Source organism: Pleurodeles waltl, chromosome 12, assembly GCF_031143425.1.
Source record: "Pleurodeles waltl isolate 20211129_DDA chromosome 12, aPleWal1.hap1.20221129, whole genome shotgun sequence".
Classification (NCBI taxonomy): Eukaryota; Metazoa; Chordata; class Amphibia; order Caudata; family Salamandridae; genus Pleurodeles; species Pleurodeles waltl.
Window position 1 is genome coordinate 401,637,557 of NC_090451.1, and position 72,089 is coordinate 401,709,645.

Genomic DNA, 72,089 nt, shown 5'->3' on the forward strand with positions numbered 1-72,089 from the left:
ATCCAGATCTTTAAAGCTCTCTACCTCACCTTTTGTGTATGGGTCTGAACCAGCTACAATCTGATCATATGTGGTTACCCACGCCAAATCATGCATCTGGTAGCCAGATTGCAGAACCAGTTCGCATTCCTCACCACTACAGAATAACACCGGGGTACCTGACTTTCATGGCTCTGTGCACTCAATGGATTTACATACCACACTCTGCAAGGTATTACCATACCCGTGCCTTTTTCATATCTGTACATGCCGATGACAATGCTATGCTCATCAGACAGTAGCCATCCTTGTACCTTGATTTAACAGATAGCAGTTCTTGTCAGTGCTGCGCAGTTAAAGACATTGTTCATCCATGTGCTGTACAGGCCAAATGAAGAATTGGGTACATGTGAATACCAACATACATGAAATATGCTCTGATGTGTCTCAATTAGACTGTCAGACATTTGGAGATAGTTACATGTGAGTGGTTTCACCTCTAATATACTTTGTGCCTCATTTGCAAGAGGCCTGAACAACTGGTGTGACATTTATAAATAGTGCTCCAGTGGCTCATCCCTCTAAATCATATCTATGAGGCCATGCAAAGGAACCATCAAGGCGGCGTTTCATGTGCATCGTGGTTACTGTCCAAAAGCAACTCAATTGTGTTTTGAGATCTTCCCAGATTAGCATGACTATGTAAACTTGAGAAGGCATTATTACTGCAAGCCTACCCGGGGAGGATCATCAGCAATTATCTTTGTGCTTGTCAGTATTGTATGTGTGCTGCATTCCACTGCACACATTGAATAAGAGAAACAGCTCCATTGAACGTTTATGTGCAGGAAGGTACTCCTTCCAATACATAAACAATTGTGCCAACAATGCAGACATTTCTGCATCATACTACACGGGTGCCTATGTTTGCTAAAGGCAACAAATAGGGCACCTGTGCAGTCAAAAAGGAATGGAATGCCTCATATTTAGGACTACAGGACAATCCTGCATTTTCAGTTTGATGCTGGTCAGCACAGCCATGTGAACTGCCCAGCACCATAAATTGTGAATTGAGCTCCCACATAGTTGTGAAGAAACATTTGTATGTGAGTTATGATCTGTAATGCCTGGTGACACTAGTACCTGCAGAATGCTTCTGGGGCAAGGAGCACCTCTGGGGCTGCCCTGCACTACCTGGGTCAGTATCATAGAAGTGGCTCGGGGGTGCAACGGGCATGTGTGGCCACATTGTTCACCCCAGGGACTCTTTCGTATAACAGAAAGGGCCACAGACACTTGTGCGGACCTTTCTGTAAAACAAATAACAAATAACAAATAGCACATATAGCATCAGCGCTATCACAAGAGTGTGTTCCCTCATTAGCATGAGGTTGTGCCAACATGCAAATAAGGGAATCCCTTTGCCTCTGCCCTGGCACCGTTCTTTAGATGCGGGGCAGAGGCCAACAAGCTGCCATGAGGCACACTGACAGTGCATTCCCTAAAAGGGGGAACACTGACAGTGTGCCCCTCTGATGGCAAGCCTTTGGAGGGGTAAAAGGGGACCCTCTGGACCCCCCAACATTGCCTTGAGGATTGTGAAGTCACTCACTGCACCAACCTTCAAGGGGATCTCAAAATCCCCTTGAATGTGAAGGCAGCTTGCCACCTGCACAACGAAACACTGAGTGCTTCCTTTACAGCTGCTCCATTGCCTCCAGGGCAGCACAAGCTTATGGCTGCCCTGGGGGCAGTACAAAACATGTATTAGTGCACACTCTAACTGGTTCTGCATGATGTGCCTGTTTTCATGAAAATGGGCACTATGTGTAATAGGGCCACTGGTCTGTGTGGTCTAATGGCAGTCTACTGTTTTAATGTCTCTGAGGAATGCTTCATCTTTTATTCATAGTTTAGTGGGGGCATGCCACTTTGACTCTAAAACATAGGTGTGCCACAGATACATTGAGCACAACTCATCTATAAGCAACTGAGACACAGGGAAGAACTCACAGAATATGTGTACTTACCAACATCTCACCATCCAAAACACATACAGAGAGTCAGGGAGAGAACAAGTAAAACAAAACAGAAGGAACCAACCCATACTTTCTCACTATAACTAGAACCAAAAACACAAAGGGTATAGGGTTCACTTATTCTGAGGAGCTGCTGACAGGGGGCTTTGCTTGGGGCTCCTTGAACTCACTCTATGAGTTGTTATGTTGGATGCTGTGGGGGGTTGTGTGGTGATGGAAAGACTGAAATTAACTTCACACGTCTTGGTTTGCAGCAAGGCAGAGCCATTGCTTCATTTCCTGGGCGGATGCATCATGTTTTCACAAAACGTGTCATTTTTTAAATGCTTCCAATGGTAATATAGGCAATGTGTGATTTTCGCACAAGGCATGACAGGGCACCGTGCTGTAGTTCTAGCGCCTCAGCCGGGAAATGTCACATCCGCCTGATGCAATGGCTTAAAAAATCATGCGTTACGCTAATGCATCTTTCTTGATGCAATGGGGGAAAATGTGTGTTTTACAGTGCAAAGTGTGTTGAGATGAATGTAAACAATTACATATTTAAGTGTATTGCATGGGACTATTGGAGGGGACAAACTGAATGTTTTGCATGTGCATGTTGAGAGTGCAAATATTATGAGGGTCATTATGAACACAGCAGGAATCCCCACCGTGTTCATGCTTGCGGTCTTGTCACAGACTGGCAGCCCCCTTAAGATTCCACTGGCCGAATAAATAACATTCTGCTGGGCCAGGAAATTGCCGAAGGCTCCACATGGAGCAGTCATCAATGCGCTGTGAGGTGGGTGCAGCAGCATCTGTCGCACAGATCACTGACCGTAAATTGGGCAGTGACCTGCACAACAGGGCACTGCACAGGAGCCCCTACACTGCCCATGCCAAGCACCCTTCCGCCAGCCTTTCCTGGCGGATGAACACACCAAGGAATGGCTGGCGGAACAAAGGTTCTTTATCCGCAGTGCAGCGCTGCTTGCAGAATGATGAAGAATTCCGCCATCATCAGGCTGCCTGTCGAGACCGCAATGCCGGTGGCGGTAAATTCTGCCGCCACCGGCATGGTGGTCTTGACCACCAAGTTCATAATGAGGGCCTATGTGTGACTTTTACATTACTGGTCACCGACTACCTAGTGAGCATTTCCTCCCTTTGTCTAACAACACAGCTTACAGCGATGCATCCTGTGCTAGCTATGAAAATTCACACTGTGTAATAATTGCACTCCCCCCTGGTTTGAGGGAGATTTGCATAGCTCTAGTGGCTGCACATTGAATTGTGAAACAGAGCAGTTTTTTGCAGCAACTCCATGTTGCACTGTGCATGCAGCACCTGCCTGCAATTTCATGGGGTATCTCAGATCCACTTGCAGATGAGTGCAATGAGTAGAGATTGAGTAAACAAAAGTGGCACTGAGTAGACAAAATCTATGCCATTGGCCCACTTTCACTCCCTCTAGAGGACTGTAATCAGTGGGTGAACTGTCAGTGCACCACATGACATCTTCTTTGGGTCTGCACCAATGTTTTGATACAGCACAGATGCAGAGGTAAAGTGAATCACTCATTTGCATGGGGCCAGCCCACCTCCTTCAAAATCGTAACCTCCCTCTGTCGATAGCACTGCTAGCAGAGGTGGCTCAGAGCTATTGCTCCTTCTTGAAAGGCTGCACTCACATTTGCTGCCCCTTCTGGCATTGCCAAGTGCCCTGGGGAAAAAACAAAGCAGGAACAAATGCCCAATGTGCTCTGCAGCACGTCTCTGATACAGCACCTGGTGTTAATAATGGGACACGTGTTGTACCATTTTCCAATCTTGTGGCATGTAAAAGGCCCTATTGACTCATATTTGCAGTATGTAGTGAAGCAAGGCAAGTTGATGTACTACATAATGTGGAATGGAGAGGTCAGAAATCCTCCATGAACATTGAGATGTCAAGGTTTTCCTGTGTCTCCATGCACTGATGCAGTGCAGGCAGACTAGCACCACCACCGGCACCCTTGCAGCATGGTGCAACGGTATCTGTGCTGCTTATACAATTCTTTATTTAGAGAAAGGGACCCATTCCTGCACAAGAGACAATAAATTAGTTGTTACCTTTTTCCTATGTGTAGTGCATAATATCACACAAATGGAAATAGTTAATGAAACTATCACAGACATATTCCTCACACAGTCACAACATTCTCCGTGATGCATTTAAAAAATGTCAAGTCGTATGGTACATACCTTGTCTAGACTGTTATTGCAGGAAGTCTGGGTGGATGCATGACAATGGCCATGTTGCCCACATGGAACACCTTACTGAATGTTATGTAATGCACTGCAGCACTTGAGGCAGATTTGTAGTGATTTATTTTAGGCACCCACAAGGTGTGTCATATTGCCCCTTCCCTGGCTTTAGGATTGCATATGGACACTTAGGCCCTCATTATAACATTGAAGGTGAGTACCGTTTACCGCCATGCTGACTGCCACCAACATACCGCCGCCGCAGCGGATTACTGCTACCCATATTATGACACACACATAGCAATCCCTCACTATACAGCCACACACACAAGTCCGCCAGCCCAAAGGTCAGTGATAAACTGGCGGTAGCAAAACACACACCGTTACGCCAACAGAACTACACCCACAACATTATGATCCATGAATCACCATGGCGGACATTCAGTGGTGGTAAACCATTGGAGGTACATACCGCAGCGCTAAAAATGCACACACATACATAACAACACTACATTGGACAATTCAAATAACACACACCTGACACACATACACACACCACACCCATACACCCATACCACTATAAAACACACACCCACATTACCGACAACCCTTTACGAATACAAACAAGTGCCACAAACGAGTTAGCAAGACCACAGCCACACACCACCATCACCTATACACCATCCATGCCCCTTACATCACACACCCCAACACATCACCCCACACACCCACACCACTCACACTACACCCATGGCACCACAATGACACCCCAGGTTCTCAGAGGAGGAGCTAAGGGTCATGGTGGAGGAAATAATCCTGGTAGAGACACAGCTATTCGGATCACAGGTGCAGAAGACATCCGTTGCTAGGAAGATGGAGCTATGGTGGAGAATCGTGGACAGGGTCAACGCCGTGGGACAGCACCCCAGTTCAAGGGATGACATCAGGAAGAGGTTGTACGACCTACAGGGGAAGGTGCGTTCCGTGGCAGCAAGACACCAAATAGCTGTACATAGGAAAGGGGGTGGACCCCCCACCTCCTCCCCCACAACTAACAACATGCGAGGAGCAAGTCTTGGCAATCATGCATCCTGAGGGTCTGGCAGGAGTAGCAGGAGGACTGGACTCTGGTCAGTCACATCTCTATAGCTATCACCCCCCACCTGCATGCCATCACATACCCCCAACCTTACCCTCACTCCCAACACTAAACCACCTCCCACACACCCCACCATCACAACCCACCCCTCCTAATACCAAGCCCTGCAGGCAACACCAATGCATGGACCCCCATCACAGACCTGCATGGACACCCATCACTAAAGCATGCACACTAGAGTGAAACAGCAAGCCCACAAAATAACTGCTCACACAAGGCAAAGCTGCCAGTGCAATCACAACGATAGAGGGCAATAGACCCATGCACAAGATGTCACACGCAGAAACACTGCATTTACATCCCCACAGGTTCCCCCAGCAACATCCAGACCCCCCAGAGAAGAGACCCACAATGATGACAGCAGCTCGGGACGCCCGGATCTGGATGACCAACCTGACCCATCAGGGATCTCTGGACAGTCGGTTACCCAGGCACTGTCCCATACCACCACAGAGCCTCCCCCCTCAGGAAACACCAGCACAGTACCCACCCAGGGGCCCATACCTCTGTCCCAAGGACATGTCAATCAGCATTGTGTCCACCACTACAGGGACCCCAGGCCACCCCACAAACACAGGACGATCAGGGACCTGGGGTCAGTGGCAGTGGGCACATGGTTCAGGGGACAGAGGCACAGGACAACATGGAAGCTGGGAGTACTGCTGTGTGACAGGGGGGGACAGGCCCAGGGAATTGACCCTCCAGGAGGCACTCACCAAGATCCTGGGAACATACCACCATTCCCAGGAGACGATGGGCCAGATACTGGACAAAATGCAGGAGAACCAGTGGCTGCAGGAGGGACAGTACCTGGGGATCAGAGAGGACTTGAAGGACATCAACACCACCCTGGTCACCATTGTAGGGGTGCTGGCAGATAATGGCCAACACCATGAGTGAGGCAGTGGCACACCACTGGGCCCCTACCACTAGCAAAACCGAGGAACAGCCCTCCACCTCCATTGCCGCTAGTGGACAGGAGGCCCTGCTACAGGACCAACAGGCCACCAGCATCCCTCCCACTGCAGAAGGAGAACCACCCCACAAATGCTCCCTGCGATCCAAGCAGAAGCCAGAGACTATTTCCAAGACCCCACCAGGAAATAACACTCTCCTGATTGTCACCCTTGTGTCCCGCCCTGTCACCCTGTCCACCTTGAACTTGCATTGCTCCCCTTCCCATCCATCCTTGGACAATGCACCTTTGATCCACATAGACTGGACTCTATCCTGGACTTTCCTCCACCATCAACCCAGCCCATTGCACACCCCCCTCTACTTATTAGCACTTAAATAAACACCATTTTAAAAATTACAAGTATGGAGTCTGTCAAATGATTGAACTATGTATTTGTTTAACAAGCTTTAAACACTGCAATACAACTGTACAGTAATTTATACATAGGAATGACCTGTAGGTGGCTGCAGTCAACACAACACAAATATCTGCAAATAGAGATGCCAAAGGGTACAGTAAGTGGCCATAGAAGTGTGAAAATTAGCCTGCCAGTGACAATGTCAAACACAAAACTGTAAATTAAAAGTGAAGTTACACTGTCTTACCTGTGTGTCATTGGAAGTATTGTTGAATTATTGCACTTCTGTTGTCCTCATCCTCTGTCTCCTCATCTTCACTGTCCACAGGGTCCACTGCTGCCACACACCCATCTCCAGCCCCATCCTCCTGCAGAAAAGGCACCTGGCGACGTAAGGCAAGGTTGTGCAACATAAAACATGCTACGATGATCTGGCAGACCTTCTTGGGTGAGTAGTACAGGGATCCACCTGTAAGATGGAGGCAATGAAACCTGGCCTTCAGAAGGCCGAATGTCCTCTCTATGATTCTTCTTGTTCGCACATGTGCCTCATTGTAACGTTCCTCTGCCCTTGTTCTGGGATTCCTCACAGGGGTCAGTAGCGATGAGAGGTTGGGGTAACCAGAGTTACATGCAAATATCGAGGGACAACTGTTAGACACACACTTACCCTTAGGGCCCACACCATACCCATACACCAACATCTACTGGGTGAGAAACAGGGCTCACATATTAGCCACACCTGGTGCCTCTGGAGTTGAGCTATCACATATGGGATGCTGCTATTCCTCAGGCTAAAGGCATCATGCACAGACCCAGGATACTTTGCATTGACATGGGAGATGTACTAGTCCAGCAGGCACACTATCTGCACATTCATTGAGTGAAAGCTCTTTCAATTTCTGAACACCTGTTCATTTCTCCAGGGGGGGTGGGGGAAATGTAATATGTGTACCATCAATAACCCCAGTGATGTTGGGGATGTGTCCCATTGCATAGAAATCAGCTTTCACTGTGGCCAAATCCTCCACCTGGGGGAAAACGATGTAGCTGCGCATGTGTTTAATCAGGGCAGACAACACTCTTGCCAGCACTATTGAGAACATTGGCAGTGAAATTCCTGCTGCCAAGCCCACTGTCACTTGGAAGAAGCCACTTGCCAGGAAATAGAGCACAGAAAGGACTTGCACAAGAGGGGGGATCCTGGTCGGCTGACGGATAGCATATATCAGGTCAGGCTCCAATTTGGCACACAGCTCTGTGATTGTGGCCCTGTCCAGTCTATAGGTGAGGATAATGTGCCTCTCCTCAGGTATTGCCAAGTTCACCAGGGGCCTGTACACGGGGATATGTCTCCATCACCTATTCATCTGCAGCTGTTGCAATCTAGGGGGCAAAACGGTGAGCAGCTGGTCAGTATTTCCAAACAATACACTTCATTGCATGTTGTGACTGTTACAGTATATTGTTGGATAGGCCCAAATGGTGCTTATGTGTTCTGTGACGTAGTTAAGTGCCATGGCCTGCCCCCCCATGAAATGGCGTCTGCCTGTCCTGTTAGGAGGGAATTGTGGAAATGAGGTAATTCTGCTGACTTTGTGCGCCATAGCGGGAGGTGGTCGAGAACCGCCGTGCAGTTGGTTACCATTGGGCCCTATGGGTTACAGTGGCCAATGGTGATGTACGCCGGCAGTGACAGTATGCACCGCTGTGGACATGACCACCATTTTCTATCTGTTCACTCACTTGCTACCTGACCTTCAACAGGAGAGGACCTACACTGCAAGTGCTGCTGTGACTTGTGTCTGGAACCAACCATGGCTCGTGTCACTGGGGAAAGGGCCCCTACCTTGACCGTGGCAGAGTTGGAGAGACTGGTGGATGGGGTCCTACCCCAGTACCGAATGCTGTATGGGCCTCCAGACCAACAGATGAGTACACTGTGAGCACGATGCATGGGGCATGAATGCATGGAGTGGTGTTTGTGAGGGCCTCCTGTAGGAGTGGGTTGGAGCAATTGCCCTGGGCAGCGTGCTGCATGTATGGTGGGCCATGTCTGTGCATAAGGGGATTTGAGGGCTGTGGTGGGCCATGAGTGTAACAGGCAGGAGGGTCTGACTGATAGCTTTTCCTATGTGTATTTCTCTGCAGGTCAGCACCCAACAGAAAAAGGGTATATGGTGTGCCATCGCCAAGGACGCGCGGACCCTGTACGTCTACAGCAGGCGGAGCACCCACTGTTGCAAACGGCAGGAGGACCTGAGACGCTGGGCACGGAAGATGGCAGAGGCCCAATGAGGAAGGGGTGCCCATCGAACCCTGTCTCCCCTGATGGCCCGCATACTGGCGGGGGCATATCCAGAGCTGGATGGGCGCTTGGGGGCATCACAGCAACCACAAGGGAGTGAGTAAAGTGCCCCAATATACTACTTGAGCGTGGTGGGGTGGCATCCAGGTGGGGGATGTGGTCCTGTGGTTGCCCCTAGGCCAGGCCGGATATTGCAGGCTAGGTCCCATGTTGGGCAGGGTCTGATGTAAACTTCCTCCAACCATGCTAGTAGGCATCCACTACTGGGCAGGGGTATACTACAATTGGCAATAGGTGTCCCTGTCAATGGGCTGGTGACTAGCATTGTGACTGTTATTGCATTGCCTAGTGGGTAGGCCTGTTCCTTGTGTGTGTGTGTGTGTCGTGTATGCCAACGGTGGTGTTGTTGTGGCCATTGACCAAGTGTATCCTTTGTCTCCCCCCTCTTTTTGTGTTTGCACCCTGTCCTTATGTGCATTAGCATCATCTGGTGGAGGAGCACCGCCACCAGCACTGCCTCCAGCACCACTGCCAGCAGCAGCAGCCCTCAGTGGGCAGCCATCCAAGGCTGCAGGGGAAGGGCTGGACCCTTCCCCCACCACTGGCAGAACCGCCACCAGCACCGCCGCCAGCGCCGCCGCCAACACCACTGCCAGCAGCAGCAGCCCCAGTGGGCAGCTGTCCGAGGCTGCATGGAAGGGCTGGAACCTCCCCCCACCGCTGGCAGCAACACCACCAGCACAACTGCCAGCAGTAGAAGCCCCAGTGGGCAGCCGTTTGAGGCTGCAGGGGAAGGGCTGGAGCCTTTCCCACTATGGGCAGCACCGCCACCAGCACCTCCACTGCCACTACTGAGCAGCCATCACCGCCGGCTGGCAGTGTATAGTCCTGCATCCATGGGCTGCTGTGTAGCCTTGGCCCTGCAAATCCAGTGGGTCTGACACCCAGGTGAGAGACTGTGACCTTGCATTCCCCAAGATCTGCATCACAGGGCACAATGCCCCCTCCAGAACCAGTGGATAACCCATCCACTCACCCCATCCTTCCCAGGATGAAGCACACTGGGCACAAAGCCCCCTCCAGAACCAGTGGAAGAAGCCTTCCACTCACCACATCCTTCCCAGGATGAAGCACACTGGGCACAAAACCCCCTCCAGAACCAGTGGAAGAAGCCATCCACTCACCCATCCTTCCAAGGATGAAGCACACTGGGCACAAGGCCTCCTCCAGAACCAGTGGAAGAAGCCATCCACTCACCCCATCCTAACTAGGTGTAGCACATTGGGCACAAGGACCCCTCCAGAACCAGTGGAAGAAGCCATCCACTTGAGAGACTGTGGCCTTGCTCTCCCCAGGACAAAGCAGTGGGAAAACCACCCCCTTGAGAGACTGTGGCCTTGCACTCCCCAGGACAGAGCACAGGGCATGTTGCCTACTCCAGGACCTGTGGCATTGTACCATCTTCCAGCTGAGGTGCCCCACAATTCCCCATCCCCCTGAGGTACCTGTGTATTGTCAACCTGATGCCCCTGCAGTGTTCTCTCCGTGTTGTTGCAGGAGTGAGGTGGGGCCTTGGCCTATGTGTTGTGGCCCTGAGGCCCACAGACATTGAGGACTGGGCAGTGTCCCTACATTTGTAAATATGTATATACGTTTGTATTTTGATGCACTCATTCATAGTATTTTATCGTATTACATTCACTTTCTTCAAATCATTTGGTCCTTGCATGATTCCTGAGGGGTAAAGGGTGAATATGTAATGTTACTGCATCTGGTTGTGTGTATGGTGGTGGGGGTGCTGTGTATTGCGTGTGTGTTGTTGTGGCCATTGACCAAGTGAATCCTTTGTCTCCCCTCTCTTTTTGTGTTTGCACCCTGTCCTTATGTGCATTAGCATCATCTGGCGGAGGAGCAGAGGCACTGGCGACGGGGAGACCTGCATCCCACAGGGCCCAGGAGGCTGAATACACTGACGGTGAGGGCACCAGTGGGGCGGAGGGTGAAGGGAGCACCACGGCAGAGACTGGAGGGGACAGTTCGGACAGTGATACCTCCTCCAATGGAAGCTCCCTGGTGGTGGCGGACACCTCTGTGCCCACCCCAACTACAGGTACAGCCACCACCCTCTGTACCAGCACCGCCCTACCAGTAGCCCTCAGCGTGTTTCCCATGCCCGCTCACCCAGGAGGGTGGGCATCTCCTTCGCCCCAAGCACCTCAGGCCCTACCCCAGTTAGCTCTGCTGCCTTGAGTGCGAAGGCTATTGACCTCCCGCAATCCATCTCTGTTGGGCAGTCAACCATTGTGAATGCCATCCGGGGGCTGAGGTGCCCCACAATTCCCCATCCCCCCGAGGTACCTGTGTATTGTCAACCTGATGCCCCTGCAGTGTTCTCTCTCTGTTGTTGCAGGAGTGAGGTGGGGCCTTGGCCTATGTGTTGTGGCCCTGTGGCCCACAGACATTGAGGACTGGGCAGTGTCCCTACATTTGTAAATTTGTATATACGTTTGTATTTTGATGCACTCATTCATAGTATTTTATCGTATTACACTCACTTTCTTCAAATAATTTTGTCCTTGCAAGATTCCTGAGGGGTAAAGGGTGAATATGTAATGTTACTGCATCTGGTTGTGTGTATGGTGGTGGGGGTGCTGTGTATTACGTGTGTGTGTCACTTTCTTTTTCCTCCCCCCTCCCTTGTGTGTTAGGTGGCAGTACTCACTGTGATCGTCTTCGCCGGCGTTGATGTTCATAATGCAACAGAAGGTAGACGAGCATGGGGAATATGTGCAGATTGGGCTCCATGGCTTCGTGGTTGTTCCCAGAGTCTCCACAGGTGAGTCCTTTGACTTCTGAGATCTGTTTCCGCCAGGGTTTTGATGTCGTTGGTACCGCCCCGGAAAAGGTGGCAGATAGAGTGGGTGGTTAATTGTCTTCCGCCTGGCTGTTGGCGGTTACTGCCGTGGTGCTTGTTGATTCCGCCTTGGCGGTCAGTGTGTTAAAATGACCTGTCTGTCTGAGCAGTTTCCGCTGTGGTCATAATTCCATTTTTGTTACCGCCGGCCTTACCGCCGCTTTATCACCGATTGCCAGGGTTGTAATGAGGGCCTTAGTCTAATGGATGTGTAGTAACAAGGGTGCAATGATGACACAAACTGGTAGGTGATCTATCCAGGAATGTTCTTCATTTGTTGACATTATACTGTTCATATACAAGGATTGTGCCCCTCAGGAAACTTCCTATCTTGAATGTTGTGGTTCACAGAACTCCCAGTCATACTGTTGGTGCAATGCAAAGCCAGCATGCATAGCTGTGCATCATCTCATGATCATTGTGTAAGTAAAGGGACCATGAAGCACAGCATAGCTTAAGATTGCAACAAGGAGGTGTGTCATGTGTGTTGCAGTAGATGATCACATTCAAGAACCATGGAGTTTGACACTGATCCTGGTTCACATGACCCTAGTGCAGAGCCAAACATGTACACATTCCCAGGAGAGGCTTAACAAGGTGATTTTTCTGAAAACATCCCTGTCTTTCAATTTTCCATGTGTGCTGCAACATAAAACCCAATGCAAGTCACATAGAATGCACACATGACACAGACTAGATCAAGGCAGCTTATGGTCGTGTGTTGATTTCTTTAATGGCTATGAAGCCAGCATGTGCCACAGGGGATGACATGACATGGCCTCTATATTTGAGATGGTTGTGCCACCTGAGGTCCATGCTGATATATGCATACCAATAGATGCCAGAGAATCGTGTTTAACACCATATCATGTCATGGTACACACACTTCGGCCGTATGAACTTTGTTCTAGCATGGTGTGTGTTGCATGTGCCTAGTGCCATTATACATTAGTTTTTTACTCATACCTTTCTCAACATTTTGGCACTCACAAAGCCAGCTTGGTGAACCAAAAAGGGTCTGATTTATATCAAAGAGGGATCTGTTTGCTTCTGGTATGCATCACTATATGTTGCAATATTTAAGGGTCAGTTGTATTTAGGATGTGGGTGTCAACACCAGGACAGTGCACGCTCTAGGAGCAGCTTAATGCAGAATGACAAACCTTATGCAATGTAATAAATCATGCATAGTGTGCTGATATTGCATAATAACTTTTTGCATTACAGGTATTTATCTTGAAATGTCTTTATCTTGAAATGCCTTTAATATTGTTTGCAATGTATTGTTCATGTTCAAGCCTTTCCTGCAGCATGTCTGGGTGTGGCAGGTGGGCGGGGCTTGGGTCAATTTAAGGAACCCAGCCCAGCTCCATGTGCTTACTATTCAGAGGTCCCGGTGCAGAGGAGCAGCATTTTCCAGAGCTCCTGTTCCAGAGGCCTACTTGGACATTTCCTGGCCCTATCCTCATTATCTTGCTGATCATCAAGCAGGGCGGTAAGCCGGAGTTCGGGATAGACCTCGACTCCATTTTCTAGAAACATTTAAGTTTTTGGCTTTGTGATTTTACTGTGTGTGCGATTCATTCTTGGCACCTAACCCTTACAGTTTGCATCAGCAGAGGGCGCAATCATTATGAGGCATTTGGATCTTAATGGTTGAATCAGCAACAGTGAGCGCAATTCATTCTTGGCAATTAACCCTTGCAGTTCAGATCGGCAGAGTGCGTGATCATTTTCAGGCATTTGAATCTTGATGGTTGAATCGGCAACGGTGTGCGTGATTCATTCTTGGCAATTAACCCTTGCAGTTCAGATCGGCAGAGTGCACAATCATTCCAGGCATTTGAACCTTGATGGTTGAATTGGCAACAGTGTGTGCAATCCATTCTTGGCAATTAACCCTTGCAGTTTAGATCTGCAGAGTGCGCAATCATTTCCAGGCATTTGATTCTTGATGGTTGAATCTACAACAGTGTGCGCGATTCATTCTTGGCAATTAAACCTTGCAGTTCAGATCGGCAGAGCGCGCGATCATTCCAGGTACTTGAGTCTTGATGCGCAGTCTGGCAATAAGGTGCGCAGTTACTTCTGGGCAATTGAATAATGTGATCTTTCCAGACAGAACAAGTTGAGTCAGTTTGCCAATGCTACTGTGTCATTCATGAATCATGAAACAGTTACTTCTTTGAGGAACTAATATACTTATTGACTCTTGTTGTGATATAATTGCTATTTTAGAATTACCTTGAGAAAGTTCAATGTTCAGAGTATATGATTATAATAAGGTCATGGTATTGAAAAGTTCTCGGTCTCTCATGTTATTAGAGCATAAAAAGTTAAAGCAAAGTTCATGAAGATTAATGTGAATGACCTTGCTATTGTGTTCTTAACTCTTGCTTCCACAGGTCTCCTTCCCCGCTATTCCCAACCTAAACCCCATCCCCCGCTTGCCCATTCTTTAACTCTGTGCTATAACGGCTAGTAGAGTTTGGAGCTGCCAAGAGGTGGACATATTGGGAACAGGCGCAAACCCCGAGGATCCGGTCTCGCTGACAGAATAGTGAGCCCACGAATGTTTATCCTCCTGGTTTGTGATAGGTTTCCAATATGGCCACATTGGACGAGTTACTTAAGGTAATCACGCAGCTTCAAGTGGATGTAGTCGAATCTAAAAACATAGCAACTAATCTAGCAGAAAGGGTGGATCAGTTACAAGACAGAGTGGGAAAGAAGGAGCAAAGTCCTTCGGGTACGGGTAGGTTTATTCCTACTCCTCAAGGTTCAGAAGGGAATCCTCCAACTAACTTATTACTCACAGTTCCCACACCCATTCTTTTGGCTCCCCCAGAAAGGGTTTCAGGAGATCCTCAGAAAGTACAATCTTTTTTGACTCAAGTAGAATTGCACTTCACCTGTAGACCAAACACCTTCCCTGATCCCCAATCCAGGGTGGCCTTCTTGATTTCTTATCTGACTGGAGACACTGCCACCTTGGCAATCCCTCTTGTCCGTTGAGATAATCCTTTGCTTTATAACTGGAGAGATTTTGTCCGAGAATTTGAAAGTGTCTTTGATCAAAGAACAGATACTCTGTCTGCAGACCGAGAATTGTTAGAATTGTGACAAGGAAATAAAGATCTTGGGCCTGATTACAACTTTGGAGGAGGTGTTAATCCATCCCAAAAGTGACGGTAACGTGACGGATTTACCACCAGCCGTATTATGAGTCCATTATATCCTATGGAACTCGTAATACGTCTGGTGGTATATCTGTCACATTTGGGACGGATTAACACCTCCTCCAAAGTTGTAATCAGGCCCCTTGTCTCTTACTTGGCTAACTTTAATCGGCTGGTAGCCAAAATGGCCTGGCCTGAGGAAAAGAGATCAGCCCTGTTCTATCAAGGACTCAAAGATGAGTTAAAAGACATTCCTGCACAGATTGATCCTCAACCCACAGATTGTGAAGATCTGGTAAATCTTGTTTTAAGGTTAGACCATCGTCTTGCAGAATGACGAGGAACACGTAAAAAGACTGAGAAACTTTCCTGGCGTGTTCATGAGCATAGGGACTCACAAATTCATAGAGACCACAATCATGAACCAATGGAAATAGGAACCATCAGGCAGCCCTTAACAAAAGAAGAGAAAGATCTACGTAGAAAGACACGACAATGGGGGTCATTACAACATTGGCGGTAAAAGCCGCTTACCGCCGTGCAGAAGACCGCCAACACACTGCGGCGGCCGTGGAATTCCGCCACAGCAATTTTGACCCACATCTCGAAATCTGACAAAATTCAGACACCCACACAAGTCCGCCACACCAAAGGTCACTGATAAACTGGCGAAAACAAAAGCTCCACCATCACGCCAACAGAAATACACCAGTGCTATCACGACCCACGAATCCACGCGGCGGTCTTTCAACTGCGGTATTCCATTGGCGGTACACACCGCTGCGCTCAAAATACACACACATCTCCAAAACACAGCCACATTGGACAATTCGAAATACACACACTAGATACACATACACACACCACTCCCACACACCCAATACAATATAAAATACACACCCCCATCACCCACAAACCCCTACGACAACAATTGAGAAAGAAGCACAGAGAGAGACACCACCATCCACAAACTAGTAGCCACAGACATCCAACACCATCACCCACACAACTTCCACACACAAAACACCACACACCACTACGTATCACCACACTTATCACCACATACACCACCCCACACATCACCTACACCACCCCATGGCACGGCAAAGACACTCCAGGTTCTCGGAGGAGGAGCTAAGGGTCATTGTGGAGGAAATTGTACGGGTAGAGCCACAGCTATTTGACTCACAGGTGCAGCACATCTCCATAGCTAGGAAGATGGACCTATGGTGAAGAATAGTCGACAGGGTCAACGCAGTGGGACAGCACCCAAGAAATCGGGACGACATCAGGAAGAGGTGGAACGACCAATGGGGGAAGGTGCGTTCCGTGGTCTCCAGACACAAAATCGCGGTACAGTGGACTGGCGGCGGACCCCCACCTCCTCCCCCACAACTAACAACATGGGAGGAGCAGGTCTTGACTATTCTGCATCCTGAGGGCCTCGCAGGAGTCGGTGGAGGAATGGACTCTGGTAAGTCAAATCTTAACTATCATATCCCCCACCCTACCTGCATGCTATCACATACCCCCACCCTCGCCCCCACCCCTATCACTCCAACTCCTCACAAATGTACCAATATCACAAACCACCCATCCCAACACCAAGCCCTGCATGCAAAAACAAAGCATGGACACCCATCACTAAAGCATGCACACTGCAAATACCCATAACACCCCCCTCAACCATCATCACACAAGCCCACACACAGGAATGCTAGCACTGGGCTACACGGTCACCCACCCATTGCACACCATGAAACACACAGATGCAATAATCATGCCTTTCCACCCCTGCAGGACCACTACCCAACGTCACCAGACAGGAGGGTCCAGACATCTCCACCCCACCCACAGAAGAGGCCCTCAGTGATAACAGCAGCTCTGTCCACCTGAATCTAGATGACCAGCCCGGACCATCGTGGGCCTCGGGACAGTCGGTTCCCCTCACACAGGCACAGTCCACCACAGACCTTCCCCCCTCTGGTAACACCAGCACAGCACCCACCCAGCGGGCCCATACCTCCATCCCCAGGACACGTCAATCAGCTGTGTGTCCACCACTACAGGGAACCTAGGATAACCCACCACCCCAACAACAACAGGGACCTGGGGGCAGTGCTAGTGGGCACACGGTCCAGGGGACGGAGGCCCAGGAACACAGGGGAACTGGGAGGGCTGCTGTGCGACAGGGGGCAGACAGGCCTAGGGAACCCACTCTCCACAAGGCCCTCTCCTCCATCATGGGAGCATACCACCATTCCCAGGAGACGATGGCAACGGTACTGGCCAAGTTTCAGGAGACCCAGCGCCTGCAGGAGGAACTGTATTTGGGCTTCAGGGAGGAACTCAGAACCATCAGCTCCGCCCTGGGCACCATCGTAGGGATGCTGAAGGAGATACTGAACACCAGGAGGGACACTGTGGCACTCCAAGGGGCCCCTGACACTAGTATGGATGATGAACTGCCCACCACTGCCGCCGGCGCTAGTGGACAGGAGGCACCGCCACAGGACCACCACACCAGCACCCCCCGCAGATGGAGAACCACCCTGAAAACGGTCCCTGAGAACCAGGAACAAGACAGAGCACAATGCCAAGACCCCCGCCAAGAAATAAGACCACCCTGATTGTCATCCTACTGTCCCACTTTGTAACCCTGTCCATATTGGAACTGCCCCAGCTCCACTTCCTATGCCCATATGGGCAATGCACCTGTGAGACTAATAGACTGGACTCTGCCATGGACATTCCTCCACCATCACCCCTCACCATTTTACAACCCCCCTCCAATATTTAGCACTGCAATAAACACCCTTGAAGCACAAAGCAATCTGGAGTCAGTCTGTGATTTTGAAAATGTGTATTAGCAATGACAGTGACAAAAAGCATTCTCAAATGTAATGTCAACATACCTATGTCACACATCTCAAGTCCATGAGGAATCTAAGCAGATGACACATGTTGGAAACCACACCTGTGAAACCGTAATAGAAATGTACAACTCAGTTACCATATACTGGTTGAAATCGACAGACAGGATAGAGGATAGAAGTGTGAAAGTACTTGTAGTAGGCAGGAATGTATTCTCACCTGTGTGTCACTGGAAATATTGCTGGATAACTGAGTCCCTGTTGTCAATGTCTTCTTCCTCTGCTTCCTCCTCATCACTGTCCACAGGCTCCACAGCTGCCACAACACCGTCATCTGGACCATCCTCCTGCAGAAAATGCACCTGTTGTCGCAAAGCCAAATTGTGAAGCATACAGCAGGCCACGATAATCTGTCACACCTTCCTTGGTGAGTAGAATAGGGATCCACCTGTCATATGGAGGCACCTGAACCTGGCCTTCAGGAGGCCGAAGGTGTGTTCGATCACCCTCCTAGTCCGCCCATGGGCCTCATTGTAGCGTTCCTCTGCCCTGGTCCTAGGATTCCTCACTGGGGTCAGTAGCCATGACAGGTTGGGGTAACCAGAGTCCCCTAATAGCCACACCCTGTGCCTCTGGAGTTGACCCATCACATAAGGGATGCTGCTATTCCACAGGATGTAGGCGTCATGCACTGAGCCAGGGAACATAGCATTTACCTGGGAGATGTACTGGTCTGCCAAACATACCATCTGTACATTCATGGAATGATAACTCTTCCGGTTCCTGTACACCTGTTCACTCCTGTGGGGGGGGGACCATAGCCACATGGGTCCCATCAATGGCACCTATGATGTTGGGGATATGTCCAAGGGCATAGAAGTCACCTTTCACTGTAGGCAAATCCTCCACCTGAGGGAAAACGATGTAGCTCCGTATGTGTTTCAGCAGGGCAGACAACACTCTGGACAACACGTTTGAAAACATAGGCTGGGACATCCCTGATGCCATGGCCACAGTTGTTTGAAATGACCCACTTGCAAGGAAATGGAGCACTGATAGCACCTGCACTTGAGGGGGGATTCCTGTGGGATGGCGGATTGCTGACATCAGGTCAGGCTCCAACTGGGTACACAGTTCCTGGATTGTGGCACGGTCAAACCTGTAGGTGATGATCAAATGTCGCTCCTCCATTGTCAACAGGTCCACCAGCGGTCGGTACACCGGAGGATTCTGCCATCTCCTCACATGTCCCAGCGGACGGTGCCTAGGAAGGACAACAGCGACCACAGAGTCAAACAACTCAGAGGTATGTACCCACAGTCTACACAGAACACGAATCATAATCCAAAAAGTTGCCTGTATGTGTGTTGAGTCTAGGCCTAGGTATGTGTGACGCAATTAAAAATGAAGCCATGTGGGCCCCTGAAATGGTGGCTACCTGACCTCTAAAGTGGGACAATGGGATGTGAGGTAACTGCGCTGGCGTTGTACACCGTCGCAGTAGGCGGTCAAAGACCGCAGCGCAATGCTGCATTGGTTAACATTGGACACTATGGGTCCCAGGAGCCAATCACGAAGTGCGCCAGCGGTGATGGTACGCACCGCAGCGGACGTCACCGCCGCGGATGTGACTGCCATTTTCTATCTGTTCAATCACTCGATACCTGATCTTCGACAGGAGAGGACCTACACTGCAAGTGCTGCTGTTACCTCGGTCTGGAAGAGACAGTGGCTCGTGTGTCTGGGGAAAGGGCCCCTGCCTTCACTGCAGAGGAGTTGGAGAAGCTCGTGGACGGGGTCCTCCCCCAGTACACGCTACTTTACGGTCCTCCAGACCAACAGGTAAGTACACAGGGAGCACGTTGTATGGGCTATGCCTGAGTGGAGAGGGCTGGTTGTAAGAATGAAGGGGGCACAGTTCTGCGTGCATAAAGTACTGTGAATGCATGTGCCACATGGCAAGGGTAGGGATGTGGGCCACTCACTTCGACGGTGCAGTTGGTAATGACTTCTCTTCTTCCCCTGTACATTTCATTTAGGTCAGCACCCACCAGAAGAAGGATATTTGGCGTGCCATCGCCAAGGACGTCCGGACCCTGGGGGTCCACCACAGTCGGAGCACCCATTGCCGTAAAAGATGGGAGGACATTCGCCGCTGGAGCAAGAAGACAGTGGAGGCTCAGCTGGGGATGGACTCCCGACGTGGGAGGGGTGCCCGTCGCACCATGACCCACCTGATGTTCCGGATCCTGGCGTTGGCGTACCCGGAGTTGGGTGGGCGCTTGAGGGCATCACAGCAGACACAAGGGGGTGAGTACAACATCATTCTGCGTACTTTGCGCGCAGTGAAGGTGTCTGGGTGGGGGAGGAGGGCTGTGGGTTTCCCTAGGCCAGGGCGAGTTCCGTAGGCTAGGCCCCACCGTAATGCAGGCCATGTGGCACTCCACCCCACCTCTGTAGAGTGCCAAGTACAAGTATACATGTCCCTGTGTCATCTATGTGTGCAGATGTCGACCATAGCCATGTAGGCCATAACCCAGGAACTGCATCTGTAGAGCCCAACAGCGCGGCGTAGTGCAGGGGGCTGCTGTGTCTGTATTGTCCGCCAATGGTAGCGGTAAGCCATGCACTCAACCTGTCTTTCTTCTGTCGTCGTCCCCCCTTTTTGTGGTCTCCCTGTTCTTGTGTGCATCAGCATCATCAGGCGGAGGTACAGTGGCACCGGAGCACGAGGGAGCTGCATCCCACATGGCCATGGAGGGCCACACCACAGACTCTGAATACACCAGTGGGACGGAGGGCGAGGGGAGCTTCGCGGCAGTCACAGGATCTGCAACCAGCGACACGGACTCATCCTCCGATGGGAGCTCCCTTGTGGTGGCGGCAACATCTGTGCCCCCCACTACTACAGGTAAAGCCACCACCCCCCCTACCAGCACCGCCCTCCCAGCAGCCCCTCAGCCTTCGCCCCGTGCCCGCTCACCCAGAAGGGTGGGCATCACCTTCGCCCCAGGTACCTCAGCCCCTGCCCCTGTCACCTCTGCTGCCCTCAGTGAAGAGGCCATTGACCTCCTCAGGTCCCTCACTGTTGGGCAGTCTACCATTTTGAATGCCATCCAGGGTGTAGAAAGGGAATTGCAACACACAAATGCATTCCTGGAGGGCATTTATTCTGGTCAGGCTGCCCTTCACCAAACCCTGCAAACTCTGGCCTCAGCAATGATGGCAGCCATTGTCCCTGTCTCTAGCCTCCCCCCTCCAACTTCCTCCACCCAGACCCAATCTCCTGTACCCCAGCCTATCCCAAGCACACCATCAGACCAGCATGCACACACCTCACCACACAAGGGAAGCTCAGGCAAACATAAGCACCACACATCCCACAGGCACTCACGCAAGCATCACACACATACAGACACACCAACATCCACTGCCTCCACTGTGTCCCCCTCCTCGTCGTCTCCCTCCTCCCTCCCAGTCTCGTCTACACTCTCACCTGCATGTACTACCACTCCAGCCTCTAGGTCCCGCACCAGCACACCCACCACCACACCCACTCATGTGCAGTCACCACCCCCAATACCATTTACACATCCCCTGTGCCCTCTCCCAGTGTGTCTGTGACGCCCCCTCCCAAAATACACAAACGCAGGCACGCACCCACCCAACATACATCCACCTCACGACAGCCTCCAGCGCATCCACCTGGACCCAAAGCCACAAAAGTTACACCTCCTAAAACCACCTCCTCTTCCTCCACTCCCAAACCCCCTCCAGCTACCGGTCCCAATGTTCCTAAGAAACTTTTCATGACCAAGCTTGACCTCTTTCCCACCCCCCCCCTCCAATTCATAGGTCCCGCACTAGCACCTCAGCCAAAAAATCTCCGGGACCAGTGGTGCCTGTTGTTACAGGTATGTGGAGTGCACCGGGCACCAGGGCAGCCAGTGTGACACAGAGCCACAGCACAGCCAGTCCCCCCCCTGTGAAGCACCAGAAGTTGGACAGTGCCCGGCGGGAGAGGGGGAAGACTCCAGCCAGCAAAGCCGCTCAAAAGTGTCGACTCAGCTGTGACTCCTCCCAAGGTGGGGAAGGGGCAGAAGAAATCACCAAAGTCTGGGAGAAGCAGCACGGCGGAGAAGACCGCCACTATCCCCGCTGCCCAGGAGGCCACCGCCAGAGTCAGTGCCCAGGAGGGCAGCCCGATCGTCACTGGCCAGGAGGCCACCGCCAGAGTCAGTGCCCAGGAGGGCAGCCCGATCGTCACAGGCCAGGAGGCCACCGCCAGAGTCAGTGGCCAGGAGGCCACCGCCAGCCACAGCCCAGCTGCCCAGGAGGGCCCCGGCAGCCACAGCCCAGCTGCCCAATGAAGGACTGCCAGCCCCAGCCCAGCTGGGCAATGAAGGACCGCCATGGCAAGCACCGCTGAACAGGGCAAGCACTGCTGAACAGGTCAGAAACTGCAAACTCAAGCACCGCTGAATAGGGCAAAGACCGCCATGGCAAGCTCCGCTGAACAGGGCAAGCACTGCTGAACAGGTCAGAAACTTCAAACTCAAGCACCGCTGAACAGGGCAAAGACCGCCATGGCAAGCTCCGCTGAACAGGGCAAGCGCCACTGAACAGGGCAAGCACTGCCAAGTGAAGCACCGCTGAACAGGGCAAGCACCTCCGAACAGGGTAAAGACCGCCAACTCAAGCACCGCTAGCCCATGAGCGGCAGGGGCAGTGACGCAACTGGGACCGTCACAGGGTGAGTGATGCACTCTGGGCACCAGTCCCCCTCCAGAACCAGTGGAAACCTGCTTCCACCCCGTCTGTTCTGCACAGGATGAAGCACTCTGGGCACCAGTCCCCCTCCAGAACCAGTGGAGAAATACATCCACTACCTCAGTCCTTGGCAGGATGAAGCACTCTGGGCACCAGCCCCCCTCCAGAACCAGTGGAGCAATACATCCACTACCTCAGTCCTTGGCAGGATGAAGCACTCTGGGCACCAGGCCCCCTCCAGAACCAGTGGAGAGATACATCCACTACCTCAGTCCTTGGCAGGATAAAGCACTCTGGGCACCAGGCCCCCTCCAGAACCAGTGGAGACTCTTATCCACTTGAGAGACTGTGGCTTTGCACTCCCCATGATAAAGCAGTGGGCAACCCACCCACTGTAGAGACTTGAGAGACTGTCGCTTTGCACTCCCCGGGATGGTACAGTGGGCAACCCACCCACTGTTTAGACTTGAGAGACTGTGGCTTTGCACTCCCCAGGATGGTACAGTGGGCAACCCACCCACTGTAGAGACTTGAGAGACTGTGGCTTTGCACTCCCCAGGATGGTACAGTGGGCAACCCACCCACTGTAGAGACTTGAGAGACTGTGGCGTTACACTCCCCAGGATACATCAATGGGCATGGAGCCCCCTCGTGGATCTGGCGTGGTGCACTCATCTGGCTGAGGTGCCCCCCTTCCCTTCCCCCTGAGGTGCCTGTTGTATTTCTATCTGATGCCCCAGCAGTGTTCTCTCCGTTTTGATCAGGTATCGTGTTTGGGCCTCGCCCATGCATTTTGGGCCCAGTGGTCCACGGACAATGACTTGTGCATTACCTGCACTAATAATCGTGGTGTATATTTTGTTTTATGTGTATATATTATATGTAGATATTTGGTTATTGTGTTTTGATATATTACAATGGTTCCACTCATTTCCTTTGGTCTTTGCATTCTTCTAGGGGTGTGGGGGGTTGTTACTGTGATGTTTGGATATGCATTGGTGTGTGTGTTGTAGTGGTTGAGGGTCGGGGTGGGGGTGTTGCGTGTGTGTGTGTCCCTGTCATTTGCCTCCCCCTCCCCTATGTCATTGGTGCAGTACTCACCGTTGTCTCCGCCGCCGGCATTGATGATCGTCGTATTGGAGCAGGAAGACTAGTGCAGGAAGTGTATGGAGTTCTGGCTCCATGGTGGAGTGTGTAGAGGTGAGCGTTTTTATCCGCGGTAACTCCGCCCCGGAAAAGGTGGCGGATTGGTAGGTTGTGATACTGTGGGCAGTACTTTGTCTCCCGCCTGTCTGTTGGCGGTGACCGCCGCGCTGTTTGTCTGTACCGCCGTGGCGGTCGGAGTGTTAAAGTGGCTGTCTTTGTTGGCGGTTTCCGCCACGGTCATAATTCCCATTTTTTTACTGCTGGCCTGTTGGCGGTCTTACCGCTGCTTTAACACCGTCCGCCAGGGTTGTAATGACCACCAATGTCTGTAGTGTGGTTGAAAGGGCCATTTCGCTAAAGAATGTCCAGTAAAACCAAAAAGTAAACAAACCCCTACCAAGAAAGTTGTAGCAAATACACAGGCCAGTCAGGAAAACTAGAACACCCAAGATGTAAGGAAGGGTTGCTCTTGGGTGTAACCGTGGACCCTTCACAAGATGCTAAAAAGGTTTTACTAAAGTCAAGACATTTAAAAATACTAGTGAAACAAAAGACTTATCTAAAGAAAGCCTTAGTAGATTCCAGGGCTACTGGTAATTTTATTGATGCACAATTTATTCAAAAATGGGGGATTTCATGTAAGAAGATTAAAACACCAGAAATAATACAAGCTGTAGATGGAAAACTTCTAGCTGGAGGTCCGGTGACTCTACAGACCTTTCCCTAGTCCGTGATCTGCAAAGGGGGAAATTGAGACTCCAAACACGTAGAGAAAATAATCTTTGATGTAATCCATGCTCCTCAGTATGGAATTATTCTAGGAATGCTCCGGCTAAGTTACCATAATCCTTTAATAAACTGGCAAGAAAGGAAAATCAAATTTTCTTCATTTCTGTGTAAAGAAGAATGTCTCCAAACATCAAGTGTCACAGATTCCCACAAATCCCACATAGCCACAGCCGCTGAAAAAGATATAACGCTGCCTTTGCAGTACTCATCCTTCCTTGATGTTTTTGATTAAACCGAAGCAGGAACCTTGCCACTGCACAGGCCTTATGACTGTCAAATTGATCTGACTCCTGGTGCTATACTACCTAGTAGACATGTGTGTCTGCCCTGTCTGAACATGAAAATCAATATCTAAGGAACTTGTCGTGCCGCTGCACGCGGCACGAGCCGAACATTCGGCTCAGGGCGCAACGCGCGTTTCCAAGACGAGGCGCGCACACAGTCTGCTGTGTGCTTTCCGAGGCCCCAAATTGGGCATGGGGCCTCACTCTTTTTCTGTGCACCGTGTTTTCAGGCATTTCTGACCCCCACTCACCTGTTCTTTTCTTCTCTTTTTTCTTTTCTTCTTTTCTTCTTTTCTTCTTTTCTGGGACATCTGGTTGTACCTTCCTTTATGTTTTTTCCCCCTTCCCATGTTACCTTTCTCTTCCGAGCATTCCTTGTTCCCTATTCTCTATGGTTCCTCATCCATTCTGTTCTATGTACTTTTCCCTATCTAAGATGGTGTCCTTTTACTTCCTGTTGGTCGTTTCCTGTTTGTTGGTATTTAAGGGCTGTGATTATTTCTCTCCTTGCGCTGCAACACTTTCTGTTTGGATGGTGTCTTCGCTCCTGATTCCTCGTATTCTTGTGCTGGTTCTCCATAGTTCAGAATACTTTTTCCTGTATTTGCTCTTGTTAATATCTCTTCCTTTTTGTTCCTGTTTTAGGAACATATCCTTGTGGAGGTTTTTTCCCCTTTTCTGGGTTTTTTTCCCTCAGGTGCTACTTCTGAGGGACACAGACTGCTCTTGGCGTACCCATTGCCTGCAGCACTGTGGCTACCAGAAAGAGTCGCCCCTACTTGGGCCAAAGCCGAACATTCAAGAACAGGATCCACGCCACTCGCTCTGCGGCCTCCAGGGTAAAGCAGTACGTAAATCGTGACAGATTGGAGCGCCCAATACTCCCGATGTCATCTAACATCATGGATGATACAGTGGCAGCTGCTGCAGATCCTGATCAATCTCTTCTGGCAACCATTCAGCAACAGGCTCAGGAACTGCAACAATTATGCAACGAGAATGCTGCTTTACGACAAGCTTTGGCCTTTCGCAGTGCGGATGTTCCGGCTGTGTCCAACTCTATCCTCGTTTCTCCGGTGAACCAACTAAGCTGCGAGAGTTCCTCGATGCATTAACTGTGTATTTCGCCTTCCGACCTACGCAATTCTCCCACGACCAGACAAAGGTGGGATATCTTATCAGTGCCTTATCCGGTCCTGCCTTGGCCTGGGCAACCCCAATGGTATCCTCCAATGACCCAGTATTATCAGACTATCCTGCTTTTGTGAGTCAGTTTAAACAGATGTTCAGTCGTCCGGGATTGGAGGCCTCTGCGGAAGAAGCCTTATGTGACATCCAACAAGGCTCACAAGATGTCCTCCAATATATTACCCGCTTTCGACAGCTAGCAGCTGAGACCACTTTGGTGGAACGAACTCTGGTGACCTTATTTCGTATAGGACTTAAAGAAGAAATCAAAGACGAGTTAGTACACTCCACCCGAGTTGAAGATCTTCGTGGTCTGATGGATCAGGCTCTTTCCATTGAATACTGTCTCCAAGAGTGACGTATAGAGAAGAGAAAGAGTAGAGGATCATCTCAGCCAAGCACTTCACGGGTCTTTATGCATCGTCCCGAGGAACCTCGTCCTCCCGCCAGAGACGCCGAAGGCGAACCTATGCAGGTGGATACCATTCGAGGACCACTTTCATTAGCGAGCAGGAAGACAGACGTAGGAAGGGATTATGCCTGTATTGTGGTGATGCCGGCCACATGCTCAGAACCTGCCCTGTTCGTCCTCAAAGGCCATCGGGAAACGCGACTTCCCGTCCTCTGTAAGAAGGGAGGGGATGGGATCATCAGATATACCTTCCATCAGTTCCTTTAAGGACAATGCCACTACTTTGTTTATGTTACCCTTGACGTTACATTTACCGGACGGCCATCAAGAGAGAACACTGGCTTTACTTGATTGTGGTGCCAGTGGCAAATATATGGACAAGACTTGGGCCACGACTCAACAAATACCAACACGACCCAAAGAAACCCCAGAACAAGTTCACACAGTGGATGGGTCTTTAATATCCTCTGGTCCAGTAGATACCACCACCATGACACTGAGTTTACAATTTGGAAACCATCTAGAAAACACCTCTTTTGATCTAATAACCCTTATGTAAATTGGGAAACCCTGACTATTTCCCTGTCCTCCCAGTTTTGTCACGAGAACTGCTTTGCTTCAGACACTTATTGGTCACCCAAGAGGTTGATGCCTACTGAAAGTATTACTGGAAGTTCCATCAATACAGTTCAAGGGGTTCCTGATCACTATCTAGAATTTCAAGATGTGTTCCAAACACCAACCAGACCTGTGTTACCCCCCACATCAAGATTACGATTGTGCTATTCCCTTGGAACCCGTAGCTATCGTTCCCTTTGGGAGGATGTATTCACTCACTGAACCTGAAAGAGAAGTACTAAAAGAATATCTGCAAGAAAACTTACATAGCGGTCTTATTGTACCATTGTCCTCTCCGGCTGGGGCTCCTCTCTTTTTTGTACACAAGAAAACGAAGGATCTTCGCCCCTGCCTGGATTTTCGCGGGCTAAATAAAATAACTGTAAAGGACCGTTATCCTTTGCCTGTCATTAAGGATATTCTAGAGACAGTCAGAGGGGCTCAATGATTTACCAAACTGGATCTTCGTGGAGCCTACCACCTTTTGCGTATTAAAGAAGGAGACGAGTGGAAGACTGCTTTCCGGACCCCATTTGGTCATTATGAGTACAGAGTTATGCCTTTTGGTCTTACTAATGCCCCCTCCATTTTCCAAAGATTTATGGATTAAGTATTCTATGATCTCTTGAGCCATACGGTCGTCATCTATTTAGACGATATCCTTATTTATTCTAAACGTCCTGAACTTCATTCCTCTCACGTTAAACAGGTCCTCCAAAGACTCCGGGAACATCTACTGTCCTGTAAACCCGAAAAATGTGAGTTTGACAAGACTGAAGTCAAATATTTGGGATATCACCTTAGTCCCACTGGCATAGCTATGGACCAAGAAAAGGTACAAGCCATTCTAGATTGTCCTTCTCCTTCCTCTATTAAGGAAACACAATGTTTTTTAGGATTGGCTAATTTTTATCGACAGTTTATCTCGGACTTTGCAGAACAAACCAGCCACATAACACAAACATTAATAAAGGAAAATCTAAAGAAAGGCTTCGTCTTGACCAAGGCGGCTTAACAAGCTTTTCAGAGTCTAAAAAGGGCCTTTACTCAGGCACCGATATTGAGGCACCCAGATACCAACCAACAATTCATTGTTGTTACAGATGCTTCCGAAAGAGCCATCGGAGCTGCCTTACTCCAACAGCAAGAAGATGACGGTCTTGAACATCCTGTGTTCTATTTGTCTGATGTACTTTCCGCGTCAGAACATCATTACTCAGTACTTGAAAGGGAGTTGTTAGCCCTGAAAAACAGCCTGCCTTGAGTGGAGACAGTTTCTTATGGGTTCCAAAGAGCCCTTTGAGGTATGAATAGACCATCGCAATCTGCAATGTTTGCTTAACTTTTTATGCCAGAACAGTCGTCAGGCTCGTTGGGCCTTCTTCTTCAGTCTGTATGACTTTTATGTCACTTATATTCCTGGATCCCAAAACATTCTGGCTGATGCCCTATCTCGCCGTTATCCAGATTGTACTTCTACCCCATCACAGTATCTTCTTGAGCCCAGTAAAATCATCGGAGTAGCTCAGTCTTTCCTGGATGAGGTACAACTGGAATACTCCAATATGACTGATCAAGAAATAAAGAAACTGAACATATGTAAGATGCAAGGATATTATTATTATAAGAACTTGTTGTTAATCCCTACTAAAGGAGTCAGAGAAAAAGCACTACAAATGTGCCATGATTAAACGGTTGCTGGTCATAGAGGCATTAAGGCCACACAAGATCTACTCTCGCGCTCTTTCTGGTGGCCTACCTGGAAATCAGATGTCGAAAGATACGTTCAGGCTTGTCCCATATGTGCTCAAGTAAAGATTCCCCGTACCAGACCTGCAGGATTACTACAACCATTACCTGTTCCACCGGCTCCCTGGCACACCATTTCTACTGATTTTATGTGTTCATTACCTCCATCAGCAGGAAACAGGGTTATCATGGTCACCATAGATTCTTTTACTAAGATGGCTCACTTCACTGCTCTGAAAAAACTACCTAATTCCCAAGAACTAAGTCAGATATTTATCCAACATATTTTCCGTATCCATGGACTTCCACACAGCATTGTATCTGACAGGGGACCTCAGTACATCTCCCGGTTTTGGAAACATTTTTGTAAGACACTGAATATCAACATAGCACTCTCATCGGGTTTCCATCCTCAAACCAATGGAAAGACTGAGCGTCTCAACTAAGGGTTGGAGCTGTACCTTCGCTGCTTTTGTAATTCTACTCAGAGCAACTGGAACACTTATCTCCCTATTGCTGAATTCTCCTACAATAACTCTGTCCATAGTGCCTCCAAGGTCACTCCTTTTTTCTGTTCTTATAGCTATCATCCTACCTCTTTTCCTACTACTCCTCAGTCTACCTCTTCTCTTCCTGCTGTTACTTCATTCTCCAGACGACTTTTACAGATTCATAGATTGATTCGCTCTAACTTGTTGAACACCAAGAGATACATGAAGAGAATAGCAGACAAGAAACTGAGGGATGCTCCAGAATATCACCTTCAGGATAAAGTCTGGCTTTCATCTAAATTTCTACCTTTACGCCTTTCTCAGAATAAGTTCACACCTCGTTAGTATGGTCCTTTCCGAATCCTTCAGCTGATCAATCCTGTCACTGTCCGTCTTCACTTGCCTCGTACCTGGAGGATTCACCCGGTCTTTCATGTTTCTCAGCTAAAACCCTATGTGCCTGATCCTTACTCTCGTCAGTTTCCCTGTCCTCCTCCTGTGTTAGTGGATGATGTACCTGAATATGAGGTACAAGAGATTTGTAATTCTCGTATCTTTCACAAACGTCTTCAGTACTTGATTCACTGGAAGGGTTACCCTCTCAGTGAATGCTCTTGGGATGATGCAAGTTCTGTTCACGCACCTCTCCTGATTCGTCATTTTCACCGCTTGTTTCCGCACAAACCTGGGCCTTTTGGGGGGACTTACTGTCGCGCCCCTGCACGCGGCACGAGCCGAACATTCGGCTTGGGCTGCAACACGCGTTTCCAAGACGCGTCATGCCCCCAGTCTGCTGTGTGCTTTCCGAGGCCCCAAATTGGGCATGGGGCCTCGCTCTTTTTCTGTGCACCGCGTTTTCAGGCATTTCTGACCCCCACTCACCTGTTCTTTTCTTCTCTTTTTTCTTTTCTTCTTTTCTTCTTTTCTGGGACATCTGGTTGTGCCTTCCTTTATGTTTTTTCCCCCTTCCAATGTTACCTTTCTCTTCCCAGCATTCCTTGTTCCCTATTCTCTATGGTTCCTATTCCATTCTGTTCTATGTACTTTTTCCTATCTAAGATGGTGTCCTTTTACTTCCTGTTGGTCGTTTCCTGTTTGTTGGTATTTAAGGGCTGTGATTCTTTCTCTCCTTGCGCTGCAACACTTTCTGTTTGGATGGTGTCTTCGCTCCTGATGCCTCGTATTCTTGTGCTGGTTCTCGATAGTTCAGAATACTTTTTCCTGTATTTGCTCTTGTTAATATCTCTTCCTTTTTGTTCCTGTTTTAGGAACATATCCTTGTGGAGTTTTTTTCCCCTTTTCTGGTGTTTCTCCCTCTGGCGCTACTTCTGAGGGACACGGACTGCTCTTGGCATACCCATTGCCTGCAGCACCGTGCCTATCAGAAAGAGTCACCCCTACTTGGGCCAAGGCTGAACATTCAAGAACAGGATCCACGCCACTCGCTCTGCGGCCTCCAGGGTAAAGCAGCACGTAAGTCGTGACAGAATTATTTAGACCAATTTCTAGCTAATGGATTTATCCGTCCTTCCAAGTCTCCTGCAGCATCTCCTCTTTTTTTTGTTCCCAAGGATAATGGGAATCTTAGGACTTGTATGGATTATAGAGGGTTAAACAAAATCACAATAAAGAATAAATACCCATTACCATTGATCCCTTTGCTGTTGGATCAAGTTAAAAAAGCCAAATTCACACCAAGTTAGACCTAAGAGGATCTTACCACCTAGTCAAGATGAGAGAAGGCGACAAGTGGAAAACCGCCTTTAAAACTAGATATGGTCTATTTGAATACACAGTCATGCCCTTTGGACTTTGTAATGCTCCAGCAGCATTCAAATTCTTTCCTCGACAATTACGATGGATGCTGTTTTTTGCCGAGTTTGATTTTGTGGTAACCTTTTGCCCTGGCAAAGATAATCGCAAAACAGATGCCCTGTCCAGACAAGACTCTACCATGTTACCCACAATCCAGCCCCCATGAGCTATCATTGCTCCAGACAAAATACTTTGTATCCTCAAAACTGAAGATTTTTTTGAAAATATTCGTAATTCTTTCACCATCGAAAAATGGCAGAAATGTGGTCCAGCAAACCCCAAAAGATCAACCAAACAAGGCCTACCTTTTGATGATGCATGTTTATTTGTTCCTACTACCAAGTTGCGCAAATTAGGGTTTCATTGGTTACATGTTATACCTACGGCAGGTCATCCAGGTATTCCTAAAACACTTGAACTAATCCAACAATATTTTTGGTGGCCTACTTTGACAAAAGACGTCAAGCAAATAGAAACTAACTGTGAAGTTTGTGCCCATACCAAGACAAGTCATTCAAAACCAAGAGGACTGTTACATCCTCTCCCAACTCCCCTCCGACCTTGGGAACACATATCAATAGACTTTATTACAGGACTGCCAGTTGTTCAACGTCACTCAGTAATTCTAGTAGTGTTAAATAGTCTCACAAAATATGCACATTTCATTGCTTGCAGAAAATCTACCTACCTCCAGTGAATTGGCAACAATACTTTTAAATCGAGTGGTCCGTTATCATGGATTACCAAAAATAATTATTTCCGATCGAGATTCACAATTTGCCTCTAACTTCTGGAAAACATGGTGCAAAACACTACAAGTTACATCTACATTATCTACCAGTCACCATCCTCAAAACAATATTTGCGTGCTTACGCTGAAAAAGCACTTAATTCTTGGGTATCAATGCTTTGATTAGCTGAACTGGCCTACAAAAATCAGTATCATACTTCTACTGGAGCGACACCCTTTTTTGGTCTATTTGGTTATCACCCAGATACTTTACCAATCACAATTCCACAAGAAAGTACATTTACACCAACAGTGTCAGAAACAATACAACAACTCAATAAAATCCAGAAACAAATCCAACAATATCTGAACAAAGCAAAACAAAAGTATAAACAATATTATGACAAAAAGCATTGTGAGGTACCACAATATAAGCTAGGAGATAGAGTGTGGCTTTCCACACGCCACATTGATTTCAAGAAAAGACATATGTTTAATCCCAAATTTATAGATCCTTACACAGTTCGTCAACAGATCCATCCAGTAACCTACAAACTACAGTTACCAAGATCACTACGTATTCATCCAGTGTTTCATACTTCTCTCCTGAAAAGAGTTGTCCAGAAAACTCGTTCTCGACCAACTCCTCCGGTATTGGTACAAGGAGAACTGGAATACGAAGTAAAACAGGTTCTGGATTAAAAATTTAGAGGTTGTACTCTCTGGTATCTAATATCTTGGAAAGTGTACGGTCCAGAGAACGACTCATGGGTCTCAGCATCTGACAATCATGCTCCACAACTAGTGCGGCGCATCCACTGCCTAAACCCAGATAAGCCAGGCCCTAGAGCGCTTTTGGGAGTGAGGAGTACTGTCAACACCAGGACAGTGCACGCTCTACGGGCAGCTTAATGCAGAATGACAAACCTTCTGCAATATAATAATTCATGCATTGTGTGCTGATATTGCATACTAACTTTTTGCTTTACAGGTATTTATCTTGAAATGTCTTTATCTTGAAATGCCTTTAATATTGTTTGCAATGTATTGTTCATGGTCAAGCCTTTCCTGCAGCCTGGCTGGGTGTGGCAGGGTGTGGCAGGTATGCAGGGCTTGGGTCTATTTAAGGAACCCAGCCCAGCTCCACGTGCTCACTATTCAGAGGTCCCGGTGCAGAGCAGCAGCATTTTCCAGAGCTCCTGTTCTGGAGGCCTACTTGGACATTTCCTGGCCCTGTCCTCATTATCTTGCTGATCTTCAAGCAGGGTGGTAAGGCGGAGTTCGGGATAGACCTCAACTCTGTTTTCTAGAAACATTTACGTTTTTGGCTTTGTGATTTTACCATGTGTGTGATTCACTCTTGGCACTTAACCCTTGCAGTTTGGATCGGCAGAGTGCGCAATCATTTTGAGGCATTTGGATCTTGATGGTTGAATCGGCAACAGTGAGCTCGATTCATTCTTGGCAATTAACCCTTGCAGTTCGGATCAGCAGAGTGCGCAATCATTTTCAGGCATTTGAATCTTGATGGTTGAATCAACAACAGTGTGCGCAATTCATTCTTGCAGTTCAGATCAGCAGAGCACGCGATCATTCCAGGTACTTGAGTCTTGATGCGCAGTCTGGCAATAAGGTGCACAGTTACTTCTGGGCAATTGAATATTGTAATGTAGATTAAACAGAATGTGATCTTTCTAGACAGAACAAGTTGAGTCAGTTCGCCAAGCTACCGTGTCATTCATGAATCATGTAACAGTTACTTCTTTGAGGTACAAATCTACTTATTGACTCTTGTTGTGATATAATTGCTATTTTAGAATTACCTTGAGAAAGTTCAATGTTCAGAGTATATGATTATAAAAAGGTTATGGTATTGAAAAGTTCTTGAACTCTAATGTTATTAGAGCATAAAAAGTTAAAGCAAAGTTCATGAAGATTAATGTGAATGACCTTGCTATTGTGTTCTTAACTCTTTCTTACACAGGTCTCCTTCCCCGCTGTTCCCAACCTAAACCCCATCCCCGCTTGGCTATTCTTTAACTCTGTGCTATAACGGCTAGTAGAGTTTGGAGCTGCCAAGAGGTGGACATATTGGGAACAAGAGCAAACCCCGAGGATCCGGCCTCGCTGACTGTGGGTATGCATTCACACAAGATGTTTAGCTGGGCATATATTGTCACATTCTGCCACTCTGACCTGGAATACATCAGGTAATGGTACTTTGGCTGGATTCAGCTTGGATTTAGTAATTTCTTCCGGGTAACAGCTTCATAATCATACTCTTTGTTTTGTGTTTTTACATTCACACATAAAATATTATTATGGGAGTTGGCCTATTGTTTGTATCTAAGTGCAACACAAGAACATGGTATGAAACATCCCTGCTTGGTCCATTTACATATAAGCCTAGTGTCACCTTTGGTATGAAGCAGTCATTCTTGTACCACCATATCGGTGTATTTTGCAGTTATATGTGTGTTGTGATATGCCACAGTGCTTTTATGTATGCCAGCATACATTGATGGAGCATATGTAGATGGTATGGGTTTGGCTAGGTTCCCATGCACACACTATGGGCCAGATGTAGCAAACGTTTGCGACTCGCAAATGGGCCGATTCGCAATTTGCGACAGTGCAAAATCGGAAATGGGATGCAAAAAGCCCATTTCCGACTCGCAAAAAGCGATGGGACCCGTTTGCGAGTCGCATCCGTTGCGACCCCCTTTTGCGACCCGCAATTTGCGAGTCGCAATTTGCGAGTCGCAACCCATATGCAATTGCAACTCGCAAATTGCGACTAGTCGCAAAAAAACCAGTTTGCAAGTCGCATTTACCACTAACTCAGAGCAGGTGGTAACCATTACCAAAGTATAAAAGGAGACCCAGAAGGCATCTGGGTTACTCAAGATGGCGGACATATACCTGATAGCAGTGAGGAGGAGAGTCTACGCAGCCCAGCAGAGGAGGAGGAGGGGCCACAGACAGGAGAAGATATATAGAACAAGGCAGACCCTTTTCCAGTAAACTGAAGAGGAGATCTATGATAAATACCACCTTAGCAGCGCTGCCATTCTAGAATTGATAGAATTACTAAAACCACATCTAGAACACCAGACTCTGCGTGGCTGCGCCATCCCTACGCATGTGCAAGTACTATGCGCACTGCACCTCTTGGCCTCAGGGAGCTATCAGGGGGTCATTGCCGTGGCAGGTGGGGTATCCCAAAGTGCAGTGTCAAGGTTCCTCAGGGCATTCCTAGATGCCTTAGTAGCGCACAGGTCTCAGTTCATACACTTACCAAGGAATGAGGCAGAAATTAACAGCACCAAGCTGGACTTTTACCGGATTGCCCACTTCCCCCATGTCATTGGATGTGTAGATGGGACACACATTCAAATATGCCCCCGCTAATCTGGAACATATTTTCCGCAACAGAAAGTGTACCCACTCACTCAACATACAGGTTGTTTGTGATGCCCATTACGTCATCACGGACATCGTAGCTAAGTTTCCAGGCAGTACCCATGACTCATACATTTTTAGACATAGTGGGATACATCAACTCCTGGAACGTGGGGAATTTGGAGACGGATACCTCCTGGGTAGAGCCACAGACACTGTGCACGACTATCTGGACTTACTAACAGTGTACTTTTGTGCCCAACAGGTGAAAGTGCATATGCTCTAAGGCCTTGGATCATGACTCCGTTTTTAACCCCAAGTAATGAATCAGAGAGGCAATACAACAGTGCGCATAAGAGGACCAGGAACCTCATAGAGCGCACCTTCGGACTCCTGAAGGCAAGATTCTGATGCCTCCACCGCAGCGGAGGCGCCCTCCAATACACCCCCATTACCGCCTTCAAAATTGTGGTCGCATGCGCCCTCCTCCACAACATAGCCACCCGATGTGGGCTACCTCTCACCCCTGCAGACCCAGATCCTGATGAGGAAGAGCAAGAACAACCACACCGCCATCATGGGGATAGGAGTCTAGCTAATCAAGGCAGACTGAGACGGGAACACATTGCAACGCAATATTTTGGACGGTACGTGTAAACTCCCACCATACTCACCCATTAACCAAAAACTCATTTTGTTAAGTGGAAGAAAAATAACTGTTTTAATAATGTAATGAATGAACTATATACAAGATGAAATTGTCCATGGGCAGGGAAATGGCAACCACTCATGTGGCACATTAACGCCATGTGCCACATTTGTTTTTCCGGGCTGTTGACTAACTTCTCCTGCCCCTCCTGCCAGCCTGGCTGGTCCCTGCCGCGTCTATGGTGCTCTGCCTCCCACTCCTTAGCACCCTACTGTCAGTGGCAGATGCACTGCTCACTGTGGAGCCCTCTTCACTATCTTGGGGTGTTTCCCCGGTGGCCCTCGACATCTCACGTGTCTCCATTAGTTCTATTATATGTGTGAGACGTCCCAGGCCCCTGGCAACATCCCCAGCAAAATGGCCCATCTCAATTTGCAGGCCAACTGTCCTCCTCGACAGGCCTGTTGTGTTGATGGCTAGCCTGCCGATTGATGTGGCCATCCTGTCCAGTCTTAACATAATCTGGCGATCTCTGCGCCGCCCAGCCTCTGCCTGGCCCAGCAGTCTGGCCGCCAGTTCCCTGATGGCAGAGGCAATGTCCCCAGTGTTCTGGCACATCAGGTCCATCCGTCTGTTGAGGTGCTGCATGCTTGCATGGTTGTGTCTTTCAATGCGGTGCAGCACCCCACTAATCCTGCCCAATATTGTGTTCTGCAGGCGCTGACCCCGCAGCAGATGTGCCTCACTGCTGGTTGGAGGATGAATCCGGGATCCAGACGCTCTTGCCCTGCGACGCCTGCGCAGTGGTGGCTGCCCTGTCCTCGCACCTGTATCCTCCCTGGCTGTTGCTGGGCAGCTCCTGGCGTTGTTGTTGCAGCAGGCGTTACCACTGCAGGAATGCTGCTGACTGTGCATGTGGGGGTGCTGGAGGGTCCTGGGGTGTCCTCCTGGGCCTGGGTGCTTGGGGTGTAGGGGGTGTCTTGCTGGAGACCTGTGGGACATGGGGAACACACTGTCAGTGTCTAGTATCTATTGCACAATTCCTAATAAACATTTGCCTATGCACTGCCTATTGGACTACATTTCCCATAATGCATCATTCTGGCTTTTTCTACCCTGAAATGGAGCTAATTTGGTTGTGCATGCACCTGTGTACATGGTGGGTGGGGTATGACATTGATAGGGGTACAGGCTTATCACATGGTACTCACCGGTTGATGTGCTGGGCTCTGAGGTGTCCAGGTCTCCAAATTTACACACTGCCTCCGGCTCAAAGGTTTCCTCAAGCCTGTCTTCAAGGGGTGTGGGTGGTGGCACAGATGATGGTCCCCCTCCAGTGCCTCTCATCTCCCGGAGCCTTTCTGCCACCCTCTCCTTGGTCCGGGAGCGGAGGTCATACCACCTCTTCCTTATGTCCTCAATTGTCCTGTGGCTCACCCCCAAGGAATTAATTTTCTCTTGCATTTCCTGCCAGATTTTCTTTTTTGTGGCCTCAGGAACAGTGAGGGCTGCTCTCCCAAAGAGCTCATCATGGTGCTGACAGCATTCTTCAGTCAGCACCTCAAGCTCCCTCTCAGAGAATTAAATGTTCCTTTTTCGGGGGGTTCCCTCCATGGCTGCTGCAGCTTGCTCAGTGTGAAGACTGGCAGTTGTAAAAGGGTGTGGTCCAGCCTCCTCCCAGGTGTATTTGTTAACTTCCTGTCTGTGATGTCATCATCATGTGCCAGGAAGTGTTTCCAGAGTGTTTTGGTGTGCTTTCTGGAGTGTTCTGCTGCACCTGCAAGCAATTTTGAGGGTACTCGCAATTTGCGACACCCACTCGCTAATTGCGAGTTTGTTTTTTGCACACTCGCAAACAGCGACCTCGCAATCTGCGGACTCGCACACAGTGTTGCGAGTCCGGCTGCGAGTCGCTAAATCGGACCGGTTTATTTCCTGGCATACCACATTGCGAGTCGCATTTTGCGAGTCGCATTGACTCGCAAAATGCGACTCGCAATTTTTATTTTTCCTACATCTGGCCCCTATGTGCCCAAGCTAACAGGCATCAGACTATGAGGTGACTCCACTATCCTTCAGACGTATGGGGCTGTATGCATGGGTATACTCATAGTATTTGGGCAATATTTACTTTTACACAGATATTGGAAAGTGTTTTGTTGTCTAATGTTAATTACACTGCACCAGAACACATTATCATGTGCTGCACAACTTAGCCACATTTGCATAATTGTTTGTAGTCTATATTCCCAACAGACATGCATTTGCCACAGGTCATTGGCATGGACACAAATATTGGTTTACAAGATGTTACCCAGCCCTGTTTGTTATACATTGCTACATACCTTTGTTGTGTGCCAATGACTAGCAGATAAGAATTGAAATCTTGTTGTTAATAGTAGCTTGGAATTAAGATTACTTACACATTGTTGTTGTTCTAAAATATTGGAGACTTTACTACCCTTTTGTCAGGCAGTCCATACCATTGTTATTAGCTTGAATAGTCTCATGCATCTGAGTAGAAAATATTAACCATTTGGTCTCTCGACCGTGTCCCAGCAATTATTGCAAGTTTTTGATGTTTGTCCTCCTCTTCCTATTAATCTTCAACAAGACCTCCATGGTCCACATTTTCATCAGCTCATGAGAGATTGGTATGTGCACAAATATTATGCATAATGCAGCAGACAGCGATAAGTTTGCACACCATGGGGGTGAGGGAGTGAAACAGACTCCTCCCAGACAACTAAAGGTAGTGCGATTTGAGTAATCCCAAAGTCTGCTAAACAATGTACTGTGTCCTGCTGACACCATGATTGTAGTTGTGCTGTGCCTCCATCTGGGGATATGTATATGGGGCCATGACCTATGGCTGCAGACCACATCCTTAGTCAGCTGAAAAGACATGAAGGGAACAATCAGACAATGCTTATTAAGCTTGTTGTGCCACATTCCTTTACATACTGTTTCATGTCCATAATGACTCATTCACTTACATACAAGTGTACTGTCATGTGAGTTGTACTTACTATTTGTCTAAATTGTGAATGCCAATGCCATTACTGCAGTGAGTCATTGATATTATAGATGATCAATTATTCATTTAGCAGACACTTCTTTCAGACTTCTAATTCATGGACATATTTCTTAGTTATTGGAACAAGACAGTGCCACAAGCCTTATTGCTGCGGTGCCCTGTGTCAAAAAAAGAGCAGTAATGGACTGTATCTATGAGATACGGCCCATTCCTGTCCTTTTCCCCTGCGCAGTCACACAATGGGCTGCATTTGTTTTTATATCATTAGGGAAACCTTCTTGCACATGGACGGTCAAGGTAGACTTTTGATGCTTTGTATATCTGCTGCAGATTACATCACGCATAGGAAGAGTAAACAGAGATCAAAATGAGCTTATTTTATCTTTCTTTTACTTCCTGGGAGGAGGGGGTAAACATGTTTTACACATTTGCACTTTTCCATGTCCTTGTACATCTGAGAATGTTTCAGGTGCATTTGGTGTAGCATGGGCAAATTCCACCTATGGTACATGGGACAGATCTTTGATGCAGAGTAAGGCAATGCAGCACTTAGCATTGCCTCACCTTTGTCCAAATCTGTGATGCCATGCAAAGGCGCACACAGTGAATTTGTGTTGCCTCATATATATGATTGGGATACTGTCAGGAATAAGGCCATGCGTGGTCCAGGTCCCACCCGAAACTCAGCTGCGCAGTTCTGCGGCACTTTATGTGCACCACTTGTCATCCCCTCTTGTTCCAAAGGTAGCCATCGGCGTTGTCTGCCCTGTGGCAAAGCTCATAGAGCTGCAGGTTCATGGCATTGGTGGACAAGATGCACTTATCAGTGCTATTCCATGAAGGGACTACAATTCCCATGTTTTTAGAGGCAGCAGCCATCTTGGGGTGTGGCTGGCCTATAAAGCACAGCCACACCCAAGCACATTGCTCACTATTTTGAAGACTTCAATGCAGTCAGACCTCGTTGGGGTTCCTCTGAAGAAGAGCAGATTTCTTGCATGGCAGATGGACGGCAAATTGGAGTACCTTTATTTCCATGGTGAATTCAGATACGAGTAGGTCATATTCGTAGGGGTAATGTCTAGCTGAGCCAAATCTTGAAGGGGGTTGTATTTCCAAAAAGGTAAAGCACCCCTTAGCACAACGAGCAAAGCGTTTTCAGTTTACAGAGTAAAGCAGCCTTGGTGCGATGATTAAAGGGCTTCAGAGCACAGAAGTAAAGCGCCCCTTAGTACAACGAGCAAAGCGCTTCAATCCACATGAGGAAAGCATCCTTGGCACGGTAATTACAGTGCTGCAGTCCACATGAGTAAAGCGTCCTTGGCACGGTAATTAAAGCACTTCCGTCCACATGAGTAAAGCGCCCTTGGCACAACAATCAAAGTGCTTCAGTCCACATGTGTAAAGCACCCTTGGCACAACAATCAAAGCACTTCAGTCCACATGAGTAAAGTGCCATTGGCACAACAATCAAATCGCTTCAGTCCACATGAGTAAAGCGCCCTGGGCACAACAATCAAAGCGCTTCAGTCTCCATGAGTAAAGCGCCCTTGGCACAACAGTTAAAGCACTTCAGTCCACATGAGTAAAGCGCCCTTGGCACAGTAATCAAATCACTCCAGTCCACATGAGTAAAGCGCTCTTGGCACGGCAATCAAAGCGCTTCAGTCCATATGAGGAAAGCACCCTTGGCACAGCAATCAAAGCGCTTCAATCCACAGGCATAAAAAGCCCTTGGCACAACAATCAAAGTGAGCCAGGCCACATGAGTAAGGCGCCCCTTAGCATAACGAGCAGAGCGTAGTGCTTCAGATGAAACAAATGAAAGCGCTATCTGGCATAAGGAACAAACGCTTCAAGTTCAATGAGTAAAAACTTTCCGGCCTTTATAGTTGTGAATGTGAAAGTATTTTTGGAGATCAGCAAACCCTAGTTTTCATTGTTTTTTGGAAAGCATAATATGTGAAAAGCATATTTAATTCTTTGAGATTTTCTAGGTCATGCTCAAAGGTTTATGTTATGAATGCATAGATGTTACAGTATTGATATTCAGAGTATGATCATAGTCCAAATCTCTTGGTTCTGAGGTTGTAGTTTGTTCTTGTTCCATGATTCAAAGAAGGGGCTTTGCCCTCACTTCAAAAGGGGTCTCCATCTGACATCACGGAGACGCATTTAGTCAAGAGTCTATGGATGAGTTATACTGCTATGAATGAGTAAGTGCATATTTGTTCTAACCTTTTCTTTTCATATCTCTCTCCCTGCCGTTCCCTACCCTGATTCCCCCCCCCCGACTGGCTTCATCATAACTCTGTGCTATAATAGCTTTCTGAGTTGGTGATGCCAGGAGGTGGGCCTTTTGTTTAGCAACGTGCAGATCCCGAGGAAAGGACACTGTGACAGATACCTGCCTCAATAGAGCATCATGGAAATGGACACCCAGGTACTACAATCTTCTTGTACATGAGGCCCATAGTGGTTTAACAGATCTTGAAATGTGTGACTTGTAGGGTTATACTGCACATGTGCCATGTGTTTTTTTACCAGTTTGGGGCATACACCTACTACATAGTCACTGGCCTATTCACCCAACCTAAATATCGATGTTTTAAGCAATTTGACTGTAATTATGTGAGTCATGTGCTTGAGATGCACTTACCAACCAGTAGGCCATTCTCATATCTTCCATTCTAAAAGCCTTCGTTGATGATGGAATGTCTGAAGATGTACGCATCATGAGCAGTCCCAGTGTACTTTGCCAGCACATTAATGAAAATCCCCAGATAGTCCACTATGGCCTTCACACTGGTGGAATATGTGTGCTTCTGAGATCAATACAGATGGATTTAGCAGCAGGAGGCACCAGTTGCACATGAGTGCAGTCCACTGCCCCCAACACATGTGAGAACCCAGCAATGACAGAAAAACCCTGCTTGATTTCCAGTGGTTTCTGTAATATGTTGGGAACATGAGGCACTGGGGTGCAAGGCTTATGATGGCATCAAGTACGGAGGGGAGGAACGCAGACAATGATGGCTGTGATATTCCTGCCACTCTGGCTGTGTTGGTTTGGACTGAACCTGATGCCAGCATATGTAGTATTGCCATCAGCCTGCAGAGGGATGTTGGAGGACCCTTATGATGTTGTCTGCATCCTGGTCTTGGTGGATTCTGGCATTGGAGCTGGACAATCGACTTCCTCCTAAGCCTATAGTAGGCGATGACCTCCTCTTCTCCGAGCCCAATGAGGGTAGTCCTCTGCAAGTGTATCCGTTCCCGTCTCCTGCATTGCTTCTGTGGGGGTGGGGGCCGTCTTCTTCTTGCTGCTCCTAGCTGGAGTATTAGAAGGTCCATGGCGTAGTTGAGTTTACCAGAGTGTTTTGAAAAGGTTCTGCTTATGTACTAGTGCCAATGTACCATTTTTTTGCCTGGGTTACTGTAGCAAATTTATTTTGAGGCACTTTGGATTTGGTGCATCATTTGCCAGTGATGCACATTTTTCCTAAAAGCTTGTAAATATGGATGCATCTGTTCAGCATGGGATTTTAAGTAGGGATCCCTACTATGCATAGGATTACCATAACCAGACACAGCTGGTTGTAGCAAAGGTACAATATCATGCAGGACAGAGAAAAGTGATGCAATAAGCCTAATGCATCACTTTATAAATATGGTGCACCTAATGCACTGTCGCTGCATCAAAAATATGAAGCAGCAGCGGCACAAGCTCCTTGTAAATATGCCCCAGAGTTCGCAAGGAGAGAGCAGAGTGACTCAGTGGAATGTTGTCCAATACTCTGATCGGTGTATTCGTCCTGATGGAACTTTTTTTTGGTCCTGTGACAAGGGTAGTGGGTGGGCTGATGTGGTGTGTTCAGGAACTCCTCGTATTTGGAAAACCCCAGTGGCCTGTTTCTTATTGCTTTACACTCTTTAGATTCCTTTTTTTGTCAGTGTCTAAGTCGATGTTTCAACAATCAGTCATTGCCAGAATTAGAACTCTATTTAATTCTACCTGATGAACAGTCTTTAGCATAATCAAATGGGCATTGTGTTCTTAATGATGTGGTTGATTTAAGGGGGCAATCAAGAGATAAAAAATGTCCCCAGATGTTTTACTTTGTGAGAATGTATTGGGGCGTCTTTCAGATCCTGTGGCCAAACAATGGGTTTGCTGTACCTCGTCACCTCCATTACTATGATATCAGATCTGAATGTATTAATTTTCATTCAAGACTCAATATTCATAAGGAATTCTGTAAAGCAAAAGTGATTGGAAGGAGTGAGAGACAGAGTTGAAGCTTGTGGACCTCCATATAATTCCATTGTGTCTTGGTTTCGGGGTGAGCCACTGGTGACTTTTGTTCTTGGACAGAGAAGAATAAGACAATGCATTCTAGAACTAGACATGTGAGCACAACCCTGATTCCAAACTATTTAGTAGAATGTTAATTTTTAAATTTGTTGCCAGGCCCATTCAGATCAGACTCATGAGACATCATTATAGAGAGCTGATGTTGGTTTAGATGGTTTCTTTCATTTACCATTGTTAAACCAGACTGCTAGTTGTGTAGCAACTTACAGAACTACAGATAACAGAATTGATACTGTGGGGAAAGGGGAGATTGAAAAAAGGACAATAGAGAGAATTAATATGTAAATCTGCTGTTGGTTCCTTTAGAAGTGTATGATCATTTGCTTGCATGCTTTAGAAACGAAAGTTTTTGATGGCCACAGAGTGAAGGGTTACATGTCACATATTGAGGTCAACAACAGCAAACTGCATTAATATTGCATCCACATTATAGACTACAGCTACATTGTCAAGATAAGCATACATTCAGAAGAATAGATGTGCCATATTCAACTCCACATTTAGTTGTCTTGATGATTAAGTGGTAGTCAGTATTGTGGATTTGATATTGGTGAAGTTTGATGTTCTTGCCACAGTATTGTAAATCCCAAATTAGTGAGGGAATCTGTCATATCTTTAGGAAGGATTGACATATGTCACATTATGAACATTCAAGGGTAAGTGGCCACAAGGTTGTTTGATGCTTTTATGCCTAATGCATTGATAATTTTGTTGAAATGCAAGGGAAGATGATCTAAATGTGTACACAGCTCACTCACTGAGGGGAATATTGAGGTTTCAAGTTGGTCTGAAATTAGTTCTTAGGTAGTCACAATTTTGTTTTTGAAAAAACTGACTTTCACAGTGATCAGATGTGGCACAGAGAGTGGGTCTGAAGGTTGATACATTTTTGACAGTCCAGTAATTCTGAAGTGTTCTCTTGTTTGAGCAATTCTTATTTGAAAAGTACCAAACAGAGAAACCTTCTTTTTCTTATTTTGTTGTCGTTTTGGCTCCAGATTTTCTCAGGGTTTCAACCTTTGTCATCTTTCCTAGTTGCAACATCAGCCATTTATTTTTGCATTATCACTGTTGATGGGAAGGCATTCTTCCCTGCTCGGTGTATAGTTTGATTCCCCTGCCATGAGCAACCGACTTTTTGGTATCCTGGCTTATAACTATGTCCCTAGTCTCACACTAATTTAGCCAATTTGCAGAGGCTTATGCCTCTCCCTTCACATGGGAGAGGTCCTAGACCTACAGGAGCACATCAAGAGAGCTCTCATTTCATGGACAGTAACCCACTGTTATTAGATAAGCAAATAGGGTTTTGTGTATCAAAAGTTGTGAGCAGATGATTTTTTAATGTGTGTTTCTGATGTAGAGGCCTACTATTATTAAGTTATGCTTCTATGCTATTACCTAAATCATAGCACCAGCATTCCAGGTGTGTGTTGTGCATGTTGTGTATGTGGACTTCCAGAGAGTGGAAGTGTTTTGCTGACATTCCTAAAGCTAAAGTGCTAAGAGCATGTGAGGGTCAGAATTAATTGTTAAATGAATGGGTTTACCATTGGAGGGTTGAGCAATTAGAGTTAAGAGGGGTTCTGTGGTCACCCCTCTCCCCCATACAGCTGGCAACTTTGGACCAGCATGGATGGCCACTGGGCACTTTCATTCATGGGCAGGATTCCCTTTACTGTGTACATTTATTGTGCATGTCCTCTGCATGACAACACAGTGGCCGCCTCCAAGCAGGCACCGGCCTCACCACACATGAAAAAGCTAGACCATCTATGGTGGAGACATTGGAGCCTTGACCAAAGGCAGACCACTGCCAAATGGATCAACAGAAAATACTTGGGGGCATATTGATACTTGTTTACCCCAAATTTGTGTCATTTTTTTAATGCAAATTTGGTGCAAAACTAAGTCCATATTTATACTTTGGTGCCAGACCCATCTAGCACCAAATTTATGGAGTTAGAGTCATTTTTTGGTCATGGAAACCTACCTCGCGTTAATGAGATGCAAGGTAGGCGTTCCTGTGCAAAAAATGGCTCTATGGCCTTAGTGCCAAATTTATCCCCGTGCTAAAATCAGACACAGGGTGGAAGAGGGGTCAAATAATGGGGCAAAGCTTGCTTTGCCCCATTATTTAACACCTGGGTCAGGGCCAGTGTTAGGGGACCTGTGGGCCTATTTCCATGGTGGAACACCATGGAATAAGCCCACAGGTGCCCTCTACATGACCCAGGGACACCCACACCAGAGGGACAGCAGAGGATGGGGGACCCATCCCAGGTAAGTATAGGTAAGTTCAGGTAAGTATTATTTTTAAAGTGCCATGGGGGCCCCTGTAATGGCCCCCCCTACATGGCACTGGGTGCAATGGCCATGCCCAGGGGACCCTTGTCCCCTGTGCTGGCCATTGGGGTGGTGGGCATGACTCCTGTCTTTTCTAGGACATGAGGCATGTGGTATGGATGGTTTTGCGTCAGAAAATTACTCTAGGCAGGTTAGAGCATTTTTTTTACTCTAACCTGCATAACGTCATTTTTTGGTGTAAAAAACCTACTTCCTCCATACCTACCGCCCCACCCAGATAATGGCATTTTTTTTACGCTAGCCTACCCTTTGCACCGTCTTCCACCATTCCATAAATATGGTGCCCGGCTGGTGCACAGAAATGGTGCAAGCCGGTGCTAAACTTTTTGGTGCAAAACTGAGTTAGTGCAGTTTTGCACCAAAAAGTATAAATCGGGGCCTAAGTGGCTTCTAAGAATTTGCTCCCAAGCAGGTGGTACAGGAGAAAAGATGGAGTAAGTTCAATAGTTACTTACAAGTAAAAAAAAAAGATATCACAAAGTACAGGCTGGTTCACTACTAGACAGGTGACCTATCCAATCAGTCTATAATTTCAGTTGCTGCCTCTAAGTAAAGCATATGACTCATAAAAAATATCACCCACAGACAAGGCAAAAGAGACCTCACCCAAGATGGCCAACTGTCAAAAGGAATGAAAGAAAAAAGTATGCATTTTGGGGGAAATTACTCCCCACCATCTCGTAGAGGAAACGTTTAGAATAATCGCTACAATTGGCTACAAATGAAAAATAAAAACCTCAAAGTATACACTTACATTATGAGGTAAGCAGAATTTCCTTCACTACTCCCTGAGTTCAGCAGGATTAACCCTCATTTTTTTGTACAGACAAAAACGTTTTTGACAGCCCTATTCATGTCCTGTTACGCAGACCTGAAACCTAGGACAGGTACCATGCCCATCAAATAGTTATACCTCAGCTCCATCACTCACACTTGTTCACATGAAGATAATCGCAGGGATAATCACCTACCAAAATGGTTGTTGTGTTAGTATTTAACAATACTATATTGTCCAAGACCATGACAACCAGCACTCAACTTGACCAGGACACTTAAGTTTAGAAGCTATCCAATTAAAACTGTAACCTTTTCTGAGGAGGACATGATGGTTGAGGGTGACTTCAAACTATTTTGGGATCCTGAGCTTCACCACAACTCATCTTCCATTCAGGGAACTGGTGCAATGTCAGGAGCCCTTAAAAGTGACCTCACAGACCTGGGTCTGGTAGATGATTGACCATGTACTCACCTGGATGCCTGGGATTTCTCTTTTAACTTCCACATCCATCAATCATACTCTCAAGTTGACTATCTCTTCCTCTACCATCCTTCAGTGAGAGACATTGATTTAGCACTCATTTCAGACATATCAATCTCAGCCAACACTAACTCAAAATTGACATGTGCCAGACTGGAGGGGGCAACTCAACCCTGCCCACATTAGCACCCCCTCCCCTGCAGTTGCTGCGAGATCCCGTGGATGTCACGGAAATTCATAAGAAGATAATTAACGCTTTGACTCCACCCTCCAGATCACAGCCTTTGGGATGGGTTTAATGCCATCATTAGAGGCACTATAACCACGATCTGTTTTGCGTGGCCAGGAGGCCAAATTGGTTAAAGCAGGTTTTGCAAAAGACATAAAGGACCTGGAGCATCTTGATCATACCACTCCATCTCGGGTCAACAGGCAGCAGCTAGTTTTACTGCGCGGTCAGTTATAGTCGCATCACAACAATAATGTGGAGCGGTTGCTGCTTGCCCCAGGCAAAGATATTATGAGGGAGGCAATAAGGTAGGGGCTTTCCTAGTGTGGAAACTCCAGCAGCAACATGATCATGCTCATATATATAAAACCCAGACTGGGATCAGTACCTGGGCCACTTCCAAGGGAGCTAAACAGCAAGCATTTCAGGACTTCTACCATGCCCTTTATCACGGTGAAGGCACTCCCCAGGTTGTCATCAATGATTATCTAACAGGTTGTAAATGCACCCTGCACCGGAAGGTCCTCCCCCAAATACAAGACCACCTGTTGGCCCTTTTTAACATCTTTATGGGTGTTACTTGATAGAACCCTCACTATATCTGAAGCAGAGATCACATTAATTCCCAAACTAGGTAAAGACCCTTCCCTTTGAGCCTTCTATCGCCCATAACATTATTAAATACACACTCAAAACTTTTTACCAAAATCCTGGCGAACAGGCTGGAACCCTACCTCCCGTGACTTTCATGACCCGGACCGAGTCGGCTTCGTAAGCAACAGACAAGGGGCCAACAACATTTGTCGTATTGCCCATTTGGTGGAGAAATCTCACCTCCATGCTATCCCATCTTGCCTCCTCTCACTTGACAATGGCCAGACATTCAACAGGGTCAGTTGACCATTCTTGAAAGCAGTCCTCCTTAAAATTGTAATAGGCCCAAAGATTACTACCAGAATACCCCCGTCTTACGCCTCTCCAACCGCTAGGATATGCGTCAATGAACCCTTGTCTCAAACTATCCCCTTAGGGAAAGTTACTAGACAAGGCTGCCCTCTCTTGCTCCTTCTCTCTAACTTGTCAGTAGAACCCTAGACAGTTATCATTTGACAAACAGACAACATAGTAGACATTCTATTTGGGGGCAGACCCATAAGATCGCCCTGTTCATCCCGAAACATTCCTTGCAGCACTAGTACAGACAATACTCACTTTCAAAAAAGTCTTGGGCTTAAAAATCAATATGACCAAGTCCAAGTCCCAGGTGATTAATCTAACTATTCCTCCAGGTGACCTACCCTCAATGCAATCCCTTACTCTGTTTCAATGGGCTTCTCGCTCCATTAAGTATGTGGGTTAAAACATCACATCGTCCATAGCAATATGGACAACAGGCAACTAGCCGGAGTGCCGGAAATCTGTTTTGAAAGATCTTTGCTGCTGTAAACCACTGCAAGTTTCCTGGCTGGGCCACTAAAAAGTGGTCAAAATGTCTCTTTTACAAAAGATTCTCTATCTCTTTCAAACCCTACCCACTTCGATCCTGCAGGATGACATCATTCGTCTCCAACAAGACATATTCTCCTTCATTTGGGGCGGGAAGCACCCTTGTTTTCAAAACACAATTCTGATTCTCCCCATGACCAAGGAGGACTAGCTTCTCCAAACCGCTGTAAATACTGTTGGGCAGCCCATCTATGCTACCTCCCAGTGTGGGTCATTCGGGAAAGCGACAAACACTGGTTCCACACGGACAAGCAATTGCCTGCTGGCCCCTTTGGGATTTAGCATGGCTTCCCAAATGTGCAAGACCGCGGAGTGCTTACACTGCAGTACCCAACAAAAACTGTTATGGAGATCTGGGATAAGTTGGCCCTATGGCAAGGTTTCACCACCTTCTCCTCACCCAATACCCCCCTAGCATGCAACGTTAGCCCTACAACAGCACTTTTTCCACCACTGGAGGAAGGAAAATTGCTGTACCCTTAGAGATCTGATTGAAGGTGACTCCATTAAAACCTTCGATCAATGTCAAAAAGACTTTCACATCCCTGAATCTGCCAGGCTAGAGTACATTCAACTGCGCTCTGGGCTCTCCACCCGTAATGCTCAGGGAGTGGACTGCCCGCTTACCACTTTTGTGACCCTAGTCCGCTCCTTTGGTGGGTCCCCAGGATGTAAATCCAGAGCATTTCAAATTCTCCAGCACTCCGCTCAACCCCACCCACATCCCTACCAAACACAATGGCATGCAGACATTAAAGAAAACATCTCCCCAAAACAATGGGAACAACTGTGGCATGACATTCCCCAAATTAATAGAAGTATAGCACAAGGTAAGACAGCACACAAAGTGATGCCTTGCACAGCACACCTTTGTTCTATTTTTTCCCACCTTTTCGTTCCTCTGCTGGCATTGTGCCTATGCACGGGAAGATTCCATCCAATTATGTAAGCACCACAATGTTCCGGAAAGAAATCCTTAGCCACATTAAGGGGACCCTAGGCTTTCCACTACCTGAATCTTACTCAACTGTGATTCTTTGCATCCAGCCCAAACACATGAAAGCTATGATACACCAGGAATGGCACTTACTTAGCCACATGTTAGGAGCAGCCAAGTAACTAATTGTCCTGCACTGGAGGAAACCTTCTGCCCCTCCGATAGCTAAATGGTACACATGTACGGATGTGGCAGGTCCAGGCAAGGGAACTCCTCACCCATAAGATAACTAACACGGAAAGTAAATGCACCCATGTTCGTCAACCTTTCTGTGTATGCTATTTCAGATGCCTAGAACATGCATGTTTTACACCTCTTAGACTCAAAGCACTCAAATCATTCAGTTGAAGATTCTTTGCCACACCTGACCTCTAACCATCCTCTCTTTACCCCTAAGACCTGTCACATTCCACCCCGCGAACTGACCATGACCAAAAGATTTTTCCATTCAACCTAGGCTAACATTTTTGTTGTTTGACGTTGGTTTACCTATTGTTGCTGTGTTGAAAATTGTTGAAATTAATATGTTACAACGGTATATCCTAGATATGTTTGCATCCTCCAGTGATTTCAACTCCACTAGCGAACTGTGTTAAACTTCTACTCTTACCAGTGGTTCAAAATAGTGGCAATGTAATGGACTGTGAGATGCTCATTAAGCCTTTTGTACAAAACTTCACTGTTGTATCTGTATGATTAGAATTTGTTAATAAAAAAGACACTGAGTAAAAAAAAACTGTAACCTTCTATAGATGTGCTTGTGGCACCCTTAGAAAGGGGCAACCCCTTGACCTTCAACGTATTAATTTAGTATCCCAAGAAGGATGATGATTCATTAATCCATTATATGAAGTGCAAAATCTAGGTTTACTGAGTGTAAGATATTGTTAATGTATAGCATGTTAGAACATCTAACTAAGGTTTCTACATTGGCTCAGATCTTCTTGTCAGTATAAATATAAATGGGTCACAAGTGGTGCAGTTCAAGATGCTTTTACCCTGGTCTTTTTAGCTCCTTGCTAGGGGTGGGTGGAATTGATGGAATTTGATTCTGCGGAATTGCATCGTCTTTCTTTGAGATCCTGCATATTTCCATGTCAGGCAAAGTGGTAATTTGGCACTACTTTATCATTGGAAAATAAACCCTACCATCCAAACATTGGATGCAAGAATACATTTTGCACCACAAAAATAGAGCAGCCAAACACCACTCGATGCCCCTACATACTCTGCAGTGAATAATGAAGAGTATGGAAGGACTTGCTGCTGAATTGTATGCTGTGGTTTCTAAACTTTAGAAACCACTGCATATCATTCTGCAGTGAATACCCCTCGGCGTCCTAACATACTCTGCAGTAATTACTGCAGTGTGTGTAAGGGTGCCAAGGGGAATGCACTGCAGCCATTTCTAAACAGGGTGGTAAGAGGGAGCAGTGCCTCTATGTTTAGAAGCCCATGCAGTGGATTTTAAACATAGAGGGACTGCCCCCTTTTCCAGCCCTGTTTAAAAACACCACTGTGCATACCCCTCAGTGCTCTTACACATTTTGCAGTAATTACTGCAGAATATTTAAGGGTACTCAGGGATATACACTGCAGTGCATACTCCTCTGAGCTCTGAAACACTCTGCAGTTATTGCTGCAGAGTTTATAAGGGTGCTGAGGAATTTGTACTTCAGTGCATACCCCTTAGTACTTTTACATACTCTGGGAGGGTTTTCACAGACTCAGCAGTAATTACTGCTGAATATCTAAGGGTGCTGAGGGGTATGCATTGCAGTGGTTGTTTTTAAATAGGGCCTAAGAGGGATAAATCCCTCTATGTCTAAAAAACACTGTAGATAAAACATTAAACCCTCTTCCACCCCTTTTAGAAAGAATTGAATTACTGCTTAATAATGTCCCCCATGTGGCAGAATTACCAAATTCCTCTGATTTGGTCGATGAAATTGATTATTCCACCCAGGCCTACTCCTTGCACTTTGAAAAGATATACGTATCTTCAAGGTAAATAGATGCGAACTAAGAATAGTAAATCTATAATTATATTCATATCTTCACAATTGTTTGGCATCAATATTTTAGCTCCAACATTTGGGCAGCACTATATTTTTGTGGTCGATATTCTGTTATACATTCATTGTCTCCGATGCAGCATTTATCCCGTCAACAAAGGACATCTTGATTGACATCAGTTCCCTCATCAGAGAGTGAAGCATTATTTCTGACATGGTGGTTGACACAGTGGGATTATGAACTTCCATTTGTTTGCCTCTGCAAAGATACTCTGTGTTGACAATTATGGCTCTGATATATTATGGTATTACACCTAAAACCACATGCCTCAGGTATCAGCAATAATGGTGGCCTCCAGCTATGGTGGTTCGCTGTTGTGGACCCCAAGTGTCTGTATTTCAGGATTGAGAAAATTTGCATATGTATGGGGAAAGGTGGAAATGGAGCAAAGGGTCACTAAGAGATAATCCTCAAGTGCACATGTCCATATCATACTGGTAGTAAAGCCCAAATGGTGGAAGGGTCTGGACCCACTATGAGGTAGATGGGGAGGTTAGGCAGTCCACTGAAGAAGGAAAAGACAGACCAAAAAGAAAGAGCACAGAGAAATCGGTCTTGAGTGGAGACTCTCACTGGTTTGCCTTGGTCAGTTCCAAACACAATGCGACATATCCAGAACTGTGAGTGGCAAATGGTGACCATAAATCTGTAGTGTGCACACTTTTCCAGGTGGATTGTCAGGACACAGTATCTATGTGTGTTTTGGCAGTTTCTAATAATGGCATCAAGCATTATTCAAAGTCTGTCCATTCCAAAACAAGCACTGGGCATGTTTAAGAGTAGCACATCGCAGTGGCATTCTCCTACCATCAGCAGTTGCAAAGATCTAAAAGTCACTCAGGTGCATTAACATTAATTATCACCTAGCAAAACATGAAAGAATGATTACTTTAAATTCACCTAACTATTATGTTTGTGTGCAGTACTGTGGTAGGGCAATGGCATCACATCATTCCCATGCATGTCAGGACTCCAAGAAGAGCAACGTTTGGTGCAACTTTAGCCCATAAAAAAGCATCTTAACTATGAGAACACTTCTGAACCTCTGTAGGCGCTGGGGAGTCACAATGAGCATTTATGTCTGGTGAAGTCAAAATGAGTTGAAACAGTTTCATGTAAATTTAGCTGCCACAAAAGGAAATGGTACTCAGTCCCACACCAATCCAACATGGTCACCATCAAGGCCAACCTATGAGGTCTTGTGTTATGATTAATGCTTTTTTTTTTTTTTAAACAGCCCATTCAGTGAGGCATCCCCAGGCTCAGGGCTGCCAGTAGTTGAGCCACTGCTGGAGTAAAGAGGGAAATATATTAGACTGCAAGGAGAGAAGTTGTCAGGGGTTATGGATCACTGACTCGTCTTATGAGGAATCTAGGGCCACATGTACAAAGCACTTTTCCAGTCGCAAATGGGCTGATTTGTAGAATTGGCCTGTTTGGGACCAGAAAAATGCTTTTTGGGATGTTCAAAGCCCAAATTGCTATTCAGTAACTTGTTACCGAATCACAATTTGGGTTTTGCCATTCGGTATTAGGAAGAGGTGGGTTGAGGGTGTCCCTTCCCAATACCAAATGGGAACAATATGTACAAATGTTTTGCAACCGGAATGCTCTTGCAAAACATTCACAGTTTACCTCTTTGAGAATGAAGGGGAAAATATATTTTTAAGAGCAGGCAGTGGTTCCACAGACCACTGCCAACTCTTAAAAAATGAAACTTAAATGTTTCATTTTTTTCTTTTTAAACACATCCCATTTCCCTTTAAGGAAAATGGGTAGCATTAAAAAAAAAAGATTGCTTTATTTATAAGCAATCACAGACATGGTGGTCTGCTGAGCCCAGCAGGCTACCATCCCTGGAATGGCTGTGATTCCTAGTGGGTTGCAAATTGCGACCTACCACATTAATATTTGAGAGGTAGGTCATTTTGTGACCCAGTGTGTATTGCAAAAGAAACTCAATTAGTTTCATACCTTTGAAATTCCTATTTTCCAATTGTGATTCACATGAAATCACAATTAGGAACTCACAATTTCAAACTTTAGAACATGTCGCCCTAAGTCTTTTATGTGCACACCTATTGACAAATGTAGATTCTGGTAGGGGAATCATAATATGTTCAATAAGGGTTGATGTAAAATAAAAATAAGCAGCAAACTAAATTATATGTTCATGACACACAAGCTGGTCAGTTATTTTTCGAAGATGCTGCTCTGTTAAAAAAAGTAACCAAGGACACCAATAAGAAGTCACATGGATGACTAACTATTTCACCAATTTATTTTCTTTAGTACCCTTATTGAAGTCTGGCTCGTCCTATCTTTGTTTCTCTTGTTAAAAAACTGACCAGCTGCCATCTGATAGTTACTCTCACACTTGCTAAGGATAACAGTTCATAGGCCATGAAGAGCCAAAGGAAGAATGAAGAAACCACTTAGAAAAAATCCTTGGCAGGCTACAAAAAGTCTCCAGACCAAGGGCATTATTATAACATTTGCAGAGGGGATTACTCCGTCCCAAACGTGGCGGATATCCCGCCCACCATATTACAAGTTCCATTATATTCTGTGGAACTTCTAAAACAGCGGATGGGATATCCGTCACTTTTGGGACAGAGTAATCCCCTCCACCAAGGTCGTAATCAGGCCATGACAGCTCAATGTGCCCATGAAACCTGACCACCCATTGCCTAAGAGTTTGTAGCCCTTTATTTTGTCAAACATGCACACAAATTGATTATATGATGGAAGCACGAATGCCTAAAGCATGCATGCCACAATAACGTAGACCTAAGAACGACCGTGTCTTTACCACGCATGCCTTTATCATGCTTCTCTTTACAATGAATTCTGTTGTAAAAGCATGTATGGCAAAGGAAGATGTGAGGTAAATTCACCCCCTTCCCTTGGCCCTAGCACCCCACCCCAGACCTTTAAACTGCCCCTTACACTCCGGCCCTAAACCCCCAGCCCTGAGCACTAAAATGGATCCCACTCTGCCCCTGAAACTACCCCGACTCCGCTCCTAACACCTAAAACCTTGCCCCTACTTAAAACTACCCGAACCCCAGACCCCCACCCTGAGCCCTAAAACCGTCCACAGCCCTGCAAACTGCCCCTTACCCCCAACCTGAAGACTAAAACCCTACCTCACCCATTAGAACTACCCCAAATCCCCAGCCCAGAGCCCTAAAACCCTGCCCTGACCGCTAAAAACCAAACTACCCTGACCCCCACCCACCCTGAGCCCTAAAACCTTCCCCCAATAAGTAAACTTCCCCGACCCCCACCTACCCTAAGCCCTAAAAAAACTTACCCCATTCTGCCATCACTGCCCCTAAAAACCAAACTACCCTGTCCCCCCACCTGCCCTGAGCCCTAAAAAATAAACTACCCTGACATCCCCCACCTGACTTGAGCCCTAAAACCTTCCCCATTGAGTAAACTACCCCGACCCCCCACCCACCCTAAGCCCTAAATCCTCCTCACCACTAAAAACTACCCACCAACCCTGCCCCAACCCCACTTACCTCACTGTGTCCTCTCCCGATCCTTCCTCCTCTTCTCTCCTCTGACCTCCTTCCCTTCCTTCAACCTTATGCACCCCTAAAAATAAACTAAAATAAGCTTTAAAAAAATACCCCAAACCCAACCCGCCCAAAAACAAAAGCCCAATACCCCAAGCCTTTAATCCACCCCACCCCTAAAAACTATGCTGTAACACTGCCCAAGCCCCACTTACCTCAGCGCGCCCTCTCCAGATCCACTCTGCCTTTTTCTGTGCCTTAATCACGCATATGTGTAGTTCAGCACATGCGTAGTTAAGGCACAGAAAAAGGCTGTCACTGTACCAGTAAGCGTGGTCACGCCTGCGTGGGAAACGTCTGCGTTGTTCACAACGTGTTGTTTAGGACGTTTCCCAAACAAATCACCAAAATATACCATGGTGTGAATATCTTTAGTTCATATTTTGGGACACTCTTAAATCCATTTATAAAAGTTCAATACACATGAATTTATAGACTTTTGAAAAAGAACAGACTAATTTAAATTTGACTCATTGATGCCTGGTACTGAAGAACAAGTCTCTAGCTTTACCATCTGCTCCCAAATTCCCAAAAATTTTCAGACTCCTTTTGACCCACACAATGAAGTCTGCATTCCCTTCTGTTAACTCTTATAAAACGTCTTCCACCAGCACCACTGAGGTAAGGACAGTGGAAACGTCCAATAATGAAATTCAGTTAGCAAGCCATTAGGTGTCCTTCTGGATTCTTGGCCACAAGGAAATAAAAAATGTCTTTTGACTTGTATTTGAAGTTTCTTGTCTAATCTTTGAATGGCAAACCCACTCTGGCTAATGATACTGTATCAAAAATAAAAAATAATATGGTGGTCATTGCAGTGTCTTAAAAGTCAACTTTGGACTCCAAAAGCCTATCAAAACATTGCTGAATTCCTAATTTTCCTATACTGCAAACTTTCTCATAAACTTTTAAACTATGCCCCTTTTCCTGGATCTACTGCTAAACAAGATATCACTGTTGTGTACAGTTAGCTGTGGCTATATGGAAGTGTGGAAAAGTACATAACTCTAATTGTATTCAGAATTCAAGTTAGTGAGTTCTGCCACGTTTCTCTCTCATTACTCTAGCCTATGCTAATTAATAGACCAACTATTGTAAGGTTTCATGAATCTGTTACTCATAGCAAACACTAAAAGTTCAATCTGGATTCTTGCCTCCAAATCTATGGAAGACTAAGGCCCAGATTTATGAAAAGTGGCGCTGCACCTAGTACAGCGCAATTTTTCTTGCACTCTTTAGCGCCCCCTAATGCCAGAATTTGTGTGCTAAATTTTGAAATACAGTGGCCCATGGCGATAGTCATGGGGACTAAAGTAATAATTTGGGGCAAAGGAATCTCATAGATTACTTTGCGCCATTTTTACGGCTTCTGTAGAGCCGGAACACCTCCCTTGCATACATTATGCCTGGCACAGGCATAATTTGTCGCAAGGGATTACAGAGTGGTGCTATGCAAGCATTGGGCCACTTTGTAAATATGGTACAGTGCAGCGTTTTTGCCTTTCTAACGCCACATTAGCATGAAAAAATGACACTAATTTGGCGTTCGAATGGTGCTAGGCCACCATAAATGTGGGCCTTAGTTACACATATCTAACGGAAAGACTGATTAGAAATGGGTAGCTTTTGGAATCAACTTGTAAAACATCTTCAATGACGAATGTAATAAGATGGGTTAGACAGGGACAGCGGGTGTGAGGGGTTTTCTGAATGTGGTTTTAGTCATAAAATACGTAGACTGAAAAAAACGTAATTGATATTTTAAAATCCAAGCTAAATATGGAAACAAAACTAGATGGCGTACATTTTAGATCGCTAATGGCGCTTAGAATGGTGCTAGAATATCAGCCACATTACTCGTTATGTACCAAGAAGATTCCAGAGGACTGAATTATTATTAGCTATGGCATCCTTGACATATCACATTCCACAACTGGAACAGAGGCCGAATCATAAAGTCTCCATGTAAAACGACTAAGGTGTATTCACCTTTAAAATGGATTTTGTTCTTGTATTTCACAGCACCTTTATTTTGCCTTTCCATACAAATACTTAAGCTTCAGGAATTAACACAAGGACATGGCTGAATTACTTACCAGTCATTTTCATTACTATAATTCTTTCTTCCAGTCCCAGTACTTAATTTGAATAATAGTTTATCCTTCCCAATTTACTACTCCCCTGCCCAAGCTTCTAATTCATTTCCCCATAAATCCAGATTCAAATCCACCCCTTAAAAGGCTTTCGACTCCGACTGCACACCCTTTAACAAAATGTTTTGGGCAGGGGGCTATGTCAGTACTGGGACCAGAAAGGAGGAATCTGAGCAATGAAGATTAGCTCTAGTATACTGGTCATTCTCTCCTCATTTCCTTCCTTTTACCTCTTCTTGCATTTGAAGAAATACCAACGAAGTATAAGTTCTTATCCAGCCAGCTAACACATTAGGACGGCATTCCATGGCAACTCTCTTGAATCAATGCCCTTCTCGTTCTACTCATGCAGCTTCCATGCCTCTCATTGATCTGCTTGAATGGAATCTGGCATCTCTACATATAGCTATTCATACCGTGTAAAAATAATAGTCTTTATCCATCTGACTAACATTGACATCACAGTTTAAAGCTTTATGACCTCTTTTTGCAGAACTAAATTAAAAAATATATCATTCTGTCGTTTTCTCTGGACCTTTTCCAATAGATCTTCACTGCTCTTATCACTACTAGCATGTACTATTTTTCATCCCGATCCAAAGTTGGGTTAAAACATAATGCTGGAAAACATATTACTTGATCTCTGTGAAAGTCAGGATTTAATATTGGGCCAATTCTGAACCCAATTTCAACACTATACAATCATCAAAAATCTGTAAATACAATGATCATCAATTTGGAAAACGTAATACTCTCTATCTCTAAACAGCTGTTATTGCAACTAAATAGAGTGATTTTAATATCAGATACTTCACAGGTAACTCTTCCAGTGGCTCGAAACTTTCGGCTTGCAAATACTTTATTATTAAAGCCAAGTCTTCAATGGGGTAAGTTCTCTCACTGATGTTCACAACAAAGCAAAATCCTTCCATAATCAAGAAATCAAACTCTCTATTGATGAAAGATATTTCCACTGAGTTCTTAAACCTCTCACTGGTGTTCACTGAAATTTCAGAGTGCTTAAGTGGCTCTGGGAACAGCAACCTCTTCTCCCACTGACACAACAGCTACAGCAAAGAGACCTCATCAATATGCAACATTCTTCTAATCTTCTGGTGAGATTAGATTTCACCAGTACTCTTGCACTGTTCTCATTCATTCCACATTGTTTAGACTAGTTCTATAATAGGAAAACCACATGCTTCACAGTACGAAATCTCTTCCACCTTCCACAACATGCAACATCATTTCTTGACCTTTTTCATGAATCATGATCTGGACCTATTTTTTACCACTGAATCTTGGCTGTAGGAGTCTTCTGGGCCTGTCAAATTCACAGCTGTCTCCCTCCTTATTAGGACTGGGCAAGCCACTGACAGCTCAAGCCAGGTTGAAGCCTGACACCAGGCTCTGACTCAGGGTGAGGTCCTCTTGGACCCTCGAGCCGAAAGTGGTGGCATCTCCTACAACCTAACTTCTACCATCATGTGCCAAGAATTAAAAGCAACCCAATAACATCTGATGAAAAATTAGAAAAATAATGAGAAACTCTTTTTAGTAGCAGAACTGTACAATGAGGAACTAGATAATCTGGGATTACTCCCAACTTCCTGCTTCATAAAGTTTTTTTTAATCCTTGACAAATATTTACCCAGCCATCTTTTCTCGCTTATCACAAATAAGCAAATCTTCAAATATGCAAGTTTAGGATGTGCACTTTTCAAAAACTACTTGTGTTTGATTTATTATTTTACAATGTTGCTCCATCTAAGAATCTAGGCCAAAAATTATGGTGTACACATAACAAATGGCTTGCACCTTAGCACATTCTGCAGTGTACGTGGAAAGAGAAAAAGTCCTCTTAGGATTGTTTTTGTGGTGAAAGGTGTCCCTTCCTGCATGAAAACAATCGTGCATGTAATTAAGGCAATCTTTTACAATGATGCAAGGGTGCCTGCATTAGGTCTCAGCTGCCAAAATGGGGCCTGAGAGGGGGAAAGGATAGGAATGCACACAAATACGGTGCATTCCTGCCTTTTCCCTGTGATGCAGGGCAGTGCAGCAAGGTGACTTGCTGCGTTGCTCTGCACCACGAAGGCCATAAATATGTATCTACTTATGTAATCATTCAAATGACATCAACATGATAAAGGTAAATAAAAGGGAGCAGGAGTTAGAAATGTTTAGAGAAAATATATAACACATCTACCAAAGAGAGTGGGGATGTCAGAGCCAATGTTAGCATATGTACAATACTAAAGGTGGGCACTCAAGGCCATTGATTTACCAAAAATGAAAAACAGTTAACTGCAAACTGTTATATCTCACACAGGCTGATGTGGCAGAGGTAAAAGCAGGGTTACTTACTATGCAGACCGGTGTATGAATCTGCTTACATACTTCTAGAAGCTTGCCCCAGGGGACACAGGTCAGTCATACGTTGGGAACATACCTTTTTAACACTCTTTCTTTAGTGTAACAGACAAAGATCATTCCCACTGGGTCTACTGGTTCTTCCTTTCAATAAGCTGTATGCTGTCTAGAGTTGTCCTTTGGAGCATAGGTCAGCTTGCCTGATCCTTTGAGAACAACGGCAAAAGTCTTGATTTCAAAATACAGTAGGATACACAGCAATACGTTTCTTTCAGCTACACTGAAAATAACAAGGTGACTGTCTTTTGCCATGTTTGACTTCTCTAAATGCAGTAGTGTTGTAAGTTGCACCATAAATAGCAGTAACACAGCAGTTGGTTTAAAATCCTTAGAGTATCACCGATAGGTCCCCACACTAAACAGTTTCCAACTTTGCAGCACTCCTCTTGACATCTAGTCAGAATGTATCATCTGGTCAAAACATCACAGGAAGCCATTTTGCTCGGATTGTACAAGGTGGTTGGAGGTTGTTTTAGCTGCTAGAGTTCTACTTGCCTGCCGATGGTCTGCTTTATTAAAATGGAGTCACTGTATCAGTGAAAAAAACACTCAGACATGTCCTGCTGCTCTCCCACGCCCCTGAGGATGTGGAGATAACTCTGAACAGATGTACTTCAAATGCAGGCATGCACTCTCTGTTCTTGTGTAGATAAGGTCAATTTAGGATTGTGTTTGCCAATTTAGGCCCTCATTCTGACCTTGGCGGGCGTCGGAGGCCGCCCGCCAAAGTCCCTCCGTCAGGTTACCGTTCCGCGGTCGAAAGACCGCGGCGGTAATTCTGACATTCCCGCTGGGCTGGCGGGCGGCCGCCTTCAGGCCGCCCGCCAGCCCAGCGGGAAAGAGGCTTCCACGATGAAGCCGGCTCGGAATCGAGCCGGCGGAGTGAAAGCTGTGCGACGGGTGCAGTTGCACCCGTCGCGTATTTCACTGTCTGCGCAGCAGACAGTGAAATACATTTAGGGGCCCTCTTACGGGGGCCCCTGCAGTGCCCATGCCAGTGGCATGGGCACTGCAGGGGCCCCCAGGGGCCCCGCGACCCCCCCTACCGCCATCCGGTTCCCGGCGGGCGGACCGCCGGGAACTGGATGGCGGTAGGGGGGGTCGGAATCCCCTTGGCGGCGCAGCTAGCTGCGCCACCTTGGAGGATTCCAATGGGCGGCGGTACACTGGCGGGTGACCGCCAGTGTTGCCGGTCCGACCGCGGCTTTACCGCCGCGGTCGGAATGCCCATTGGAGCACCGCCGGCCTGTCGGCGGTGCTCCCGCGGTCCTCCAACCCGGCGGTCATGGACCGCCAGGGTTGGAATGACCACCTTAGTGTCCTCTTTTCTTGGACCCTCCCCACACATTTCTTAAATAAGTGACAAGGTTTGATTTAATCAAATGCAAGTCAGATCTGAACTGTGGAAAATAGAATACTGTCACTGAAAGAAGGAGAGTAACACATCCTGTTTTAAGGAGCTGTCTAGATCAAGCAAAGGTGACCGACATTTCAAAAAATTATCTTTGTGGCAAAAATCGAAGACATTGCTGAAGTTATGGATTTTTTAGGATTTTACTGTTTAAGTTAGGGTAATACAACGTTTCTTCTATAAGTATACCTTAACCATGAGCATTGAAAACCTGTGCAGTAAGAAGGCCCTTTTGAAATCCGTCACTGAGGCATGCTGGCCTTCATTATTGTCATGAGTAGGTTTTTTTTTACATATCAGACGGTGCTTCTGCTTGCATCAGCTTTGGCCTACTGAAGCTCAAATCATAGTGGTAGCCCTAATGTATGTTTTAACATATCCTTTGTGAGTGGTCAGAATCTACATTGCAACTCTCATGTTTCATCTGATTTACCCAAGGATCAGAAAGTTTAAATGGGATTAGTCATTTGTTCTCCATATTAACGGATCAAAGTACACCCACAAAGTGACTCGAAGTGCTCAGAGGCAAAATATATTCTAATTTACCACTTATCTTCTGAGTATATTATCAAACATTTGTGTCTTCCATGGTGCTTAGACTTGTATTGTCGGAACCCTTTGCTCCATTTGTTCTTTGACTTTCCAGAACTCTGCTATTGAAAAACTAAAATAAGTGTCTGGACTGTGGGTGGTACTTAAAGTCATGATGGTTCTGTAAGGGTAATCAATAATAGCTCTCAAACATTGGCATACACAGCTCATCAGGCAAGATATTCTCTGAACTATATTTTTCAAATGTTGATGCTATATTAGTGGACTCTGGGGTGACTTTCACCTGGATGAATAACCTGGATCTAACTTTTATTATCTCTTTGAAGACTTCATAACTTTCCCCACTTTGCTCAAGCATCTGCTAAAGTGTTTGTCCCAAACTCCACTTCTGATCTTAAGGCAACAGTAATATCTTCTTTGGCTATCACTTCTGTCAATTCAGCCACTCTTAAATGGATGCACCTCCTTCTTATTTCATCTAGTAGCTCCTTTCTAAAGGTCTGTACTGAGACACTGTGAATCTAGTATACCTTTGTACATGGATTATGTCACAGAATCAAAGAAAGACAGCAAAAAAGCTGAACCCAGTTTTTATATTAACTATAGTTAAGCTGCAAAAATATCCTGTCATATCATTGTCTAATTTTGTAAAACATCAAAAATTCTCAAGCTCACTAATACCACAGTTGCATTGTAATGTCCTATATCTCCTCTAAATTTGTCATCCATGTTCTTGAAGACCTTACCATTCATCACTTTGACTATGCTTGATTCACATGCTCATCCCCATAACCAACCCTTCTGGACTTTTTCACTCTTTAACTAATATGGCAGCCCTCCAGATGTCTTCCCTCTTGGCTTTCCTCTTGTGAGTCTCCATTATACACTTAAGGATCTAGCCTATTAGGTACCCCCTGTTCAATAAAAACACTGCTGTTTGCCACTGATGCACTGCATGTCAAAATTAGGGGTGGGTGATAAATTCCACTCCACGGGATGAGTTGGCGGAGTATTGGCCGCTCTGTGTTACACATGTAACATGGAGCTCTGGCCAAATTCCGCCAACCGATGTGTGTTGGAGGTTTTTGTGCACTCATTTCACCAATGGTAAATTGCAAGTGTGATTGAGAATTGGCATCTCCTAGTGCAATCTTTGGGTGTTAGGAGAGCTCAAACTGAGATCTTCCCAGCACAGGCAGTCAAAACCGTTTGCATTGAGAAAGCTGCCACTTGAGTAGAAAATTTACTTGAGTGGCAGCAAAACCAACTCGAGCAGCAGTGCCCTGTTTTCAGTGTGGAGCAAGCTCCTGGTGTTTAAAAATCAGTGCAATGGGCTGGTTTCCATCCACTGCACTGGCAGAACTCCAGTCAATATCGCAGTGTTTTCATGTAATTCTGTGGAATTCTACAGAGTGAGGCTCCGTGAGCTCCACCCACTCCTAGTCAGAAAACTGGGCTATGGTTGTCCAATTCTGTATCAGTGAGTGTTATGGCTATATTGCCTCTGCTAAGTGCATGGAGTCGAAAATATTTATGTTTTCTCACCTATAATCATTTTCAGTGAAATAAGAAGTGTGTGCTACAATTGAAACTATGCATGAAATGTGTTTGTTTGTGACTCACCATTATTCACATGTGATGCTTCTTTGCGGTGCAAAAAGACACAAGGATTTGTCTGACATTTAGTGAAAATGTTCAAGGCTCACTAAGCTGGAGGCATATTTCATGTGAATAGGAGCCCCAGAGTCTCACATATCACACTCATATTAATGGTTCTTGGGCGGAATGGAGCCCCCTGAAGGCTTGTCTGTGCGTGCACTACAAGGGCTGCTGGGGCCCGTGTCACACCCCGCTTAAAGCACAGTGCTTCATGAATGTGTTTCTAACAATACTAGAATTCAATGCCTATGTTACACCCTTCACCACATCAATGACATCCCAAAGTGGATGATTTACTGCAGAGTGGCTTTCCATCACTTGCAAATGTTTCACCAACACAATTACCTTCAAAGCACCTGACTTAGTAGGGCAGAATTCATGCTTCTGTATGTCAATGGTCTCTATATTGCAGGGTCAAACAAATATAATTAGTCTTGCATGGATTGCAATTATAAGTTTATAAGCTTGAGGGATTGTTTTTGGTGAGCACACACTGGGTATGGAATTTAGGTGTAGGTGCTGATGGGATGGATATTTTACATGATGAGTAGAGGGATTGTTGAAATATTGATTTCCTCAATATAAAAATACTCTTTAGAGCTACAACACATAATGTATCAGAGTGGTAGAGGATTAAGGCCTCAACAACACATTTTCTGTTTCTTTTTCAAAGGTCCTAGGAACACAAGAGATGTGGAGTTCTGCTATGATGACACTCAGGAATTAGACATTTTCCTAATCTTGCCTTGAATTGCCACAGGCCCCAAAGAAAGGGCAAATGGGTGAAAGGGCAAAGAGGTGCTGTCACTTGTCGAGACTCTCTAGAGACCTGAAGGCAGTGGTGGAATGGCAACAGACAGTCCATCCCTTTACCAACAAATCTCAGACTCCATGCATGTAGGGAAACATACCAATCACTACGTTAAATTGTGAGTGATGTCATTGCAGATCCGTGGATCTTTTTTTTATGCTGCCACTGGCAGAGTGCTGGCTTTCCTTTCTCTCAGTAATTATGGCGAGAACAGTCATGAGAAGTACCCATGAGAGGGAAATGAGGGTAGGTTAGAGAGTCCCAGGTGTTGTTATTTTAGGAGTTTGTGGTGGTTGCAAATATTTCAGGGTTTTCAATTCCTTTTCTAAGTAGCTCATCCAGGGAAGGTAGTTTTCTTTGCATTCTGCCACATGTAGTTCTGATCATCCCATTACAAGTTCAGGACTATAGCTACTTGTATGTAAAGGGAAATCCTGGACCCGATAAACTGCTCATGCACTGATATTCCAAATTAAAGCTCTGGTTGGGGGGCAGGATGCCAGGTATTTTCTTTCGAGAAATGGGAGCTGTTACCAAGAGAGTGGGTAGAGGTGTTGGAGATGGGCATTTATTTTACAAATGTATTGTTTGTGTGCAGCCTAGACAGTTAGAAGTGATGAAAAGAAGCTGATGTGGTTAACAAAGGATCTTCTTGTGTGGCTCCCCATAATTCTTCTCCCACTGCATAGCTTAAAAATGGATGCTTTCCTGACCACATACAACATAAAACTGGATGAATAGCTGTGAAAAGGAGAACGTTTACCACTTCAATGTTTGAAGCAGCATCAGGGACAGCTTGAGCATTACTCGTATTGCATATGATTTCACATATAACTACTCAGCAGAAAGCAACCCTTTCATTGAGAGCTACCTCTCAGTAGTTCTATTTATAGAGGGAAAGGACCAGTGTTTACAGGTGAAGGCACACAACATAAATTCAGGATACATAACTATCATTAATAGTCAGTTTTCCATCTTGATGCTCTGAGCAGTGCTTAATTTAAATACATAAATACACAAATAAATAAATAGGTGCAGGGATCCAAACCTATTCTCAAAATGCTGCGACCCACTTCCACCACTGGGACCATCACTGCCTGCATTGACAACATCCAAAGTCAAAATGTAGCACATGAGCGAAGTCGGCCAGCCCACCTTGCTCTATGAGGGTCTTTTTGAGGGAGGGGTCTGGTGAGGACTTTCCCCCTGAGATTTATTTTTAAATAGGATCACATTCTGCTTAATAGTGGTAGGCCCAGAAAGGGCACTTGTGGAATTTCCCAGTACTTTCAAAGAAGAAATTAGATAGCAACAGTTGGAATGATTAATTGTGCCTTGGAAGCAATGCTACCATGCTGTTTTCTCTATGCCCTACTGTGGTTAGTAGCCAGTTCACCACAGTTCTTTATAGGTGACCATTACTTTTGTCCACCTACATCTGGAGATATCTATTGTGTAGATGCCTTGCTTACATTTATCACTACTAACAGTACCTTCTGCTTAGCCACCACACTTGACTATAGGTTCCTAGTTTGTTTCATACATTCATCTGCAAGTCCCTCTCTCTTCTCTGCTATTGTTGCATTAAGCTACACCTCTTACATAACACCACAGTAACTTTGTTGTTTTAGCCAGATCTGGAGAATACACCTACTGTCTACTGCCACCCTTCTACTTCATGTTTATGAGCAGTACTGTAAAGTTTCTCAACAAACAGCTCAAAGTCAAATGACAACTTTACACATTGGATCTCTCCTCAAACACTAAAAGGGAGCTTTATGGGTTAGTGGTTTTTATACTTTGTAAAATTATGAGGAACTGTGATAAATCTCAGCACCTCAGCAGCTGGGGACCAGAAGTGGTATGCATTTTTAATCAATGTCATGGGTTAAAAAAAACAACAACAAAAAAACCCTCCTCCTTTTCTGTTTCCTTGCTGCTGTTTTGCTTTTCCTGCCGCTGTGTCCCCTGCGGCCCCTCCCGCCTCCCCCCTCCTTCTCACCGTTCCTTCCTGATCCACTTTTCCCGCCGCTGCGTCCCCTGCGGCCCCACCCCCCAGCCCTCTCATTCGACAGGCCCTCCCGCCTCCCACCTGCCACTCCCACCCTCCCCTCCTCTTATGGCAGCCGCGGCGCGCTATCAGGGAGCAACCTTTGACCCTGCTTCTGCAGGCAGGTCGCTCCCAGCTCCACCTTCCGCGCCACCTCCTTTCCCGTTTCCTTGCTGCTGTTTTCCTTTTCCCGCCGCTGCGTCCCCTGCGGCCCCCCCGCCTCCCTCCTCCTTCTCACCGCTCCTTCCTGATCCACTTTTCCCGCCGCTGCATCCCCTGCGGCCCCTCCCTCCTCCCCCCTCCTTCTCACCGCTCCTTCCTGATCCACTTTTCCCGCTGCTCCGTCCCCTGCGGCCCCTCCCGCCTCCCCCCTCCTTCTCACCGCTCCTTCCTGATCCACTTTTCCCACCGCTGCGTCCCCTGCAGCCCCACCCCCCAGCCCTCTCATTCAACAGGCCCTCCCGCCTCCCAGCTGCCACTCCCACCCTCCCCTCCTCTTATGGCAGCCGTGGCACACTAGCAGGGAGCAACCTTTGACCCTGCTTCTGCAGGCAGGTCGCTCCCCGCTCCGCCTTCCGCGCCACCTCCTTTCCCGTTTCCTTGCTGCTGTTTTGCTTTTCCCGCCGCTGCTTCCCCTCCCGCTTCCCCCTCCTTCTCACCGCTCCTTCCTGATCCACTTTTCCCGCCGCTGCGTCCCCTGCGGCCCCTTCCGCCTCCCCCCTCCTTCTCACGGCTCCTTCCTGATCCACTTTTCCCGCCTCTGCGTCCCCTGCGGCCCCACCCCCCCAGCCCTCTCATTCGACAAGCCCTCCCGCCTCCCAGCTGCCACTCCCCCCTCCTTCTCACCGTTCCTTCCTGATCCACTTTTCCCGCCGCTGCGTCCCCTGCGGCCCCACCCCCCAGCCCTCTCATTCGACAGGCCCTCCCGCCTCCCACCTGCCACTCCCACCCTCCCCTCCTCTTATGGCAGCCGCGGCGCGCTATCAGGGAGCAACCTTTGACCCTGCTTCTGCAGGCAGGTCGCTCCCAGCTCCACCTTCCGCGCCACCTCCTTTCCCGTTTCCTTGCTGCTGTTTTGCTTTTCCCACCGCTGCGTCCCCTGCGGCCCCCCGCCTCCCTCCTCCTTCTCACCGCTCCTTCCTGATCCACTTTTCCCGCCGCTGCATCCCCTGCGGCCCCTCCCTCCTCCCCCCTCCTTCTCACCGCTCCTTCCTGATCCACTTTTCCCGCTGCTCCGTCCCCTGCGGCCCCTCCTGCCTCCCCCCTCCTTCTCACCGCTCCTTCCTGATCCACTTTTCCCACCGCTGCGTCCCCTGCAGCCCCACCCCCCAGCCCTCTCATTCAACAGGCCCTCCCGCCTCCCAGCTGCCACTCCCACCCTCCCCTCCTCTTATGGCAGCCGTGGCACACTAGCAGGGAGCAACCTTTGACCCTGCTTCTGCAGGCAGGTCGCTCCCCGCTCCGCCTTCCGCGCCACCTCCTTTTCCGTTTCCTTGCTGCTGTTTTGCTTTTCCCGCCGCTGCTTCCCCCTCCTTCTCACCGCTCCTTCCTGATCCACTTTTCCCGCCGCTGCGTCCCCTGCGGCCCCTTCCGCCTCACCCCTCCTTCTCACGGCTCCTTCCTGATCCACTTTTCCCGCCTCTGCGTCCCCTGCGGCCCCACCCCCCCAGCCCTCTCATTCGACAAGCCCTCCCGCCTCCCAGCTGCCACTCCCACCCTCCCCTCCTCTTATGGAAGCTGTGGCGCGGCCGCGCTGGCAAGCCCGTCTGCGCCCGTCCGCGCCTGGACCGCGTCCAGCGCCAAAACCCCTGGCCCTCTCAGACACACCTACTCCCTCCATCACCCTCCACTCTCTCAACCCAGGTCCCCTCCCCACATGCACCACATCTAGCCCCACACACACTCATGGCCCCTTCAACTGCCACACCTGCCACTTCTCCTGCTCGACATCCCTCACACCACACACCAACCATAACGACCCCACCTTCAACAAACACAACACCCCAAAACAAGACTCACCCTCCCTGCCCCCACCAACCAACCCTGCAGCACTCCGGTCCACAACCAGAACACAAACTGCAACAACACCCTCACGCACCACACCAACGCCACCCACCACAACCACCTTAACTGCCTGCTCCTCAACATCCGCTCCCTTCACAAACATGCCATAGAACTCTGGGTCCTCATCACATAACACTCTCCTGACATCGCCTTCCTCACGGAAACCTGGACCAACCCCTCCTCAGAACCCGACATAGCCATAGCCACCCCCAAGGGATACAAACTCCAACACAAAGACCGCCTCAACAGGCCAGGCGGTGGCATCGCCATCCTGCACAGAGACACCATCAAAGTTACCAACAGCTCCCAAGACACTATCGACAACACTGAACACATCCACTTCCTCATCCACATTAACAACAAGTTCACCCTCAGAGGTACACTAATCTACAGACCACCCAGACCACGCCCCACCTTCTGCGACACCATCGCCGACAGCATCAGCTCACACGCCCTCACCTCCACAGACTACATCATCCTCTGTGATTTCAACTTTCACTTAGAAAACCCACAAGACCACAACACTACCTCCCTCATAGACAACCTCACCAACCTCGGACTCAAACAACTGGTCACCGCACCCACCCACTCAGCAGGACACAAGTTTGACGCAATTTTCACCTCAAGCCAACACATAGCCTACACCCACACCACCGAACTCCTCTGGACTGACCACTGTTGCGTCCACTTCTCCTTCACCAAACCCCCCACACACTACCATCAACACACCACCCCCTACCACATGTGGGACAAGATCCCCACAGAACGACTAAACTCCCAACTGGCCCATAACCCCCCCCACACCAACGACACCAACACAGGAGCACACAGCCTCTCCAAATGGATCACTACCTGTGCAGACACACTAGCCTCCTCAGAAAACACATCGCCACCCGCAACATCAAGAACGCCCCATGGTTCACCCCTGAACTCCAAGACTCCAAGCGCAAATGCCGCCAAGCTGAGAAAATATGGAGACTAGAACCTTCCCCAACCAACTTCTCCACCCTCAAAACCACCATTCGCACCCATCACCAACTCATGCGCACTGCCAAAAGAGATAACTACAAGACACGCCTTGACAACAACTCTCAAAACAGCAAAGAACTCTTCACCATCATCAATGAACTTGCCAAACCCAAAGCCAGCAACATAGACCCCACACACACACACAGCCCCTATGTGATGCCCTTTCCAACCACTTCCTCCACAAAATCCTGGACATCCACAACAGCTTCATACCACACATACCCACCACACACACCCCTCATCCACCCAACCCAACCCCCACGCAGGACCCCCCACCACACTCTCCACATGGACCCCCACCACACACGAAGAAACCGAAAAAAACATGAACTCCATCCACTCAGGTTCCCCCTCCGACCCCTGTCCACACCGCATCTACAACAAAGCTAGCCCTATCATCGCCCCCATACTCTACAACATAATCAACTCCTCTTTCCACTCCGCCACCTACCCAGTCCCCTGGAAGCACGCGGAAATCAGCACTCTTCTAAAAAAAAAACAAGCCGACCCAGAGATCCTCTCCAACTACCGCCCCATCTCCCTCCTCCCTTTCCCCGCCAAGGTTGCAGAGAAGTTAGTCAACACCTGCCTATCCCACTTCCTCGTAGTAAAGAACACTCTTGACCCCTCACAATCTGGGTTCCGCAAGAACCACAGCCCAGAAACCACCCTCATCGCATGCACTGACGATATCAGGACCAAAGTCGACAAAGGCGAGACCGTCGCACTCATCCTCCTAGACCTCTCCGCAGCCTTTGACACCGTCTGCCACCACACACTCCGCACATGCATACACAACATAGGAATTCGCCACAAAGCCTTAGACTGGCTCACCTCCTTCCTCACTGACCGGACCCAGAGAGTCCGCCTTCCGCCCTTCCACTCCAGCACTACCAAGATCACCTGTGGAGTCCCCCAAGGGTCCTCCCTCAGCCCCACAGTCGCCAACATCTACACGATCCCCCCACCCAACATCCTCCGAGCACACGGAATCACTATCCTCTCCTATGCAGATGACACCCAACTCATCCTCTCCCTCACCCGCCACCCCACCACAGCCAAACCCAGCCTACACGCCGCTCTCCTCGACACCGCCAACTGGATGACCACTAACCACCTCAAGCTCATCTCAAACAAAACCGAGATCATCATCTTCGGCCCCAACAAAACCACATGGGATGACTCCTGGTGGCCCACCGCCCTAGGCCCCACACCCACCCCTGCAACCCACACTCGCAACCTCGGCATCATCCTCAACCCCTCCCTCTCCATGACACAGCAAATCAATGCTTTAACCTCCTCCTGCTTCCACACTCTCCGCACTCTAAAAAAAATCCTTCAAATGGATTTCCCCAGAAACCAGAAAGACAGTCACCCACGCACTCATCAGCAGCAGACTGGACTACGGTAACGCCCTCTACGCCGGCACCACACTCAAACTCAAACTCAAACGCAAACTCCATAGAATCCAGAACACAGCCGCACGCCTCGTCCTTGGCCTCCCCCGCCACAAACGAATCTCACCACACCGCAAATCCCTTCACTGGCTCCCCATAGACAAGAGAATCACATTCAAGATCCTCATCCACGCACACAAATCCCTCCACAACACTGGCCCAACCTACCTCAATGAAAGAGTTAACTTCCACACTCCCACACGCAACCTCCGATCAGCCGACCTCGCCCTAGCCACAGTCCCCCGCATCCAACGCACCACCACAGGAGGCAGGTCTTTCTCCTACCTCGCCCCCAAAACCTGGAACCTCCTCCCCACCGACCTTCGCAAAACCAAAGACCTACTGGTCTTCAGAAAGAACCTCAAGACATGGTTGTTCGATCAGTGACCCACCCTGCCCAAACCGGTTTCCCTTCCCCCAGCGCCTTGAGACCCTCACGGGTGAGTAGCGCGCTCTACAAATTTTTTGATTGATTGAATGTCACAGGTTTACTTCTTAATGCATCCCCAAACACCCTCATTCTATCACATCTGATATTCAAACTATGGACACTTTCCCATTTTTACAGCACCACATAAAATAGTTACTAAACAGTGGCACGTGGAGCCTATAAAATTGTAACCAGGTTCAGCAGGATGGCAGGGCAACCCACACAACTTTCCCATGATATACCTTTTTTGTTTTAAGCCAGCATTTACATAGTTAATAGAAAAAAGAGGATACAATAGAGTAGGCTTTTCCCCGCACCACTCAGGCAGTTGTTAAAATGAGTTTTGTATTATGTACATTTGTTAATCACATTATCTACGATGGCAACACGGAAAACTTCATACAGCTGTTTTCCATCTTAAAGTGATGTAAAAACACTACTTTTTTTCACCTGGAAAGAGGGGAAAAAGTTGACTTTGACAAGATTTGAACTCAGTTGTATCGTTTAGGTCTTCGTGAAGAACAACCTTACCTGCATGGAAGATACCATGCTCCAACAATGAAACCTGT